The sequence below is a fragment of the Leptonotus elevatus genome, chromosome 11 (genome assembly GCF_054856555.1).
Source record: "Leptonotus elevatus isolate MCC_2025b chromosome 11, RoL_Lele_1.0, whole genome shotgun sequence".
Classification (NCBI taxonomy): Eukaryota; Metazoa; Chordata; class Actinopteri; order Syngnathiformes; family Syngnathidae; genus Leptonotus; species Leptonotus elevatus.
Genome location: NC_141249.1, coordinates 1,905,864 through 1,977,952, shown reverse-complemented (window position 1 = coordinate 1,977,952; position 72,089 = coordinate 1,905,864). Strand labels below are relative to the sequence as shown.

The following is a 72,089-nucleotide window of genomic DNA, read 5'->3' as shown; positions in this document are numbered from 1 at the left end:
ACACACACACACACACACACACATTTTAACTAATTAAATGTTCATGCTTTCATTGGTGCAAAAATATTTAATTTGTGATTTTTTTTATCATTGGAAGTGCTGACAAGTTAAACTAATGCCAACAACAACTTTTGCTTGTCAACTAATAATAATAATAATAATAATAATAATAGTAAACAGCCTCCTTGCATCTGCTGGGCAATTTAGAGCAAGTTAAAAGGTGAAACACCTCAGGAGGGCATGCATCTCCGTCAGTGTGGAGACATTGTCAGGCATGAAAGCCAGATGGGGGAGAGAGACCCTTTGGTGAGGGCCTTGGATCTCTGATTAGAAGGAGCCTGAGGTGACCACATGGCTCATTACTGAGATGACCTGTGGAGGCACATGGGTTAGAGGTGGAGGAAGTGTATAAATGCCAAGTGGGAATGGGTAATAAGAATTGTGAAGGAGAAACATAACTACACGCAGTTCAGTAGTTCATCATGACAGAAATGACGTCCACATCTAAACTCAACTCAACTTTCTTTGTTGAGCACATTAAAAACAACAACTGCAGCTGTAAACTACGTGCTACACATGAGATTGAATAAAAAACACAAAATACACTAAATAAAAAGTAAATTAATTAATGTAGAAAACATTTTTGTTTTGAGATGTTACCTTAGCTTTCAGACACTGTGGGCCTGTCACCTGAATGCGCTGAAAACACGCCCTGCTCGATCTTCACCTGCCAATCACATCAACTCTGTGCTAGCTGCTATTAGTGCAATACTTGAGAATTTGGAATGAATCAAAACCAATTAATTATTGGTGCCAGTAACCAATACTGGAAAAAAAAGCACTTTTAGGTTCATAAAATATTATGGTATTTTAAATCATTTGTCTAATTAAATAATATGTTTAATGCTAATTAAACTTGTTGGGTTCTTAACCATGCCATAACATAATATCCTCTATGGAAATAAAGCTGGACTTTTGTTTAAAGTCACACATGAAGTAGTAATCTTTCTGTTATTAGTCCCTGTCTCTCTTCTGCATTCAAAGAAACGCGAGCCACTGAAATTCCTCTAATATAGACATCTTTTCCTACTTTGTTTTGATTGGATTCGTTATAGTCGCATTGCCTACTTAATTACCATTGTTTTTATATATTTACTGCTGGCCTCGCACTGCCGGTCAGTGAGCATGCAAGATGAAAAATTGTGCACTCTTCTGGCAGGTAGTGAACTTTAATGTAATTTCAAGCTATTCTCAGTCATAGAACATAGTATATACTATAATCGATTTGTATGTTGTGCTACAATAAGCTAGTAGTTGGAAAGGATCGAACTAAGCATAAAATTACCCTTAACTCATTCAAACCCAAAACATATAAATACGTTTTTTAATACTTTGTCCTTCACTGCCAAAAACATATTTATATGTTTTTTTTAAATGTTTTTTTTTTTTTATGCTAGAGCACTGTTTCTCAGCCCCGGTCCTCAAGTACCCCTATCCAGCCTGTTTTCCATGTCTCTCAGCCAACACACCTGAGGATCAGGCTTCATGGAGAGCTTGCTGATTAGTTTATCATTTGAAACACCTGTGTTGGCTGTGGGAAACATGGAAAACAGGCTGGATAGGGGTACTTGAGGACCACGGTTGAGAACCCTTGTGCTAGAGCATACAGAAGGCTTTGATGCAGTTTCTGACCTGAAGTGGTCGCTTAAATCAATGGTAGTTAACGGCCAGCAGGTTACAGCAATGTATAAGAGATCGGCCAGTGCCATGTTGCAACAAGCTCTTCCCCCAGTGTTTTCAACAGGTTTGTGAATAATGATGAAACTTAGCTCTATTATAATGCTAATTGCTGCAAAATGTAAACAGATAAAAAAAAAAAAATCCTGATGAAAGAAGAGACTCTAATCTTTCTTTTAGTAGGTTGCATGTTTTTATAGCAATAGAACACAATATTTTGTGGGCCTTGCAAATTCAGTCAAAATCCAGTAAAACAGTCAGGAGCGAAGAGGGTTGCTTCAGTGAAAATGGCTGGGAGTGAAAATGGCTGGGAGTGAAAATGTCTGATTCACTGTAAAGATAAATATTTTAATCTAACTAGTGTCATGACATATTTGTCAGTCACAACGTTCTTTTCCTAATTTGTGGACGTGGAACAAAACAAATATGTAACAGATAATAAAATACAGGAGGACACGACATTTCTAGATTAAGAAACAGAAAACAAGTGTACATTATAGAATACATAAAAAGGGGAAAAATAGTGTTTACATGTTGAAGTGAAGCATTCTGTGACTTGACAATTCAGCATTCCCATCTGGGACAGTAACGTCACATAGAATATGTGCCATGTCTCAATTTGATTACATGAAAAATAACAATGGAGGAAAGAGAGATTCTCGTTTTCCAGCTGGAAATCCAGTCACTCTTTTGAGTTTGTGTAAAATAAACAAAATATTAAGGTACAGTGTCGGTACACTCTCTCAGTCTTAGTAAGCGATATTTTGAAACGCTAAATCGAAGTAATTATTCATGCTTTTCTCATGTTTTTTTAAATTATTATTACGATTTCAGGGTATGATATATGCTCACCAGAGGCGTAGCTTGCCATTAGGCAAACCAGGCAATTGCTTGGGGCCCCCTAGTCAGAGGGGCCCCCAGAGGGCCAACAGATTTCACTCAAACCGCATATCTTATTCTTTCACATTAGGAGTGCCAAGGTGCAATGACAGTTGACCGTCTCAAATTCCTTATAATGGCCCAGCGAGTCAAACTTGTCCCTCCCCCACTTGTTGCTCATTAGAGACACAGCTTGCTTGCGCTAGTGTAAACAAATAGGGTGACAGGAGATTCTCCGACAAGACTGACAGGATGAAGAGGAGCTATCCATCTGGGAGTGAAAAACGAAAGAAAAAAAGAGGGAGAAGAGAAAAGAAAAGAAGACAGTGGTGACTGTAAGTAATAGTTGTTTATGACTGTGTGTTTGGAGAGACTATCAGGGCTGGCTTTAATTTCAATCGAGTGGAGTGAGATCACTGAATCGTGAACATATAGCCTAATAACTGTTTTTGCACAAGCCAAATCAAGGAAGCACCACTTTTGAAAATGGCTCGAACATATGTTGAATCAACCGAGTTTAGACTTTTGCGCAGTTCAATAACTTTAATATTGAATATACAGTGCAGGCCATTGGTTTGGACACACTTTCTTATTCAATGCATTTGCTTTATTTTAATGGCTGGTTACTATGTAGATTCTCACTGAAGGCATCAAAACTATGTATGAACTGATGTGGAGTTATGTACTGTGGTGGATACCCTTTACCACGACCATCTAATGTCAGTATTGTTTGAATTTGCTTTAGCTTCATTACTAAATTATTTAATATTTTCAGTTAATATTAAGTAAGTAGTTTTGTTTGGAGACATATTTTTTAAGGGGTTAACACTTAAGTTAATATTTGTCTGAATATTTATTGTATTTGTTCTTGTTTGAGGGAAGCAACCAGGGCACTTGCCATTGTTCAAGACTGGAGGGGGGGGGGTGTATTTGTTTAATGATTTGTTTGGAGTATTTCTTTTTGTTAATTTGGTCTAAATGCATTTTAGTTTTCACTCGATATACGTTTTTGTTCATTTGTCCTATAGAATTAAGTTGGTCCTTTTGTTTGATTTGTAGTCATACCTCCCTCTTGTGTTCATTTAGGTTGGCCCACCCCTATTTAAGCCACCTGAGTTGTTTGTCTGAAGGTCAGTCCAGTTTAATTTGTGTTATGTTAAATTGACCTTATTAGAAAATGTTATTTTGTTTTCTTGCATGTTTAAATAAAAATCAAAGTTGAGATCTGTGAAGAGGTTTCCTTGCAAGGTTTTTATTACAGAAAGTTTCTGAAGACACAAATGAGTTCACTCAAGTAGTGATCTGTCCAAATGTGTGTCCTTAAAGTGGACCCACAGCACCTTTATACAAAAACAGTGTTTACAGGATATGATTCCTCCCCTCCCTGAGTCCTTGGGGAAAGAGTGAAGTAGAAAAAAACAGATAAGACTTCCGACAGCTCATATCTTAGTTCATCCCAGCTTTTGGAAAATTAATTGGACCCAGCTCTTCCTTGAACTTTAAACCGGATAACTGAAAACAGAATCTCTGCCTGCACTTTTTTAAACATATACTCCTTAGATAAATCACAGGAACCTTATTACACATTCCTTTCACAGGGAAGAGAACAAAAGACACTATGCAATCAAGTTAAATTGAATTAACTGTTTTCTTATAACTACACAGCTATAACTAAATTCAAAACAGTTAAAATATAAATTGAAACAGTAAAAATGTTAACAATGTTAACATGCCTTCAATTGGGCTCAAAAGAGCCCAAAATAAACATTTAAACATTTTTAGAGGAAAATACCTGCGGGATCCTCGTCCCCCACATTGGATGCAACAGTGGGCACGAATGGGGAAGTGTTAACAGAAGCAATAGACTCAACCATCATATAAGAAGACTTATTTTGTATGTCCTGTTTTTCAATAGCCGTGGTAATAATTATTTGGCAAAGAGAACGAATACATGGAATACAGCAACACCCGCACGTGGTTAACAAAGCAGCAAATACAGCAACAGATATCAAAATTGAGGAAACTAAAGTTTTATTGCGCCCAAATCCATCCATCCAATTATCCCATAGAGAAGCATCCACACCGGAATGCTCTTTCATTTTCTTATTGAGTGTCCGCAGTCCTTCAATTGCAATGGTTAAACTTCCATCTGGTGCAGTGTTGTTAGGAATAAAAGTGCAACACTGATCTCCAAACATTGAGCAAACTTCGCCCTTTTCTGCCAGCAACATATCTAGTGCAATTAGATTTTGGAATGCCATCAAAGATGTGGCAGCAAACTGGCCGTGTACAGCCTCAAAACCAGATTGAGTCCAATTTCCTAGCCTTTTGGACATTATAATGTACATAATTAATTCTATCTACGTTTTTGTTAATGGTGGACCACTAGCAAATTAGAGATTCGAATCCTGAGAGTACTTGAACAGCTAATTTGTACTCATCTGGCACACCTCTTGGTACTCCAATTGCATCAATGTAGGTGGGGACATTCTGCTCTTGCCAAGAAGACCGTTTGGTTCTCTGAAAAGGAGGAGATTTTGGTTCCCAATTATCAATCATTTGTAGAAGGTTATCAACAGAGGTGGTGAAGACTTGTACTGGCAGAAGGAGGGTGATGAGAGCACAATATCTCTTACATTCAAAGGCAGCTTATCAAATATCCTATTGTCACCACACCACCACCAAATGTCAGCTCTAGATTGAGGTTGGAACTTTTGTCCCACATCTATTGCCGAAATGCAGTGAGTGATGTGATTTAGTTCTCCCAATTGTTCTCCAGTACCTGTCATTTTAATACATGAAAAATTGCCATCCGCAACTTTGTTTGAAAATATTGGTTTAGTTGTCTACCAATTTACGAGGGGATACACCTTATCCCATTGAGAGCAATTGACATTGGGGACAGTTTTATTCATAAGTTCCATTACACAGTGATCCTCTATTTTAGCAGGGATTACTCACAGTAAAGGTCGTGGTCCTACACATACCACACAGTTTTCACCAGAGGCACGAGCCGCTTCGTTCGCCAGCAGTAGCCAATTGTTACTGCTGCCGGACAATCCTGTCGTAACACGGAACCACTCAACTACACCATCAATCGGTACGCTAACAGCCTCTACCTCGGTCTCCATCATGTATTTAGTCATTTTTGGTTGTTCTAACTTACTCATAGTCTTATTACCACAAACTAAAATGGGAAAATAGGGGTCAGCTCCGGAGAACCATGCCCATAACAATAACCCAAAACACCAATATTTCACCCAGTCCCCCCCCCCCCCCCCCTGTCTGCTTCTCTCTCCTAAATCCCTTCAAAGATTTAATTGGAATTTTGATAGAGGTGTTCGTGTTTGGGGCAACTGTCACAGCAATTGAGTTATTATAAGTCCAGGATATGATCCAGGGAATGCGTGGGGAATCAATACCTCGCTTAATACGATGTGTTGTAGTTACGTTCAAAGTTGTATCGAGAGGCTTCCAGAAATACCAGATTGGCATAAAAATCAATATGAGAAAAAGTATCGTGATGTAGCAGCAGATGGAGATGTGTTCCCGCTTTGAAGCCATCTCGTGATGAAGTTCTTTGTTGAATGAAAAGGGCGTGTTAGCTTCTTGGAGGCCCGTAAATGTGACTCTTCGTGGAATAATGCCCAGAAAAAGGGCACTTGACTCATCTCCGTTGAATGATGTCCTCAGAGGGGGCAGCTCGACACTGGATCAGCAATCATGGCCCTCAGGTCGGGTCGTCAGGTGGTCCGCAGGTGGTGGGATCGCTGAGCCTGAGGCGGATCCGGCGGGCCTGGTAGATGAGATGTGAGATGTCCCCCTTTTTATGCAAGCGCACTGCACAAGACGTTCTCTCCGTTACCTTGTGGGGACCTGTCCATCTAGGAGCAGACCATTTTCTTTTAGTCACTTTTAACCACACATATTCACAATCATTTATCTCTGAAGGAGCATCTGGCCGCTTTTTTGTTAGCTTGGAGAACGCAGATGCTAACTGTTTGAGTACTGGAGGTCCTGCAATGTGCGACTCTCCCAGCGGTGCCGTAGGAGCCGGAAATGGTCTGTTTGTGTGATCTTCCAACGGAGTCCAGCCTTTGGCTGAGTTTAGTGACATTCGCACATTCATTAATGCAATAGGAAGAGCTTGTAGCCAATTCAAATTTGACGAGGCCAGTGCTTTAGCTATTTTTTCTTTAATATTTCTATTCATTCGCTCAACCTGTCCTTGGGATTGGGGATGATATACTGAACCAAATGTATGTCTTAGCCCCAATGCTTTTTCTATTTCTTGTAGATGTTTATTTTTGAAATGGGTTCCATTGTCTGATCTAATTTTTCTGGGAAACCCATGTGATGGTATGTAATGATTAATCAAATGTTTTACCACGACCTCTGCTGTTTCAGATTTGCATTGATATGCCTCAGGCCATCCTGAAAAGGAGTCCACTATTACCAACAAATATCGGTATCCTTCCACTGGTTTTATCATGTCAGTGAAATCCATTGAAATCACCTGCCCCGGAGCAGTCACTTCTGGATCGTGAGTGCCCGGAGGAAGTTTAGATGTAGGCATACTGTTAAATTTATTACAAACACTGCAGTCCTGCAGTTCACTTTTAATAATTTGTCTCATGTAAGGATGTCATGTCTGGGAAGATCTGGTTTTGGTTGAGGGTCCCGATTGGTCCTGAGTGGGTTCCAGCCCTTCCGCGGGTTGCCCAATCCGGGCCCTCAGCCACTTGTGCCTGGCCCCAGGTGTGGCTAGTTACCCAATTAGTGTGGGTGTATTTAGTTCCCGGGTGGTGATCAGTCGCCGTGTGATCATTGCCGCTTGTCGCGGTCACCCCCGGAGTTCTGTCTATCATTTTGATTTTGTATCTTTTCAGTTTGTTGTTTAGTTAGCATTAACCAGTACCCTGGTTAGTGTTTTCTGTAAAATAAAGCACGCCAGTCTCGCCCGCACTCCTGCTGTGGTTCTCCTGCCTCCCTGCATTTTGGGTCCTCCACTTCACACGCCGACAGACACCACGCCGCTCCGTGACCACACCGTAACAAAGAATGCCACCAGTTGCGTAGTCGTCTCAATGTTTCCTCTACACCAACATGGCATATTCCATGGGCTTCAGAAATTAGATTTTTTAATTGTTTCTGCGATGGGATATATTTACCTTGTTTCCGCCATATATCTGCTCCATCTTTTTGTCCGCCTTTTGACAGCCACACACTTTGTTCTTCCGGACTGGCCTTCCCCTGCCACAGCTGAATTGTTTCTGTGGTTATTTCTTGTCCTTCTCCTAATTCACCTTCGCTCACCATCAATTGTAGTGTTGGGCTGTAACCCGCCGCTTGTTTTGCCGCCTTGTCTGCCGAATCATTTCCTACTGACACAAAATCATTATTTTTTGAATGTCCTTTACATTTTATCCCAGCTACTGCTTTAGGCAGTAGTAAGGCGTCTTTCAAATCAAATATGTCTTGATGGTGTTTGATAGGTGTCCCTGAAGCAGTCATGAAGTCATTTCTTTGCCATTCTTTGATGGCTGTATGCACAACCACATGCGCATACGCAGAGTCAGTGTAAATGTTCACAGTCTTATCTTTTGCTATTTTTAATGCAGTTGTCACAGCCACTATTTCTGCTCTTTGAGCTGACTGTGGCCCTGTGAGTCCCTCTGCCACTATCAGGTCAAAAGTTTTTCCAATCATCTGTGTTACAGCAAAACCTGACTGGAGTCCATCATTGCCCTTAAAACAACAGCCGTCCGTAAATAACGTCAAGTCTGGGTCCAGTGGGATGTCGTAAAGGTCATTTCTCAGTGAGTTCTCTTCCAAAATTCGTTGAGTGCAGCAGTGGGATTGTCCCTCCAACATGCCTTCTGCCATGTTAATTCCCTCATGTACAAACAAAATGTGAGGTTGTGTCAGGACTGATTCAATCTTTCTCTGTCGTCCCCCTGTCATAGTAAATGCTTGGCTGGTTACGTACTGCACTGTACTATGTGATGTACGTACTGTCAGAGGGTGATGTAACACAATATGAGATGTTTTCTGAATCAGGCGAGCTAATGCTGAAGCAAAGGCTGCACAAAGAGGATGACGTTGTTCATATTTTTCAAGAGGTGTTGATGCATAAAGGCAAACATGTCTATTACCATTTTCCCCCTTTTGAAAAAGAACAGCCGACACACTGATGGACTTTTCAGAAACATCCAGGATGAACATTTTAGTGTAATCAGGGACGACAAGAGCCGCAGTTGATGACAAAAACTGTTTCAGCAGAACAAAAGAGTTCTCAGCAGCTGGAGTCCAATTAAGAACATGTGACAGGTTTCTCATTCCTTTTTCATTCACTAATTGGCTGAGAGAATGAGTCATGTTCCGCGAAATCCGGAACATGATGTCTGGAATAGTTGCACAGACCCAGAACATTTGTTTGACATTTGTCGGTTTGGGATGGTGCAAAATGTCATCTTTGTGTGACGGAGAAATACCTGTTCCATGCCTCGATATAAGTCGACCCAAGAATGAAACCTGAGGTCGGGCAATTTGGAGTTTGCCTTTGGAGCACTTCAAGCCCACCGAAGCCAGGTGGCTCAAAAGGAGCTGTGTAGCTTGAAGGCAGGACTCCTCGGATGGTGCAGCTAGGAGTAGATCATCCACATACTGCACCAAAAGAACATCAGGAGGAAGTTGGAGAGGTGACAGCAGCTGTCGAAGGGAAGCATTGAAAACTCCAGGAGACAACACAAAACCCTGAGGAAGCCGGGTGATGGAGTAACACTCATTATGCCACGTAAATGCAAAATACTTCTGCATAGACAGGTCAAGAGGGATGCAAAAAAATGCATTTGCAAGATCAATGCAGGTAAAATGCGTGTGTAATGGAGTGATCTGTGACAGAGCAGAATGAGGATTTGGCACCGGCAGTGTAGGTGTCAAAACTCTAGCATTAATAGCTCTGCGATCATGCACCATACGAAATTTACCAGTATTTTTCTTTTCTACAGGGAGAATAGGAGTATTGTAGCTAGACCTATTAATTTTGCAAAGAACCCCCGCTTTCAGCAAACCATCAATTGTTACTGAGATGCCAAGTCGTCCTTCCTCCTTCATTGGGTACTGTGGTACCCAAACGGAGTCGGGTTTTAATTCAAAAGTTACTGGAGCAACTTTACACAGGCCCACATCAGTCGGGTCAGTAGACCACAGTGCAGCAGGCAAGGATTGTAACATGTCACCAGCAAGCTCGCTGTCAGATGTTTCCCGTCCATGATGTCGGTCCAAAAGCTGATGTTCTAAAACAGACATGGAAAAAAACAAATCAGATTTAATCCAATAGGCATCAAGAGATTTGGAATACAGTAAATCTGTATGTATAGAGTGTTGCCAATCAGTTGCTTTTGTGCAGGCCAGGACAAACGGACCCAAATCTTTCACCGTGTGCTGGGATGACACCATCAGTGAAATATGAGGATGACACGCCAGAACAGATTCACCAGGTGGTTCCGCCATCTCATACCACCGAGATTGTTCTTCAGTCAGATCAACAGAAAAAGCCACACCGGGCCTTCCTGCAAACAGATCACCCACACGCAACTCCCAGGCGTTGTCAACAACTGTACGGAATGCTTCACTGTACATCTCATCACCACACCTGTCATAAAAAAAGAGTGCAATGCATACAGTCAGATACCATATCATATGATCTTAGATTTCTCATCCAAGATGACCAAAGTGTCCAAAAAGTTTCAGCATCCCTCCAGCCGGATGAATCAGTGTCAATCTTTGCCCAGTAGATGTCAGCAGTGGTGCATGTCATGACGTGTTGAGGCACCACTGGAAACTGGGTGGAAACGTTGGAGGCGGAGTCACCAGCGCAGTAATAAGTATGTCCATCTAGGAACTGAAGCGTGAGCCCGTCCGGCCCACACTGGACCAATGGAGCAGTTCTTATGAGAAGATCCCTTCCCAAAAGATTCACTGGACAGTTCGCGGCATACACAAATTAATGTAAAAAAGTCTGCGTGAAGCACTGCGTGTGTATCGGAGATGTCATATGCAGAATAGTTTGTTCTTCCTTGAATCCAACCATCGAAATGCCATCAGCGGTGAGCGTACTTCCAGGTGGCAATGTCATAATGGTAGAGTGACGAGCTCCAGTATCTACCATAAATGATAAAGAAGTTCCTTCCCCCTACCGTCATTTCAATCATAGGCTCCTGCAGACCTTGGCATGTGAATTCAGGGTCCCATCATTGCGGAAACTGTCCACTAGGTGGCGGCAGGAACTGCTGATTTGGCACAGGTGGATATTGCTGCTGGGAGGGCGGGGAGGAGGGTTCTGTGACTCATGTCCCCTTGGCTGGTAGTAGCCACGACCTCTCTGTTGACGTCTGCTCCCTCTGCCCCTCCCGACACGTGGGTGTTGTCGGCAGGTACCAGCTCAGTGGCCAGAACGGCCACAGTTGAAGCACTGGTCACGGTTAATGAAAGGCACTGACTGATACATAACACAATCATTTACAACATTATTAGGTGATGATTTATCAGTAGAAGCCGGAATAACAAAATCCTCCTCTTTTTTCTTCAAAGTTTGCAATTGCATAATTGCTAATTGTAATTCAGTATTCCTGTTTTTCAGTTTTTGATTCAATATCTTTTGCATACCTTCTCAGGTGATGTTTAAGATGAGACAACCATCTGACGTGATCAGCTCCGGGAAAATCGGGATTTACCTCCATGGCCTGCCCAACAGACTTAGGGACACCTTTCAGCACTGCTGCTCTAAAAACTTGCGAATACAGTGCATATATAGTGTCGGCCCACTAGTTGGCCCATAATGTGACATGTTTATAATTACATCTCCACAGCCATCACTGACACATTGTCCTGGGCCTGCACAGACTCACTGGCAGCCAATACCTCTACTTTCATACTTAAGTCCTTGCACCATGCTCAGCACCCCAGCATACAAACCCTCTGCCCTTAACAGTTTAATGAGCTTATTACAGCTTTTATTATGGCAGAAACTGGCACTATGAAGAAGAATATAATATCTTTGGTCACAAAACAACTACCAAAGGTAATATTGGGTGTTTCTGGACTGGGGAAGATTTACAAGCCTGCACATGGTTTGTGTTCACCACACCTCAATGAACGCAAACTGTTACCTGGTTACAAAAGCACACGTGCTTCAACTGCTGCACGCTGCCTGTGGTGGCATTCCCATCAGACAGTGCATCTAATTTGAAAATAATAATAACTAGAGCGGCGAGCAGCTACAAAGGGCCCGCGCAGCCCGGGTCACTTTGGGTTACTTGCGCGTTAGGGAACTGGCACATTGGATTTGAATTTTTTGAAAATGGCACAATAAAGCTTTACATACAGATTTTGTTTTTATTTTTTGCCAGGCCTGATTGCTAGAATAAATGAACATAAGTTATCCCAAATGTACTCTTATAGTATTGCAAAGCATGACTCATGCTCTTGCAGCTGCAAAACAGGAACTGTGCCCTTATCACAAGATATCGGCTGAAACACATTGCGGATGAACTGTTGAACTTTGACTGTTAAAACCTTCAACGCCGAAGAAAGACACGTCTGTATTATTATCTGCACAATGACTCATATCCTTGAAGTTTGCTGCTGTGTATCCCCCTCCCTTTAGAGCAGCAACTACTGTGTAATCTAGGGAACATCCTATTAAAAGAAAGGACTCGGCGGAGTGTGCCTCAGAGCGGGTAGGAGATTGTAATCTGGGCACATCTCTGTCCGTTCTCCTATTGAGCAAAACTAATCGAAGTCTCTTGTCTTAATTCCTTGTCTGTTGTTTATTAAATGTTCTAGGTTGACTGAACCTGACACTTATGTTTGTGCAAAATTCAATAACTTAATCTGCATAAATTTTCTTGGCAAACTGCGCAAAAGCATATTTTACAGCTTTCGGCAAAATAAAAAGATTTGTTTTTACTTTTCATCAGGAATAGGGGTGGGCGATAAGGGCCAAAATAAAATATCTCGGTATTTAAAAAACAACAACTTGATAACGATATCTTGACGATATTCTACAGAAAAAAATTATTGTAAATCTGTACTCGCTTCACAGAATATTTATTGACAGCATTTTTGAACAACAGCTCTTGTTTATATTTTAATTTGCTCAATACATCTTCTGCAAAACATTTTACAACAATATTCTATGGCAACATTTAACAATGAAAGCTTTATTATTATTTCCAGGCTATATGGGATCTTTGTCAATTAAATGTTTTTTTTATTATTCCATAATAATAGATCTGGTATATGGTAAATGGACTACTTTTTATATAGCGCTTTTAACTAGTAACTACACCATATTGTGCCCAAAGCGCTTTGCCTCACATTCACCCATATAAAATAATATAAATAATGCATTGGATTTATATAGCGCTTTTCTAGACACTCAAAGACGCTTTACAGAGGAATGGATACATTATTCATGCACTCACACATTCACACTGTGGTGGCGGTAAGCTCCTAAAGTAGCCACAGCTGCTCTGAGGCAGGCTGACGGAAGCGTGGCTGCAAGTGTGCGCCTACGGCTCCTCCGATCACCACCAAACATTTGCACCTTCCATACACCAGTGTGAGTAGCACTGGAGGCAATGTGTGTGAAGTGCCTTGCTCAAGGACACAACAACACATGACTTGGGGAGAGCGGGGATCGAACATGTTGATTTGCCGGTGATGGAAGGAATATAGTGTAACGAACTAAGTGTGTTGTGTGTGTGTTGTGTGTGTGTTGCTATTTCTGTTTAGCACTCTTATGTCCAACTGTTTGTAAATTGCGGGAGAGGAGGGACGTTACGCTATGACCAAATGTAGCGTTTGTTAAGTTAGATAAAGAGTGACATTCCAACCAACGTTTGCTGGTGGCGTTCTTGCAAGACGTTACAATACTGTAAGAAAGAGCCAGCATCCTGCATATATTGTAATGACAACAAAAGCAGCCACAATCTTTTGACAAGCAATTTCAGAAGTTGTCCTGCACATAAAAAACATGTGATATAGTCGCAAATGTAGCTATGATGCGGAGTACAAGCGTGTAAAAACTGAATATTAAAGCGTATGGGACAGCTCAGGACAGTTTTTAATATGTGGTTTTCAACAATATAATATACATAACAAAATGAGCGACTCATCGAATTAAAACATATTTACAGAGTATTTCTTGATTTTTAAATTACCCGCGCAAAACCTGGCCAGTAGCGCGCTCCCAGCGGCCAAATCGGATATGACGTAAGCACAAGACAGGAAGACAGCGTCCCTGCTTTGCCTCTGCCGGCTTGCTGTTGCTGTGTGTTTTATCGCCTCCTGAATTTCTACAATGCCGTCTCGTTGCGTAGCCGGATTTTGTTCTAATCGAAGGGAGGATGGCGTGAGCCTTTATTTGGTTCCCCAAAGACGCAGTTCTTCATGAAAAATGGACTCGAGATAAATGGACGCCCACTCCAACGTCGGTGTTGTGCAGCGCACATTTCGAGGAAGACTCGTTTGACCGGCCCTGAAGCAGTCACTGGGCTATAATGTGCAACACAAAACCGTGCTTTTGCCAACAGCTGTGCCGACTCTGTTCCCAAGGAGCAAACAGAAAGAAAGAAAAAAAAACATCAACTGTAACAGCACCTGCGGAAAAACAACAGTCTGCAGCCATTATGAAAAGAGAAAGAACGGCTACGAACTACAATCTAGAAAAGTTAGAGCACTTATGCTGCCTTCATGTGCTATCGGAATTGTGGTATTTACCATAATTCCGATAATGTCGAATAGAAAATTGCATGTGAACACCCGCTCGTGTTATATTTTGTACTGGACAACTGGGAATTAATTTTGATACCCAAGTTTCCGAGTTGAGAGAACTATTGAAGTTTCAACATGGCGGGGAGTGCCAAAGGATTTGTAAATGGCAAGAAATATTAACACTTATAAGGGCGTTAACGTCCGCCAGCACAGCAGGTTATTTTCAAATCTACACAATTACGTAGCATACACAATTTTGCTGTAACAGTCTTAATTAGGAGTTTCCGAGTGGTAAGGTCCATCTTTCCCATAGTACGTGAAGGCAGGGTTAGTTTAGCAGCTCACGGCAAAAATAACCACTGTCAAATTAATATACAGACACTGAAAAGGTACCAATTTACAATGAGGAACTGCTAATTTTTCATTTGTTGTCAATTTTATTGTTTATTATGTATTGTGCTGTGCATCTGTGTTGAAGGCATCATGCCCAAGTTAATACAGTTCAAACTTTGTTTCAGATGGTGGATGAGATGCTTATGGAGTATGAGTCAAAGGAAACTGCTACACAGCATCCAAAATGTGAGTAAATTTACTGTATAATATACGATATACATGATTGATAACAAACCAATTTATGTAAAAATAAAATTAAAAAAAGCACCCTACCACCTAGTTTTCAAATTTATCATGTACATGTAATTTACAAATGTATTGTAAATTTTTTAAAGAATGAAATCGCTGTATTTTATATGCCTACATATTACGGCATTTCAACATAATTTCTTATTGAAATTTTTATTTTCTTTGTTAAAGCAAAAAGAAGCTTCATGTCAAGCCTTGCCCTTCACAAAAACTGTAGCAGTCTCGATTCGAGCTAAAGGGTAAGTGTAGCTATTGTAATAATTTCGATTTCATGTTATCAAAGTTACTATCATCTCTAACAATATACTTTGCATGATACATATGTTTATGGAATCATATTTTCAGGAGTGCAGACAGTTCGGTCCAGGCAGAGCTCTTTGTTGACCGTGGAAAGTCAGAACCTCCATGCAGAAAAAGAGTGGAACGAGAAGTCAATGGTGGCAGTTGAGACGCAGACAGAGTGGGCTGAAGAGATGGAGTCAGACTGTGGTGACATTCCCGATGAGACTGACGAAGATTACATACCCGCAGATGCACTATACACCTTGGGAGACTCTGAGGATGATGACACTAAGGTGCCACCACCAAAGAAGAGCCGTGAGAGCACTGGGCACCCAGTGTACTTAATATTCTGGAGTTGTCTGGTGCAGCTGTTCTCGGACTGGTATAGTTGTCCTTTGTGTGGCTCTCTGCAGCTGTCATGGGATCGTAGCGAGAGTGGTACTTTGCTTCGCGTGGAATGCTGGAATGCAAGGATTGTCAACATTCCTTGAGTTGGAACAGTCAGCCTTACTTTGGGCGGATTGCTGCTGCGATTTTGTTTGCCGGGGCAACTGTTTCAAAGGTTCTACGTGTGCTCTCCCACATGGGTGTTGCGGTGATAACCACTCGTACATTCTCGCGCCATCAGCTTACCGTCCTGAGTGCAGCCATCGGCATCTTTGGTAGGAACGTCAGATCTAGATGATCAGCACCCTGCAGGCTGAAGGTGAAGGCCTAGTGTGTGGCGGCGATGGTCGTGCTGATTCACCAGGTCACAGTGGCACATACACCCTGATGGAGCTGAGGAAGAAAGACATCATCAACGTCCAGATTGTACAGGTTAGTTTGTTTGGGGAAGTTGTTTTTGCAAATTAATTACATCAAATTTTGGAAGAATGCCTATTGTGTCAATTATTTAATAATATACAATGAACATTTGTTGCAGAGTAATGAAGTTGGAGGAAGCTTTTATATGGAGCAGGAGGGTCTGGAGCAGTGCCTACAGAAGGTGGAGAACTTTGTGAAAGTTAACACACTTGCGCCTGGTAAGTTTTTTTTTTTTAAAGTAATTTATTTATAATTATACATTTATTAACATTATATATATATATATATATAATATATATATATATATATATATATATATATATATATATATATATATATATATATATATATATATATATATATATATATATATATATATATATATATATGTATGTATGACTTGCAGTAAGAATAAAAAAAATCTAATAACAACATCGTGGAAAAGAAGAAAACAAAATTAGGAATAGAAATGAAAGTTAATTCTAATTATTTTGCATACATGTATAACACGATACAATAATTCAATGGGTATATTATTGCAGAATATGTGGAGGATCTTAAGAAGATTGTGAAGAGCATCTGTCAGGGGGCCAATCTGGACGAGGACAAACTCCTTGAAGAGCTGGTGTTCGACCAGGAAGTGGCAGAACGCCGACCCCTGTGTGCAGACTTTCAGAAGCCAGACAAGGCTGAGGCTATGCGGGCAAACAATTTGCGCTTTTCTTACCGTTAACTTTTTCATTTACAGTGGAGTAGTAGCTGAGTTTTTTTTTATGTGAGAGATAGATCACTGAATAGTTTGAGTGATGACTCGCAAGCAGCAAGTACATTTGTAAAATACAATTTTAAATGTATACGCATAACTGATCTCTCGTTGTTCATTTATACTTTGAATGAATTATTTATTTATATCATATTTTGAGGTATCCTTTGTCATCATTGTCATTGGATGGAAATGTTCTTATTAAGGAATCGGTACCCTCACACGCCTGCCCAGGAACTGGTAGCACCAGCGGATGAACTGCCTGTAGGCAGTGTACCTCTTCCACATGGACATACAGAAAAATACATATTAAATTATTCATCTTATTTTAAAATACAAAACCAGTAATCATACTTACTCTGTTCCAAAATAGTCTCGGAAGTGTTGTTGGTAAGTAAAATAAGCGGTTTGCGGGACTTCTACATTGAGGCACACAGCTATCAAACGCCCAGTGATGGGTGATACACCAGATCTGCTGCTGGGACTCCAACAACTTGGTCTTGACCTTTTGCTGTTCGTGACAGCACATGCTCTCCATCACTGTTGCCATTGCTACATAGTTACCACAGGAACACCTGAAAAGCCCAGTCAACTATTTAAAAAAAAAAAAAAACTTTTTTTTTTTTTTTTTACCATTTATAACATTTAAAGAATGTGTTCATTATTTGATAAATACTTGCATTATCTATTACAAACATTTCAGGAAAAGCAAAAAAAAGTGGTCTTGCATCTGATGGGTATGAGGTCATTTTAATTTCGAAAATCCATGTTGTACCCTTTATCCATTAATTAATGTGAATTGAGTCTCACAGAGGTTGGCATGTGATAATGTAAAAGGGGCATGCCCATAACAATAACCCAAAACAGGAGGTGTTATATAGAGTTGCATTAGGCGGCCGTATATTTCCATCAGGAAGAGCAAAGGTCAAATCGAGTCGACCTCCCATTTTACGCAATGTTATCCTTTTGCTAAAGAAAATTGCCTCCTCGCTAGTTCCAGGAGGCCAGTATCGTCCGTTCTGGGTGGTCATAAAAGCACTCCAGTCTCGCCGTAAAACATGTCCTGTCAAATACCACCAGTATTTCACCCAGTCCCCCCCTTTTGACTGCTTCCCTCTCCTAAATCCCTTCAAAGATTTAATTGGAATTTTAACATAGGTGTTCGTGTTTGGGGCAACTGTCACAGCAATTGAGTTATTATAAGTCCAGGATATGATCCAGGGAATGCGTGGAGAATCAATACCGTAATAATCGAGCGGATTCGCCTCTGATGGGCACCAGGGGTTGATATTCGGATTCACGGCATGCCAGTGGGTTAATTCTGTGGGTGCTGTCCCCCCCTGGCTGGGCGTGGGCGGGTCTGCCCCTCTGTTGGCTGCTGGGTGGCGGCTGCGTCTTGGCCGTTCCCTGGGTCTCTTGGGGGGTGCTGCGTTGCGGGGCTTTCCCTGGTGTCTGGGGCGGCGGCGCTCCGGCGCGGTCCGTCGCTCTGGGCCCGGCGACGCAGTTCGGGGCCTGTGGGCCGCCGGGGTGCCCGGTGGTTCCCTCTCCCATCCCCCTTCCTCCCCCTTGCTGCCTCTCCCTCCTCGCCTCTCCCCGCCCGTCCTCCGCCTCCCTGTCCCTTCTCCCTCGTCACCCTTCCTCCTCCTCTCCCCCTCTCTCTGCGGCCCTGCCGCTGCCCCCTGCCCTTCTTGTCGTCTCCTTCCCCCCTCCCTTCCCCCTCCCCGGTACGCCTTCCTTCCCCTCCCCTGGGCCGGGGGCTCCATCCGTGGCCCGGGTCTCGGTGCTCCGGGGGCCGGCGGGGGTGGCTGGGGTTTGATGTTGTGCCCGCCCCGCTCCGGTGGGCGTCCTGGCGCCTCGGGCGGGCCCCAGTATCCGGGGGGCGAGCCCTATCGCCCCGCCGGGCTGGTCCCATATGCCCGCCGGGGTCCCGGTGGGGTGGGCGGGTGCGCCTCGTGCCCCCGCCCAGTTGGGGATGGCCCCGCTGGTCGCTCCTCTTAACTCACACACTAGGTTTGCACAATACACTTTTATAGACATATAGGGCACATAACACACTTTGGGGGGGGGGGGGGGGTAGGGTGGAAACACCGTCTTCACCCTACAACTCCCCTCCAATTTTAATGCACCACACAACTGGGGGGGGGGCTTGTGGGGGTGCCATCGGTTGGGGACCGCGGTATAGAGCAGTGCTGCGGTCCCCCTGTCCGTGTCCCCGTCCTAATTTTAATGCACCACACACACACACACACACACACACACACACACACACACACACACACACACACACACACACACACACACACACACACACACACACAACCCCCCCCCCCCCCCCACACACACACACACACACTGGGTGGGGTCACATTCACGGTTTAGGGGTAGAGTTCGCCAGTCGGCGAGCTGGCGGACTCAGTAACAGGGGTTAACTTTCACAAAGAACGCTGGGGTGACGACCGGGGCCTTCCCCCGCTGGGCCTGGGGTTCGGGGGTGTCGGCCGTCCTCCGGTGCCCCCATCTCCCCTTCTGCTCCCGGTGTTCCGTCCCTCCACACGGCGGGGGGTGGGGTGGGCGCGGCTGCCCTCTCCGCTCCGCTGTCCGGCCCCTCTTCGGCGCCGGTGCCTGGGTGCGGGGGGTCCCCGGGGGCTGGGGGTCGGGGGTTGGGAGGCTGCCGGATGGTCGGGGATGCGGTCGGGGGGGCGGCTTTGTTGGGGGGGGGGGGTTGCGGGGGGAATGCTGGGGGGGGTGTCTGGGGGATTGGGGACCTGGGGGCGGCTGGGGCTGGGTTGGGGTGGATGGCGGGGTGGGTGGGGGCGGGGGGTCGTGGGGGGTGCGTGGGTTGGGGGCCGGTGGGGTGCCTGGCGGGCCTGCAGTTGGCCTGGGGCGGCTGAGGCTGGGTTGGGGTGGATGCCGGGGGTGGGTCGGGGGCGCGGGCCGTGTTGGGGTGGGGGGGGCGCTCCTGCTCCTGGGTTTGCTCTCCGGTCGGTGGCCCTGGCGGGGCCCGGGGGTCGTCCTTTGGCGCTGCCGCGGCCTGGGGGGCCCTGAGGTGTTGCGCTTGCTCTGTCCTGGCAGGGGTCGACGGCTCCCCTCTTTGGTGGAGATTTTCATGCATGCCAGATCCACCACACCAGCATCTATCGAAACTCAGACACAATCTGCTTCCTCCTCAGGTCATTGAATCGGTGGAGGCTGGTGTCTGTGGATCTCACTCGGCTTTGTCTGTCCTTCCTTCCTTTCCTCAATCTCTCCTTCGGTCTCTTGAGGTCTCCCTGATTTTTTATTTTTTTGGGGATTTGTTGGAATTTAGATGTTTCTTGGGTTGGGGAAAAATTCTGGTGGGTGGCCCGGTGGGTGGTGTCTGGTCGGTGCTGGATTTCACCTTCCTTGGTTTTCTTTGGTCCCCTCGGGTCTCCTGACGGCGGTGTTCGGTTTAAGTGAACGGTATGGGATTTTTTCTAATAGGTTTTTGGTGAGCTAACAAATACACGCACGCACGCACATACACATACTCACCCACATACAAAAAAAAAATATATATAAAAATAAATATATGTATATATATATGTATATATATATGTATATATATATGTATATATATATTTAAAAAAAAATTATAATAATAAAGAGCAATGATGATGACATTTCCGAATGAACAATACTGAGCTCTTTAAAAAAAAAAAAAAAAAAAAAAAATCAATATGAGAAAAAGTGTCGTGATGTAGCAGCATTTGGAGATGTGTTCCCGCCTCGAAGCCATCTCGTGATGAAGTTCTTTGTTGAATGAAAAGAGTGGCGTGTTAGTTTTTTGTCAGGATCCCGGTCAACTGCCAGAGATGCAAGGATTGGTCACCGGGATTATCTTCCCAAATGTGACTCAATCGTTGTGGAATGATGCCCAGAAAAAGGGCACTTGACTCAATCTCCATTGAATGATGTCCTCATAGGAGGCAGCTCGCCAATTGATGGATCAGCAGTTGTGGCCCTCAGGTCGGGTCGTCCGGTGGTCCGCAGGTGGTGGGATCGCTGAGCCAGAGGTGGATCTGGTATATGAGATGTGGTACCACGTGTCCCCCTTTTTATGCAAGCGCACTGCACAAGACGTTCTCTTCGTGACCTTGTGGGGTCCGGTCCATCTAGGGGCAGACCATTTTCTTTTAGTCACTTTTAACCACACATATTCACAATCATTTATTTCTAAAGGAGCATCTGGCCACTTTTTTTTTTAGCTTGGAGAACGTAGATGCTAACTGTTTGAGTACTGGAGGTCCTGCAATGTGCGACTCACCCAGCGGTGCCATCGTAGCCGGAAATGGTCTGTTTTTGTGACCTTCAAACGGAGTCCGGCCTTTGGCTGAGTTTAGTGACATTATATCTTAGCCCCAATGTTTTTTCTACTTCTTGTAGATGTTTATTTCTGAAATGGGTTCCATTGTCTGGTCTAATTTTTCTGGGAAACCCATGTGATGGTATGTAATGATTAATCAAATGTTTTACCACGACCTCTGCTGTTTCAGATTTGCATTGATATGCCTCAGGCCATCCGGAAAAGGAGTCCACAATTACCAACAAATATCGGTATCCTTCCACTTGTCTTATCATGTCAGTAAAATCCATTAAAATTACCTGTCCCGGGGCAGTCACTTCTGGATCGTGAGTGCCCGGAGGAGGTTTAGATGTAGGCATACTGTTAAATTTATTGCAAACACTGCAGTCCTGCAGTTCACTTTTAACAATTTGTCTCATGTAAGGATGCCACCAGTTGCGCAGTCGTCTCAATATTTCCGTTGTGCCAACATGGCACAAACCAGGGGCTTCAGAAATCAGGTTTTTTAATTGTTTCTGCGATGGGATATATTTACCTTGTTTCTGCCATATACCTGCTCCATCCTTTTGTCCTCCTTTTGACAGCCACACACTTTGTTCTTCCAGACTGGCCTTCTCCTGCCACAGCTTAATTGTTTCTGTGGTTATTTTTTGTCCTTCTCCTAATTCACCTTCGCTCACCATCAATTGTAGTGTTGGGCTGTAACCCGCCGCTTGTTTTGCCGCCTTGTCTGCCGAATAATTTCCTACTGACACAAAATCATTATTTTTTGAATGTCCTTTACATTTTAATACAGCTACTGCTTTAGGCAGAAGTAAGGCGTCTTTCAAATCAAATATGTCTTGATGGTGTTTGATAGGTGCCCCCGAAGCAGTCATGAAGTCATTTCTTTGCCATTCTTTTATGGCTGTATGCACCACCACATGCGCATACGCAGAGTCAGTGTAAATGTTCACAGTCTTATCTTTTGCTATTTTTAATGCAGTTGTCACAGCCACTATTTCTGCTCTTTGAGCTGACTGTGGCCCTGTGAGTCCCTCTGCCACTATCAGGTCAAAAGTTTTTCCAATCATCTGTGTTACAGCAAAACCTGACTGGAGTCCATCATTGCCCTTAAAACAACAGCCGTCCGTAAATAACGTCAAGTCTGGGTCGTCCTTTAGGATGTCGTAAAGGTCATTTCTCAGTGAGTTCTCTTCCAAAATTCGCTGAGTGCAGCAGTGGGATTGTCCCTCCAACATACCTTCTGCCATGTTAATTCCCTCATGTACAAACAAAATGTGAGGTTGTGTCAGAACTGATTCAATCTTTCTCTGTTGTCCCCCTGTCATAGTAAATGCTTGGCTGGTTATGTACTGCACTGTACTATGTGATGTACGTACTGTCAGCGGGTGATGTAACACAATATGAGATGTTTTCTGAATCAGGCGAGCTAATGCTGAAGCAAAAGCTGCACACAGAGGATGACGTTGTTCATATTTTTCAAGAGGTGTTGATGCATAAAGGCAAACATGTCTATTACCATTTTCCCCCTTCTGAAAAAGAACAGCCGACACACTGATGGATTTTTCAGAAACATCCAGGAAGAACATTTTAGTATAATCAGGGACGACAAGAGCCGCAGCTGATGACAAAAACTGTTTCAGCAGAACAAAAGAGTTCTCAGCAGCTGGAGTCCAATTAAGAACATGTGACAGGTTTCTCATTCCTTTTTTATTCACTAATTGTCTGAGAGAATGAGTCAGTTCCGCGAAATCCGGAACATGATGTCTGGAATAGTTGCACAGACCCAGAAAAGCCAACATTTGTTTAACATTTGTCGGTTTGGGATGGTGCAAAATGTCATCTTTGTGTGACGGAGAAATACCTGTTCCATGCCTCGATATAAGTCGACCCAAGAATGAAACCTGAGGTCGGGCAATTTGGAGTTTGCCTTTGGAGCACTTCAAGCCCACCGAAGCCAGGTGGCTCAAAAGGAGCTGTGTAGCTTGAAGACAGGACTCCTCGGATGGTGTAGCCAGGAGGAGTTCATCCACATACTGCACCAAAGAACATCAGGAGGAAGTTGGAGAGGTGACAGCAGCTGTCGAAGGGAAGCATTGAAAACTCCAGGAGACAACACAAAACCCTGAGGAAGCCGGGTGTAAGAGTAACACTCATTATTCCACGTAAATGCAAAATACTTCTGCATAGACAGGTCAAGAGGGATGCAAAAAAATGCATTTGCAAGATCAATGCAGGTGAAATGCGTGTGTGATGGGGTGATCTGTGACAGAGCAGAATGAGGATTTGGCACCGGTAGCGTGGGTGTCAAAACTTTAGCATTAACTCTTTGACTGCCAGACGTTTTCAGAAAAGGGATGCTGTGGGTGCCAGCCGATTTAAGCATTTTGTGTTTGGACTATGGAAACACACATACTACCAAATGAAAGATTGAACTCTAATCTTTCATCAGAAAAAAAAAGTTTGTTTCTACCTTATTCCGTTCTTCAGTAATCAACAATAGAAAATGGTTAGTTTCATCCAAATGGTCTTGTTTTGGACCAAAATACGGAGAAATCAAGCTTTTAGTGAAACGATATTATTTCATGCACTCTAGTGAATTTGACACCTTTTTTTTCCATGAATGATGCCACAAACATCTAAACAGTGCTTTACTTATGTAAAACACTACCACCAACAAAGAAAAAGTGTTTTTTGATAGCAAAATACGTTTATTTACATTCAACAGTGTAACAATTTGACACAACAATTTGGCAAACTATTTACAAATGTGTGCAACTGTGGTACTATTTACAATTATGTGGATGTTTTAACTGCAGTTTTTCTTTTTGTGTAACACTCCCCTGCGTGCAAGGAGACGCAACGGGATTTGCACAACAGATTAGTTTCACTGCGATTGCCCCTTCGCGTGCAGACGCTACACTTTCTTGACGGCCATTTTTTCCGGGGAATAGCAAGTATATACTGCAGTGTGTGTTTGGCCATGTTGCCATCAAGTCTACTATCAGGATCATGATACGGTTACGTTACGGTGGTGTTACGTCTGGCTTCCTCATGTCCTTCAGTTCCTATACCGGGTGGTAGATGTTCTGATCCATCTTATCCACTCCATTCATGGTGGCATCGTAGTCCAGAACCAGTGTCTTCTCCGTGATCAGACTGTACCCGCTCCACCGATGAATATGCATTGGACTCGGGGTACTCTTCATCGTCCGATTGAACGTCCGCCTGTGCTCGGTTGTGCTCCGCGTTTTCCGGCGTTAGCATTGCTAGCCGGTGAGGCTTTATGACGTGATCATAGCCGCCACGTCAACGCTTCCAACAGCGGCCCACAACCCCAGCACCCCCCACGACCCCCCCGCCCCCATCCACCCCCGCCATCCACCCCAACCCAGCCCCGGCCGCCCCCAGGACCCCAAGCCCCCAGACACCACCCCCCCCGACCCCACCCCGACCAACCGGCAGCCCCCCAACCCCCAGCCCCCAGGGACCCCCCGCACCCAGGCACCGGCGCCGAAGAGGGGCCGGAAAGTGGAGTGGAGAGGGCAGCCGCGCCCACCCCACCCCCCGCCGCGTGGAGGGACGGAACACCGGGGGCAGAAGGGGAGATAGGGGCACCAGAGGACGGCCGACACCCCCGAACCCCAGGCCCAGCGGGGAAAGGCCCCGGTCATCACCCCAGCGTTCTTTGTGAAAGTTAACCCCTGTTACTGAGTCCGCCAGCTCGCCGACTGGCGAAATCTACCCCTAAACCGTGAATGTGACCCCACCCAGTGTGTGTGTGTGTGTGTGTGTGTGTGTGTGTGTGTGTGTGTGTGGGGGGGGGGTGTGGGGGTGTGTGTGTGTGTGTGTGTGGTGCATTAAAATTAGGAGCAGGTGAACCGGAGCCGAGGGAAATGATATCCCCACGCTCCGATCCACCCGCCTCCCAGGCATGTCACTGAGTGTATGTGGTGCATTAAAAAAAAAAAAAATAGGGGGGGGGGGGGGACACGGACAGGGGACCGCAGCACTGCTCTATACCGCGGTCCCCAACCGATGGGACCCCCACAAGCCCGGGGGGGGGGGGGCCCGTTGTGTGGTGCATTAAAATTGGAGGAGAGTTGTAGGGTGAAGACGGTGTTTCCACCCTACCCCACCCCCCCAAAGTGTGTTATGTGCCCTATATGTCTATAAAAGTGTATTGTGCAAACCTAGTGTAGTGAGTTAAGAGGAGCGACCAGCGGGGCCCTCCCCAACCGGGCGGGGGCAGGAGGCGCACCCGCCCACCAAGCCACCACCCACCCCACCGGGACCCCGGCGGGCATATGGGACCAGCCCGGCGGGGCGATAGGGCTCGCCCCCCGGATACTGGGGCCCGCCCGAGGCGCCAGGACGCCCACCGGAGCGGGGCGGGCACAACACCAAACCCCAGCCACCCCCGCCGGCCCCCGGAGCACCGAGACCCGGGCCATGGATGGAGCCCCCGGCCCAGGGGAGGGGAAGGAAGGCGTACCGGGGAGGGGGAAGGGAGGGGGGAAGGAGACGACAAGAAGGGCAGGGGGCAGCGGCAGGGCCGCAGAGAGAGGGGGAGAGGAGGAGGAAGGGTGACGAGGGAGAAGGGACTGGGAGGCGGAGGACGGGCGAGGAGAGGCGAGGAGGGAGAGGCAGCAAGGGGGAGGAAGGGGGAGGGGAGAGGGAACCACGGGGCACCCCGGCGGCCCACAGGCCCCTAACCGCGTCGCCGGGCCCAGAGCGACGGACCGCGCCGGAGCGGCGCCGCCCCAGACACCAGGGAGAGCCCCGCAACTCAGCACCCCCCAAGAGACCCAGGGAACGGCCAAGACGCAGCCGCCACCCAGCAGCCAACAGAGGGGCAGACCCGCCCACGCCCAGCCAGGGGGGGACAGCACCTATAGAATTAACCCACTGGCATGCCGTGAATCCGAATATTAACCCTTAGTGCCCATTGGAGGCGAATCTGCTCGATCCTGTTGGCAGGAGCTGGGTTCCTGACTATAAAAACACAACCATTAGTTACAAATTGCCAAATACAGAAACATCAATGTAAGTTATCACGCTGCTGTGGCTCTCGCTAACAGGCAGAATTAAGTAACCAGGTTTAGGTTAAGGTATGTAGACCATGTTTCTTTAAATTTTGACATTTGGTTTTTATTTGAGGCAGATATTTTTTCCATTAAAATGTGATTTATTAGGAGGTTAGACCATTGGTCGATATTCAGAGTTGTTTATTTTTCCAGTTAACAAGAATTGTTTTTTTTGCGATAGTAAGGGCTACAAGTATAGATTGAAATTGTTTATGTGGTAAGTCAGTTGTTGTTAAGTCACCTAGCAAACACAAGTTTGGAGAGAACGGTATCCTACAGTCCAAGACAGCGGAAAGTTTTTCTAAGACTTTAGTCCAGAAACACATAACCGGAGTACATAACCATAAAGCATGAAAATAAGTGTCTGTAGTGTTTTGTAAACACTGGAGACAAATGTCGGAGTCTGAGAGTCCCATTTTCTTCATCATATATTGCGTAATGTATGTTCTATGAATAATTTTATATTGGATATGTTGTAAATTTGTGTGTTTTGTCGTTTAAAAAAACGTTTTCACAAACTTGAATCCAAAAGTCAGATTCCGGAGCTATAGACAAGTCTGTTTCCCATTTCGAGATGGGTAAAGACGTTTTATCAGTATATGAAAGTAACTTATATATTTTTGAGAGTTTTTTTGTTGTTGTCGGAGAAAGTTTGGTAATATCTTTAGCCAAAACAGGCGGTTGGAGCGTACCCTGAAGTGTTGGAATTTGTTTCTTTATCATACTTTTAACTTGCAGATAATGTAAAAAATTTCCGTTTTTTATTTTGTATTTTTGGAGCAAGGATGTATATGATATAAACATATTATCTGAGAAGAGATGGTGGAGATGTGTAATTCCTTTCTGCTCCCACACATTCAAATAAAACGATTGGTTGTTAATTTGAAAGTCGGGGTTATGCCATAGGGGAGAAAGCCCACAGGGCTCCACTTGGGCTTTTGTCATTTCTAGTGCCTTCCACCAGGCAGTCAGGGTGGCGGAAATCATTGGATTTTTAAAACAGTTATGTCGCTTAATCAATTACAATCAATCAGTACATTCACCAGTTGTCCCTTTAAAAGCCGTTATAAGCGATTTTTCCCGATTACGTTGAAGTTGGTTTGCAAGAAATTTACCTGATTTGTTATTATATTCAAAGTTGTTGTATCTCAATTGTTGTATTATAAACTCTGTCTTTTTAGTTAACATATCGTCTAACTGTATTTTTGTATTTTGTAAATCAGTCCATATTTGGTTATTTGGGTTTATTGCGTACTCATCCGTCAGTTGTTTAATTTTATCTTCCAAGTCTTTTTCTAATTATTTATCCTGTTTCTTTTTATAAGATGAATATGATATCATTTTACCTCTAATTCCCCAGCTTTCCCAGCTTCCCAGAGAAGAGATGGAGATAGTTCTGGAGAGTCATTTATTTCCAAAAAGTCTGCCCATTCTTTTCTTATAATTTTGTCAAATTCTGCGTCGTTTAGCAGTGAGATGTTAAAACGCCATGCCGGTGGTGGTTTAAAGGTATAATCAACTTGTAGGGAAAGGGAGATTGGTGCATGGTCGCTAATAATAATAGGATGTATTTTTGTAACAGTTTTATCAGCAATAGAGTTATTTGTAAGAAAAAAATCAATTCTTGAAAAGGACCGGTGCACAGCGGAAAATAAGGTAAATTCCTTCTTATTTGGGTTTTTAACTCTTTGACTGCCAGACGTTTTCAGAAAAGGGATGCCGCCAGTGCCAGCCGATTTAAGCATTTTGACTGATCTTTCAAGGTCCACAGAAAATGTTCTGTTTGGACTATGGAAACACACGTACTACCAAATGAAAGATTGGACTTTCATCTTTCATCAGAAAAAAAAAGTTTGTTTCTACCTTATTCCGTTCTTTAGTAATCAACAATAGAAAATGGTTAGTTTGACCCAATTTCGCCTGTTTTGGACCAAAATATGGAGAAATCAAGCTTTTAGTGAAACGATATTATTTCATGCATTCTAGTGAATTTGACACTTCTTTTTGTCCATGAATGATGCCACAAACACCTAAATAGTGCTTTACTTCTATAAAACACTACCACCAAGAATGAAAAAGTGTTTTTTGATAGCAAAATACGTTTATTTACATTCAACAGTGTAACAATTTGACAACAATTTGGCAAACTATTTACAAATGTGTGCAACTGTGGTGCTATTTACAAATATGTGGATGTTTCAACGACAGTTTTTCTTTTTGTAACACTCTCCTGCGTGCAAAGAGACGCAACAGCATTTGCACAACAGATTGCCTCTTCGCGTGCGCCACTTTCTTGCAGGCCGTTTTTTTCCGGGGAATAGCAAGTATATACTGCAGTGTGTCATCAAGTCTAATATCAGGATCATGCTACGGTTACGTTACGGTGGTGTTACGTCTCGCTTCCTCGCGTCCTTCAGTTGCTATACCGGGTGGTAGGAGATGTTCTGATCCATTTTATCCACTCCATTCATGGTGGCATCGTAGTCCAGAAACAGTGTCTTCTCCGTGATCAGACTGTACCCGCTCCTCCGATGAATATGCATTGGACTCGGGGTACTCTTCATTGTCCGATCGAATGTCCGCTTGTGCAGCTCCGCGTTTTCCGGCGTTAGCAGCGCTAGCCGGTGAGGCTTTATGACGAGAGAATAACGGCCGCGTATAGCTTCCAACTCCGGCGTCAACCTCGGGAGTGACCATCATCATCATCATCAATGTGCATTGGTCGATGCTTTTCGACTACTCTCCATCGTCCGATCGAATGTCCGCTTGTGCAGAAGTACCCGGCCGGCTATTGTGCGCGTTTTCCGGCCTTAGCAGCGCTAGCCGCGCTAGCCGCGCTTAGCCGGTGAGGCTTACTACGTGTTCATAACAGTCACGCCAAAGCTTCCAACTTTGGCGTAGAGCTCGGAGTCATCATCGTCATCATCATCAATCTGCATTGGTCGATGCCAACTCTCCATCGCCCGATCGAATGTCCGATTGTGTAGAAGTACCCGGCCGGCTATTGTGCGCGTTTTCCGGCCTTAGCAGCGCTAGCCGCGCTAGCCGCGCTTAGCCGGTGAGGCTTACTACGTGTTCATAACAGTCACGCCAAAGCTTCCAACTTTGGCGTAGAGCTCGGAGTCATCATCATCGTTGACATCAATGCGCTTTTTAGTATTGATTGATGCTTTCCGTCTTTGAAAAAAATGCTCAAGCGTGAGCTGCTTGCAACCGGTTGCTTGGGCAGCCATTGTGGGCTTATTCAGCCATGTCTCCTCAACACTCTAGCTCCGCCTCACGTCTTCTACTGACGCCCACGGTGGGCGGCCCATCCAACCTTGTGCAAAGAGAGTCATCGCTGCCCTCTAGGGGCCAAAACGAGTCTTTGACTAATCAGATCTGCCTGATACTTTCAGCACAGCTGCCCAAGGCTTTCCTGCACCCGTTTTTGAAAAAAAAAAAAAAAAACATAGGGGACGTCTTTTAACTCTTTGACTGCCAGACGTTTTCAGAAAAGGGATGCCGCCAGTGCCAGCCGATTTAAGCATTTTGACTGATCTTTCAAGGTCCACAGAAAATGTTCTGTTTGGACTATGGAAACACACGTACTACCAAATGAAAGATTGGACTTTCATCTTTCATCAGAAAAAAAAAGTTTGTTTCTACCTTATTCCGTTCTTTAGTAATCAACAATAGAAAATGGTTAGTTTGACCCATTTTCGCCTGTTTTGGACCAAAATATGGAGAAATCAAGCTTTTAGTGAAACGATATTATTTCATGCATTCTAGTGAATTTTACACTTGTTTTTGTCCATGAATGATGCCACAAACACCTAAATAGTGCTTTACTTCTATAAAACACTACCACCAAGAATGAAAAAGTGTTTTTTGATAGCAAAATAACAGTTTATTTACATTCAACATTCAACAGTGTAATAACAAACGTGTGCAACTGTGCAACTGTACATGTGTGGTGTGTGCATGTGTTTCTATTTACAATTCTGTGGATGTTTCAACTACACAAGTTTTTTTTTGGTGTGGTATACAGTGTAACATTGCCCTGGGTGCAAGGGGACGCAGCAGGATTTGCACCACAGATTCGTTTCGCTGCGAATGCCCCTTCGAGTGCAGACCCTACACTTTCTTGCTGGCTTTTGTTTCCGGGGGGTAGCAGGTATATACTGCAGTATGTGTTTTGCCATGTTGCCATCAAGTCGACTTTCAGGATCGGTATATGGTGACCTGGTGTTCTGTCTGGCTTCCTCATGTCCTTCTGTTTGAATGTTTGTTGCAATGTCCTCCTCCTGGTCCTGTGGTAAGAGCCACCCTCTCACCACCTGCTGGATGAACTCCAAAAAATGCTGACATTTGCCAGGATGTTTAGCTTTGTACAGGATGAAGGCATTGAACAAACATATTTGAAACAGATAGGCAACAAATTTTTTGTGCCATTTCAATGTCTTCCTCGTGAATGGGTGATAAGAAATGTTTTGGTCCATCTTATCCACGCCATTCATTGTGGAATTGTAATCCAAAACACATACAGGTTTCGGGAAAGGCACTCTTTTTTTTAGTGCCTTCCGCCACACATCAACTGTCCGCATTTCATCTTGGTGAAAAGTAGTCACCATCCTCAACAAACGCTTGTCCTGCCATGCCACAACCAACACATTTGTGTTGTGTCTAACCAATTTCCCCCCCACCCCGAGGCCAGTGTTTGTAAGAGAAGTGATCTCATTTGGTTCACCCCTATTTTTTCTCAGAGTACCACAAACATTTGTACGTGCTGCCAGGAGACGTTCACACAACCCAATTGAATTATAAAAATTGTCCATAAAGAGCGTGTACCCATTTCCTGGCAGACGATCTAGCAAATTAAACACGGTATCCGGCAGAGAACAACTAGTACCAACATAAGGTTGCATATTAAAACAATATCCTGTTTGGGAGTCACACAGGATGTATGACTTAATTCCATATTTGATTGGTTTTTGGGGGTTGTAAACTTTAAACGATAGACGGCCCTGAAAATTCATCATTCCCTCATCAATACACACATTCCTACCGGGTTGGAACAGTTCTTTAAATTTATTTACAATATGGTTGAACACAGGGCGGATTTTAAATAATTTGTCATCTGAACTATGTCTCTCATTATTGTTAAAATGTAGGTAACTCCAGATAAGCTGGAAGCGGTTTCGAGGCATCGCGCGACTAAAAAATGGTGTGGTTTCAATTTCATCTTGAGTCCAATACATTTCTATACTGGGCTTTTTTATATACCCAGTAAGAAATTGGAGTGCAAAAAATGTTTTCAATTCACTTACAGACACTGGCTTCCAAGCACGACTCCTGCAGTGTGGCAGACTTTCAGTCTGCTTCTGCATGGACTGCCGTGCATATAAATTTGTTTGGTCTGCAATGTGCTGGAGAAGTTCGTTTGTGAGGAATAGTTGCAGGAAGTCAGCTGGCAGGGTTGAGTTTAGCTCTGCTGCGGCACCCCTTGGTCCTGGAGTTTCAGTAAACAGGAATGTGTTTGGCTGCCAGCCTGTTTCATGCCAGCCAGAACTTTTGGGATCTGCAAATATACATTTCAATATCATAATATTTATTTTAGATCAGTGTGAAGCAATATATATATATAAATATATATGTTTACCTTTTTTCTTGGATTCGCTGGTTGATGCACATTCTGTAAATTATAGAAGACATTTACCATCAAATATTTTACTCGTGCTGAGTTGGAGAATCATTTTTTTTTTACCTTTATTCTGCTCACGGTGAGACGCGTCACCTTGAGCCCGACGAGCTGCAGCTGAAATAAATATATACAATTACAATCATATCGAAAGACCGTTTTCTTTTGTTGTTGCAGTGTATTGAAAACACGTTTTTTTATACCTCTCTTTGTCGTGGAAACTGTAGGTTGTGGCTGTGAGCACGATCCACGATCTATGAATTGTACATTCACGTTACACGAGGTGCTAGCAGCGTGCCGGAAAAGTATCTCATAGCAAGTTTGCGCTTACCGTCACACTCTTCTGCGGAGGAAATGCTGTCCGAATCACTTTCGCGAAGATCAGACTGTACCCACTCCTCTGAAGAATAGCCATCCGACTCGGGGTACTCTTCGTCGTCCGAATCAACGTCCGCGTTTGTAGAAGTACTTGGACGTGCACCACGTTTTCCAGCGTTAGCACCGCTAACCGGCGTCGCTTTAAGACGTGGCCGAAGACGTCGTGTCAAAGCCGCAACTTCGGCGTCAACCTCGTTGTCTCCATCCTCATCGTCATCGCCACCAACATTCAATTTAGCACAGGTTTCTTTTTGAAAATACCGATCAAGCGTGAGCTGCTTGCCACCGGTCGTCATCTTTGCTTTCTTGTCCTCCATGTTTTTTGCTTTCTCCATCTACCTCTCCACTCCACTCTAGCTCCGCCTCACCTTTTATACCGACGCCCACGGTGGGCGGCACACCCAAAGTGCAAGGAGAGTCATCGCTGCCATCTAGAGGCCAAAACAAGTCATTAAACTTACCTGATCTGCCTGATATTTTCAGCACAGCTGCCCAAGGCTTTCCTGCACCCGTTTTCAAAATAAAAAAAAAAAAACATAGGGGACGTCTTTTAACGTCCTCGGCGCCCTTCCCTAGGTTTATGCTAAACGTTTTATAACGTTTATGGCAGTCAAAGAGTTAACGTCCTCGGCGCCCTTCCCTAGGTTTATGCTAAACGTTTTATAACGTTTATGGCAGTCAAAGAGTTAAGTCTCCAGCTGTCGACGAGGCCAAAGTCATCCATATATTCCCCTATTACTTTTGCAGATTGTAACGATCTATTAATGGATTTAAGACTGTGTTAAAGTCTCCTCCAATAATAATAGTAGAGTTCGCTGCTAATTTAAACAGTTTAGAGAAAAATTCATGGAAAAAGGCCGGATCATCATTGTTAGGGGCATATAAATTACCAAATGTATATATTTTATTAAATATAGTCACCTGAATAATAATGTATCGGCCCTCTGGGTCTGTTATTGTATTATTTAGAGTAAAGAGTAAATTCTTATGTATGAGTATACAGACTCCCCTTTGTCTACTGTTATAAGGGGCAGAGTACGCTTGGCTAAAATTCTTATCAATAAGTAATTTTTCTTCAGATTTTTGTAGGTGTGTTTCTTGTAGGAGGCAAATATCTGCTTTTAATTTTAAGAGATGGTCTTAAGTTTTTATTCTTTTTGCCTGTGAGCGAGCGCCACAAACATTCCAGGAAACCAGAATTGATTTATGCATACAAACAATATAAACTCAGTCCTGTGTACATATCTGTATAGGCCATTTGCCACCACTGGCATTTTATAGGATAGAATCAAAGTGGTTAGGTGATTTATGTAATTTGTGTAAAATATGAGGTAACGTGTAAGTAAATAAAACAGTGCAAAAACGAGTAGGGAGGTGAAAGTGAAGGAAATTAACAGGGGATTAAACATAAAAATACACCAGTAACCCAAGCGAGATTTTTTTGTTTAAATATACTTTAGATATAGTTGTGTATTAATATTATATTTATAATATAGCCTAAACATAATAAGTATTCATATTTTTGGTTTTATAACCACATATACAGTATATGTATACACCTAATAATCAGAACAGCCAGGGAGTGGAATTGGGGTTCCGGAATAGTTGGCTATCGATATATAACTTATCAACGGCTATCTTAGTCCGTTTACCCTCCTGCCTATTTTGTTTCATTATAGGAAACAGTACCTTTCGCCGCTCATTGATCTCTCTCGGGAATTGATCATTCATTCCAAATGAGGTCCCTTTAAGCTCCCGTCCTTTACTTTTTACAAATTCTTTCTGTTTAAAATGCTCAAACTTGGCAATAATAGGACGGGGTTGGTTGCCTCTACGGGCTCCAAGCCGATGTACCCGGTGAAAAGAGATGTTATTTACCATCTCCTGAGGAAAAAAGTCAATTTTTCCTGCGGGCCATCCTTCATAGCCAACACTTTGTCAAATTTTTCCTCAAATTGTTTCACAGAGGCGTTTACGCCAGCTGCCAAGCCGTCAGCCGCGGCCTGCAGTCAATATAGGCGCCTGCAAATTTTGCAGCATCTGAATAGCAGTAGTATATGGAAATTCAGTAAACGGGTTTATAGGTTCAAACATATTTCCAAATTAACCACTTTGTCATCACCAGCTTCTATCATAGCCATCCGAGCGATTTTAATTGAACTGCCCAAAGCCAACATTCTAGCATTAATCATCATTCGATCCACTTTTTTACAATTTCGTCTGACTCTTCTACCATTTGAAGAAAATACAAATGTCTCTCGTACCATTTTGTCCAGCGATTGCCGTTTTTTCACACATGCCAATTCCACCGCTTTCATCAAAGATATCAAGCAAACCGCGGATGTCAACGGTGGAAACCAACCTTTTTCACAGCAAGCCGTCATCCAATCATTCAATAGTACTTTCATTTTACGTCTATTTTTTCGCGGGCATGGCTCCGACTGAAACCTCGGAAGCATTCTTAACTTGTTAACTTAACTTGAATAAGTTCCGACTATGAACCGGAAGTACTTTTAGGTCAAACCATTCGGTGTCGCGGTCAAAACCGCCCTCCATTATTTATATTAATTATTCACCTCTTTAGTTATTATTATATTCAAGTCGTATTAATATTTATCAATTCAGTGACGTCTCACTTGTGGTATGATAGTTCAATAGGTTAAAATTATTCGACAACGTTACTCGTTCCTCCCCTCAAAAAATAAACAAACTTATAAAAATAACCACAGACAAACATGAAATATCACCGAAAAAACACGGACACACTTAACAAAATACAGACAAACATGAAATACCTCCGAAGCGCATGGACACACTTCACAAAATACATCGTGCCTTCGTTGATAAAAATATAAAAAATAACTTATATCCGGATCTACCGATTTCTTAGTAGAGGCGTAATAAAGCCTCTACGTCTACCTGTTCCTCTATGTCTCTTAATGCTTCTTCAGCTGCGCATAAACCAACGTGACGGTACTTCCGTAAACAACGATCCTCGTCACCACGTACGTGTATAGTTCAATGTCGTAGTAAAATCCAAAATCAAGGACTTCGCGTCCCTCCGTTAATCAAATGACTTCAAACTCTACTAATACCTGTTCACTCAGACCTCATGTAAAATTTAGTCAATTTAGAAGACGAAAACCGGTTGCAGCGGTCCCAAACAGACAGAACTTCCCTACGTGGATAAACGTCTCCACTTACCGTAATTAATTATTTAGGCGCCTAGAAGTTCCGCCTGTCCGTGAACGCCGCAGCCTGTATTCGTCAAAAGGTCTGGCGTCACCATCTGATAGAAAACGTTCTTTGTTTTCTTGCGTGTTGAAATAAAACTCAAAGTTGAGATCTGTGAAGAGGCTTTCTTGCAAGAGATTTTATTCAGAAATTTCTGAAGACATAAAGGACCCCACTGAATCAGCAGTTGTTCCTAAATGTGCCCTCCTTCTGGACTCATCCCAACTTATACAAAAACAGTGTTTACAGAAAATAGTCCCCCCCCCCCCCTGTCTCCTGTCCTTGTGGGAAGAGTGAAATACAAAAAACTGATAATAAATCCTCAGCTCGTATCTTAGTCTACTCCAGATGTAGGAAAATAATTAGTCCTTTCTTGACCTCTTGACCTGATGATTTATGAACAGTCTTGCACTCTTCTAAACATATACCCCTTTATAGATAAGAACAGAAACCTTATTAGACATTTCTTTCCCAGGGACTAAAACAAAGATACTATACATCGAGTACATTTGAATTAACTGTTTTCTTATTACTACACAGCTATAACTAAATTCAAAACGGTTAAAATATAAATTGAAACAGTAAAAATTTTTAACAATGTTAACAGTTGTTATCCCTGATTGTTCCCACCTGTCCCTGTTAACCCCAGCTGTTAAATAGTCCGCATTTCCCCTGTCACTTGCCAATGTGTTACCCTAGTGTCCACAGAAGCGTTTTTCACAGCCTTGGTCCATGGTCCTTTTTTTTGTTTCGTCTCGTCTCGTGAGTGTTTTTGTTCCCGTTTTTACCTACTTTATTGGAGAGCGCCTTTTGTTTGTCTCTGCCAGTGCCTTGTTTTTTCCCTCATTTTTTCTGAGGTGATTTTTTGTTGAAAATAAAACTAGTAATTGTTTGGCTTTTTTTCCTACTCATCATCTGAGTTTTCCTTTCTCGGCCTCGTGTCAAATATAAAGTGATCTGAATATATTCTTGTATCTTTTGAGGGAACAAAGCAGTCACGTCGTAGATTCGCTAGCCACCGTGCTCATCTTCTTTCACTCAACTCCTTCATCTTTCCCCCGGGTTTAAAATCACTACCCGAAATAGCCGAAAGAACGATTTCCTCTCTCTCTTTGAGCAACCGTAGGCCGCACAGAAGTTTACTATTGCATTGGTCGCGGATTTAGAAAATGTTCCACCTACTTTCTACGTCTGACTAATTTGATTTCTCATTCACTCGTGTTGTCGACCTGTCCTCTAGAATGGGCGGCGCACAAACGTGACGTCACACTAGAAGGGTGTATTGAACCGCGCATAATGTCACTCAAGACCTCAGTGTAAGTATTTTACACTCCATTTTCCATTACTACATTTACAAAATGTGAAGAAATTCCGGTTCCAGAACAAACTGTTCAGTCTAAAAGTTCAAACTAAGACGTTTACAAATGAGTAAGATCTGAACGAAGGATCAGACAAATTAAAATTGTTTTTCAGTTGTCACTTTGTCTTGGAACAACATTCACTGATGTGTGACATGTTCACTGAATGCCGAGCTAAGATATCCTATTGGCACTTGAATGCTCTGAACCAATGGCAGGATGGCTTTTTCATGTTGAGAAAAAAAAACCTCTCCTCTCCAAAATACAGTGTCTAACCTTTGTTGAGTAGACAACAAAGTGATGGTGACAATACGTTGCATATTTGCACTGAAGGGTGTGGTTTTGTGTGTCTTCCAATTCACTTTGTGCATCATGTTGCAGTTTTGATCTTGTCTTACGTGCACACACGCACACATGCACACATAAATGCATTGGCAGTATGATCATATAGTATAACCATTTTGGAGGGAACAAAATATTGTACTGTAAGATGTGTGTGTGCGTGCGCATGTGTGTGTGTGAATGTGTCAGTGGCTGAATCCTGAGTCAAAAGAGATCATACTGTGAGAACTGAGCATCAAACAGTTTCCCTTTCTGTTTTTAACAGTGCCTCAAAAGGAGATCCAATTAATGGCCGGACTGAAGGACAGACTGCGTGCTGGCAGGACAGGACAAGAAGAGAAAAGGTGGGGAAAAAAACAGGAGGTTGTTTCTCTCTTCTGTCTTTTTCTGGAAAAGCTGCTGAGCTCTTCCTTACCCATCTGTTTCTCAGTGGGGGACGCGGGTGTGCAGTATTTCTTTGTGCCTAAGTTTATTAAATTTTAACAAAAAAATAAATTGCACATTCTAATTCTACCTCCACAATAAATAAATAAATAAACAACCACACAAACAAATAAATAAACAAATAAATAAAAATCATTATATATATATATATATATATATATATATATATATATCCAGCAACAAATGCACAAAAGGCAAGGGTGAAACCTGACATGGCGTTTGTATAGCTAATTCAGGCTAACAGCTAACTCAGGCTAACTCCAGCAGCAAAAAGACAATCTTTGCTTATGACTATTATTTTTATTATTATTATTTTTCATTATTGACCTATCTAATGGGCTCTGCACACGGGAGCTGACGTTGCTCGCTCTCAATTAATTTCTTATGGAAGCATGGCGACAAGGCGAAAATCACCTTCCCCCTCCCCCTCGGTGACACGAATCCCCCTCGGCGATACGCGACATTCGTGCATGTGAAAAATCACGCGCGTACACGTCTACGTCTCAGTAGGCCCGTGACGCGATACTAGAAAGTTGTAACATGTTCAAATTTTATCGCTCTCGCCGGGGCTGTCGAATTGTATCACGCTGTGCTGTGATAACAAGTGTTTCCTCAAATTGGATGTGGAGTTTTTAGCGGTCGTCAGTGTTTTTGAGCCAGTGCAAAGTTTGCAACGCACTAAGAGGTTTTTGTCATCTTTACTGGACAAAAAGGCGATATAATGGCAAATGCACCTGTTTGTGGAGCTCCTCCTGCTTCTTCCATTGTTTACGTCGTAGTGTCTATTGTTTTGGCCAGACTTCGAGTGCTCACACATGTTGGTACACGTGACCCGGCATTGCGTCTTCCGCTGAGAAAACATGACATGCGATGTGACGTCACTCCCAAATGCAAGAGAAACATTTTCTCCTTGAAATTCTCTTCAAAATGGACAACAAAATTCTGCATTCTACATACATTATGAGGTAATACTTTTTTTTTTACGTACAGCCACTTAGGAAAGTAACAACACTGGTCATAACATTAACCACTGATTGTAAATTCCGGTCAGATGTGAGGAATGTGCCATATTATCTTTAGTGAAACAATCATTCATACTTTTTTTTTGCATTTGTATTCAAGTAATTTTGATTAAAAAGTTAACACTCACACGCACCCACACTTGCACATACTCACCCACATACAAAATAAAAATTAATTAAAAATAATATATAAAAAAAAAAAGACAGCAATGATGGTGACATGTCAAATCTGTAAAATTACCGAATGAACAATACTGAGCTCTCCAGGAAAAAAAAAAAAAAAAGGGGCGGGCGTAGTCGCGCGGCGGGGATACAGATGGGGGATCGCAGCACTGCTTAATACTGCGGTCTGCCCTGACCGATGGCTCCCCACCCCGACACACCCGCCCCCCCTAGTTGTGGGGTGCATTAAAATTGGAGGGGAGTAGTAGGGCTAAGACGGTGTCTCCACCCTACCCCCCACCTCTAAAGTGTGTGTTATGTGCCCTATGTGTCTATTAACAAAGTGTATTGTGCAAAATTAGTGCAGTGAGTTAAGAGCAGCGACCAGCGGGGCCTCTCCCAAACAGGCGGGGGCAGGAGGCGTGCCCGCCCACCGCACCACCACTCACCCAACCCCCCAACGGGACCTCGGCGGACATATGGAGACAGCATGACGGGGCGATAGAGCTTGCCCCCCGGATACTGGGGCCCGCCCGAGGTGCCAGGAGGCTCACTGGAGCGTGGCAGGCACAACACTAACCCCCCTCCGCCCGCCCGGCCCACGGAGCACCGAGATTCGGGCTAGGGATGGAGTCGGCCCAGGGGAGGGGGAGGAAGACGAACTGGGGAGGAGGACGGGACGGGGGGACGAGACGACAAGAAGGGCACGGAGCGATGGACCGCCCCGGACACCGGGGAGAGCACCGCAACACAGCACCCCCCAAGAGACCCAGGGAACGGCCAAGACGCAGCCGCCACCATGGCAGCCAACAGAGGGGAAGAGCCGCCTACGCTTAGCCAGGGGGGACAGCACCTATAAAGTTAACCCACTGGCATGCATTGATTCCGAATATTAACCCTTAGTGCCCAAGGCTAGATTCATTTATCAGAAAGTCAATATGGTTTTAGGGGTAATAGATCAGCAGCGCATGCAATAATAGAATCAATCAAGATGCAAGAGACAATAAAAAAAAAACATCATCGACTATCAGAAACGCCAGATCTGGGCCCAGGTGCGGCAGCCTCTGCCGACAACACTCCCGGGCCATGACCGGTCCCAGCTGTGCACTGTGACTCGGGCGCAGCCACCACACATGGAAGCAGGCACCCCCACAGGGAACTGGGACCCAACACCTTCCAAGGCGGGACCAGCTGCGAAGCCGCGACATCTTCCTGTGTGACCTTTATCCGCCACCGGCCGACGCAGGGTACGCCCCTCGCATCATCGGAGGTGTTCAGTTCTTTGACGCTGTCCTCTCCTTGTGGGCTGACAAATCAGCCATCCCTACAACTTTTGCTGATGACTTGCAGGATCATAACCCAAACACTTCTTTCGCCTCCTTTCCATTTCTGCAGTAGGCGTGTGTGCCTTAAATCTTCAGTGTACTCAGCGCTCACTGACCCACTATTTCCTGGGTGTCCCAGACGCGCCCCACACCCTTTTGGTGGGTGCAGACTTTCCGTCCAGGTAGACACCATCAACAATGTACTGTGGTCCCTCACCAACTCGGAACCTCTTGCGTGTGTTCCCAGTCTTCCAAACAGGAATTCTGGACAAACCATCCGTTCTGACTTCCACAACGTCACTCTAAGTGTGCCCATGGTTTGACACATTCCACCTGACTTGTTCTTGACTGAAGACGCAGACGGCTGAAGACTCACTAGGCTATCGTCACAGTTAACCCTGCCGGTCCCACCAATGATGAAAACATCGTTCAAGTGGAACCCAAGGATCAATACGAGTTGGCACTCAGCTTAGGTAACAAACAATACACCTTTACCGGGTGTCTATTCCGCTATGCTAACCCGCCGGCCAAATTCAACATCTTCCTCAACAAGGCGTGCCCCGCCGCCGCCGCCGAGGCAACCTCAGTTATGTAGACGACATAATGATGTGAAGCTCCTCTTTGGATGATCACTTGGTGGAAGTCAACCACGTTCTTGGACAGCTGTCTTCCGCAGGCACCAAACTGTTCATCCTGAAAGGTCAGTGGTGCTGCACAAAGGTCAACTATGTGGAGATCTTGGTTGGGCCGAACGGGATTGAACCACAATCCAGACGTCTTCAAGGCCTTCTTGACATAAAACCCCCCACCGATGTTTCGAAACTCCGCAGCTTCCTGGGCGTGTGCAACTATCCGCGCCAGTTCATCGAACACTTTGCTGACATAGCACGCCCTCTTACTAACCTGCTGAAGAAAGACACGTCCTTCGGTTGGGGTGTCGAACAAAACGCGATGAACACGCTAAAACAAAAGCTGGGCTCCGCCCCCTGTCTCGCGTACCCCGATAACAACAGGGAATTTTTCTTGAAAGCAGGATTCTCCGACTATTGTGTGAGCGCAGGTCTAGACCAAATGTACGACCAGGACAAACGTACGCCAGTAAAATGTTGAACAGCCCTGAGGTGAAATACTCTGACTGTGAAAAAACCCTGCTTTCCACAGTATGGGCAATCAAACATTTCTCAAACTATTTTGGATGCTTAAAAGTAACTATTGATGCAAACTATGATCCGGTTACGCTTTTCAACAACCCACGCATTCGAGACGTCGTGACGAACGTGCGCATTAACGGCTGGCTTATGGCGCTACAAAGTTACGATATTCGGGTCCGGTACGCGAAAAACTAAAAGTTACTGCTGGATACCGATCTAGCGATTTTCCAAAACTGTGTCGACCTCCCTCGACCCCGCCAACAGATATCGTCGTTACACCGATGCCGGAATTCACGCGTCACTGCTATTTTGAAACATGTCTGCAAGGACATGCCTACAGCTTATGTGGATGGCTGGTTTTACCACCACCAAACCCAGCTGCAGGCTGGTGTGGGCATCGCTTGGGTCAACGACACACTGTGCAAACCACAATATTAATTGGGCCCCCACTCTACTCAATATGCGAAAATTGCTGGCATTCTGATTACAATCAAATTAGCAATTGAACACGGTGTCACGGTGCTGGTTATCCACGGTGGCTGTTAGGCACCGAGCCGCAGCGCGCCAGTGACCCATTTCTGCTCCAGCCCGAGACGTCCGAGACGTCTCGCAGCACCCAAACCAACTGACTGCGGCCTCTCAACCGCGCAAGCACATCACCACCAACTTGTGCCAGCTAAGGACCTGCCGCGGCCTCCACGCCGCGCGCACACAACTCACCACCAACCGGAGACCTGCAGCGGCCTCTCAGTCGTGAAACCATCACCATCAGCCAGAGACTCCAGTGCAGCATTCCAGCTGTGCGTGCGCCGACCGCCCAGATTGCCTCCAACTGAGGAACGACGCTCGCCGAGTCCCCCTCTCTGTCCCGTGCACCTGAACCAGGCTGTAAGTGCGCCTTCATTGCAATCTGACCATATACCACTGGCGCAACGCTTTTATTCAAATATAAAAAAATTGCCAGGTCAAAACGCTTCCATCTCTATTCCCTTTTTATCTTAGTTCGTAGGTTGCATGTTTTCTTTTTATCTTTGATTTAAAAACATTTTTTATTCCGTTTCATTAATAGGTTAGGCTGTGACTGATATATATGTGCATTTACTATATAAATTTGTTGTCTAGAAATTCCATTACTGCAGTATCATTTGTGTTTACTGAGTGGATTAGTATTTCTCTTATTACAGCAAAGAACGCCATGATTAACTAAAGACTTCAGATTATGAATACTTGGTAATAGGATTTTTATCGTTTATTTTGCTCCTACAAACAAGCAAAGTCAACGTGGTGCCCCCAGAGGTTGCTGAGGAAATTACAACTCTCCTCAGTACCGTCTCAATTTCTCGTTCGCTATTACGGCAACCCAAATAATTGCTACATGTGTATTGTGATATGATAATATCATTATCGTGGGCCACATATCGTTACAGTATCCAATCGTGAGATACCCGTATCGTCTCAACCATTTCTTCCTTTTTATTTTCATGAGGAACAATGACGAACTGCAGATGTGGCTTTGAATTCATTCTAGCGGTACAACCCCCAACAGTTTAAGCCATTTAGAAGGGCGATGAATCGCAAATAAGAGGGAAGTTCAACGCATTTGTAATCCAGTGCTCGACCACAGAAACGGAAAATGCTTTCCCCCTTTTCAAAATGGCATCAAATTACTATGGGCGGTGACATCAAAGCCAGAATGTCCGACTGCAAGAATACCCACATACTCCATTATAGCTGAACAAAAAGCACCCATCCATAGCCAAAAAGGTAAACTTATTGTTGTCTTTTCTACCAACTTCTCCTCAGCAACCTCAGCTTTGTGTCGTGCTGACACAAGGACAGTAGTAGTGTACGACACTGCAAATTTTGGAATTGATCCGATACCAAGGAAATACAGGGCCAGTTTTACCGATACTGATATATATATATATATATATATAGATAGATTTTTTTTTAATTAAGCTAGCTCTATCATTGAATTGCTTATGCACAATCAATTTTCAACCTTTAAGTGTTTTTGTATTGTTTCCATTTTAAACAGAGGACAAAGTTTGTTGATAAATAGAAAATACTTTATCAATGTCCCCTCCAAAAACATTACAACCATAACAAAAATTTGTTTTACTTGCTTAAACAAAGTGCACAAAGTGATCATCAAAAAATAAATTTAAACAAATACTTTATGATATACTGTTCAGATACTTTAAATACAAAAAATAACAAAAAAATCTGCCTTCATCACTTCTTTTTCAACCTAAATAAACAAGATGGTAAAGATTATCATGCAACAACAAATATAAAACATAAAACGACAGTTACGTATGTAACTATGGTTCTATGAGTCTCGAACTACCGCCAGGTGGTGGTGCTGAAACAGCACGGAAATCACACACGGGCATGCGTCACTCAAGAAAGAATTCATAAAATGACATTTCCAGGGTTCCGGCTGACGTGATCCTCATGTATAAAAGAGGATCACAACCGGAACCCAGTCTCTCAGAACCTTCTCACGCAAACCAACACGAAGGCTCTGAGTGACAAGCAATGCTGGCGGTCGTTCGGGACTCAAAGAACCATAGTTACATACGTTCATTTCATCCCTCCCGACCGCCAGGTGGCGGTGCTGAAATAGCACGGAATGCCGAATACCAGCGATGTCACGAAGACCCTGGAAAATGTACCTCACAGAGGGGCCTCTGCAGGACCGCAAACTACATCCAGTAGATGAGGAGAGGTGACAACCAAACTGTAGAATCTGGAAAACGTTTAAGGCGACGACCAGGAAGCAGCCGCACAGATGTCCTCCAAGGACACTCCTTTGAGAGCGGCCCATGACGTAGACACACTCCTGGTGGAGTGACTGCGCACCCCAGGAGGAGGGGGACGACCAGAGACCCGGTACGATTGCCAAATCACATCCTGGAACCAATGGGAGAGGCGTTGCTTAGAAACAGCAGCTCCTTTATTCGAGCCGTCGTAAGAAACAAAAAGCTGGGTGGATGTACGGAAACATGCCGTAGCATCCAAGTAAGAGCGGAGCACCCTCACCGGACAACAAAGACTTGGAGCGTCATCCCCATCCGTCAACTGCGGAGTAAAACGAGCGAGACGAATAGGGTGGTTGGCATGAGACAGACAAAACAAAAACAAAAAAAACAGCATTAGGCCACAATGTGATCCTTGCCCCGTCGGGGTGCCAACAAAGACACTCGGGGCTATCAGATAGGGCGTGGACCTCCCCCACCAGCTTAGGGGATGCTATTGCAAGTAGAAATGCCGTCTTACGAGACAGTCAGCGAAGTTCCCCTTCGGTCAATGGTTCGAAAGGGGACATGCACAGTGCATCGAGGACCAATTGAAAGTCCCAGGTGGGAACTCGAAGTGGGTTCCTAGAACGAAGGCGAAGGGCACCCCTGAGGAAAGAGGCCACTAGGCTATGGAAACCCACAAACTTGCCATCTAATGCAACATGGCGGGCCGACATGGCCACCACGTAGACCTTGATCGTAGAAGGGGAACGCCCCTTATCGAAAACAGACTGAAGAAATTCTAAAACACCGGAAATAGGGCACGTCACGGGATCCCTCCCACAGCTTGCACACCACTCCGCAAACAACTTCCACCTGTTAGCATACAGCGAACGAGTGGACGGAGCCCTGGCATTAAGGATCGTCTGCTTAACCAAAGATGAGCACTCAGTCAGCAATGGGTCTCGGCCCTCAGCAGCCAGACACACAGATGGAACCAACAGGGATCGGGATGTCAAATCCGACCCCTCTGTTGGGACAGTAGATCCAATCGACTGGGCAGGATCCACGGTTCAGAGGAGCAGCAACTGCGGAGGGGAGGGAACCAAGTCTGGGCTGGCCAAAGAGGGGCCACCAGCAACAACGTGTGACCCTCCAGAAGGACCCTCTGATAAATGAGGGGGAAGAGTTGGGAAAGCATATAGCAGGCCCCCTGGCCAGGGATGCACCAGAGCATCCTTGCCGAGCAGGCTGCTCTGCGCCCTCAGGGAAAACCAAAGGGAACAGTGAATGGACTCCTTGTAGGCAAAAAGATCTACCGTCGCTCTCCCGAGGCGACTCCAAATGGTGCTTACCACCTCCGGGTGGAGACAGCAATCCTCCTGAGGTGGACGATGGCGGGAAAAGGAATCCGCTTACTGGTTGACAATGCCCGGGAGAAACATGGCCCGCAGGCTGGCAAGACTACGTGAGGCTCGTAACTGGGCGGATCTCATCCCGCCCTGATGATTGATGTGATACACAGCGGAGGTGTTGTCCAATTATACCAGGACATGGTGCCCTGCCACGAAGGGCAGAAAATGAATGAGGGCCAGATGCACAGCCCGCAGCTCCAGCACATTGATCTGCCGCTACCTGTCCCCTGCAGAAACTGCACCCCATCCGCTCAGGCTCGCATCGGTGGTGGCAACTTCGTGACGTGTAGGTACTACACCCAGTGGGACTCCCGCTGATAGAACAGACCGGTGACCCCAAGGTGCGAGAGCACCCATGGACCGACTGGAGACTCGGAGGCGCCTCCGACGGTCCAGCAGTGGGTCGAGCTGGAAGCAGAGTAGCCACCGTTGCAATGGTCGCAGCGACAGCAAGCCTAGTGGCACAAGTGCCGTCAGGGACGTTAACTTGCCCAGCAGACGCAGAAAAAAAGCCATAAGACAGCATCCCATTGGCACGGAAGAGAGAGATGAGGCGTAGCACATCGTCTACCCTCTGTGGGGATGGCCGAGCAGTCATGGAGGTGGTGTCCAACGAAATTCCGATGAACAGAGTCTGCTGAGAGGAAACGAGAGAGGACTTATCCAGGTTGACCTTGAGTCCAAGTCGTGACAAATGCTGGAGAAGCGTAGATGTGTCTCAGAGTGCCTGATCCTTGGACATATTAGCCAGTCCTCCAAGTAAGGGAGCACCTTCATGCCACTCGACTGCAGGGGTGCAAGGGCCGCCTTCACTACATGTGTAAACACAATGGGAGAGAGTGACAGCCCGAATGGCAGTACTCTGAATTGTCAGTGGCGACCCCTATAGGCCAAGTGGAGAAACTTCCTGTGCTGAGGAGCAATAGGTACGTGGAAGTAAGCGTCCTTCAGATCGATTGATGTGAACCATTCCCCTGGGGCGATCGTCCTCAACACAGCTGACGTAGTCAGCATGCAAAAGGAAAACACCCTGAGGTAATGGTTGAGACCTCTTAGATATTAGACATACTACGGCCATGCTCCCTTGAAAGGAGAGATAAGTCCCTCAACGCCATGTTACAGTACGACGCAGCCTCAACCACTTTGTTGTCTCTCAAAGCAGCGGAGAGAGCAAGTAGAAGATGCACCTAGGCGTTGGCCAAGCGTGCTACCACTGCCGCCGCGTTGTACGACTTAGTGACCAGTTCGTCCATCAAGCGCCACTGAGGGCAAGGGCATCTGACAGCCTCTCTAAGGGTTTCCTCAGGGGAGATGATGAGAGAAGCCACTGAATACTCCACATTAGGCACAAGGTCCAATCCAATAGGATTAAGAAACGGCATGTTTGCCAGGGCACGGCCGTCCGCCGGGAGCCGAGGATAAACACTAGAATTGTACCGACGATGACCACCCCTGGGCAGTCGCTGTGTCCTGGTGAGGCGCAACATCATTGTGTTCACAGGAGCATGGACCGCCACAGCAGCGGTCGCTACTGCGCGACAGTCAAGACAGCAGTCAGTGCGTCCCTCCTCGGACAAGAAGGTCCATAGCAGCCGCCAATCACCGTAGGCAAGATGGCGACAGTCGCTGACTTACAACATACTCACGAACATGATGCTGCACTAAACGAAGAGGTATAACATGGAAAGGTGGAAGAGGAGCTCCAGCGTCCGTACATGTATTCCAAAAGCTAAAAATACACAGAGGGGGGGAGGACCCCGCTGCCTTGGTAAAAAAGATCACAGGCCACCAGCGACGGCTGCAAAGAACAGCGGTAAACACCGTGAGTGAACCGCGCGAGAAGGTCAGAGAGACTGGGTTCCGGTTGCAATCCTCTTTTATACATGAGGATCATGTTCAGCCGGAACCCTGGAAATGTCCTTTTATGAATTCTTTCTTGTGGGACACATGTGCGCGGGGGATTTCTGTGCTGTTTTGGGTTGGGGAGGGCCCCGCTGGTCACTCCTCTTAACTCACTACACTAGGTTTGCACAATACACTTTTATAGACATATAGGGAACATAACACACTTTGGGGGGCGGGGTAGGGTGGAAACACCGTCTTCACCCTACAACTCCCCTCCAATTTTAATACACCACACAACTTGTGGGGGGGGGGGCTTGTGGGGGTGCCATCGGTTGGGGGCCGCAGTATAGAGCAGTGCTGCGGTCCCCTGTCCGTGTCCCTGCCCCCCCCCCCCCCCGCCCTATCTATTTTTTTTAATGCACCACATACACTCAGTAACATGCTTGGGTGGCGGGTGGATCGGAGCATGGGAATATCATTTCCATCGGCTCCGGTTCACCTGCTCCTAATTTTAATGCACCACACACACACACTTGTATATACACTGGGTGGGGTCACATTCACGGTTTAGGGGTAGAGTTCGCCAGTCGGCGAGCTGGCGGACTCAGTAACAGGGGTTAATTTTCACAAAGAACGCTGGGGTGACGACCGGGAACTTCCCCCGCTGGGCCTGGGGTTCGGGGGTGTCGGCCGCCCTCCGGTGCCCCCATCTCCCCCTTCTGCCCCCGGTGTTCCATCCTTCCACACGGCGGGGGGTGGGGTGGGCGCGGCTGCCCTCTCCGCTCCGCTGTCCGGCCCCTCTTCGGCGCTGGTGCCTGGGTGCGGGTGGTCCCCGGGGGCTGGGGGTCGGGGGTTGGGGGGCTGCCGGTTGGTCGGGGTGGGGGCGGCTTTGTTGGGGGGGGGCGGTGGTGGGGGTTGCGGGGTGGGGGGTGCTGGGGTGGGGGGTGTCTGGGGGATTGGGGACGTGGGGGCGGCTGGGGCTGGGTTGGGGTGGGTGGCGGGGGTGGATGGGGGGCGGGGGGTCGTGGGGGGTGCGGGGGTTGGGGGCCGGTGGGGTGCCTGGCGGGCCTGCAGTGCCCCGTCCTGCTGCGTTGGGTCGGGGGCGCGGGCCGTGTTGGGGCGGGGGGCGCTCCTGCTCCTGGGTTTGCTCTCCGGCCGGTGGCCCTGGCGGGGCCCGGGGGTCGTCCTTTAGCGCTGCTGCGGCCTGGGGGGCCCTGAGGTGTTGCGCTTGCTCTGTTCCGGCGGGGGTCGACGGCTCCCCTCTTTGGTGGAGATTTTCATGCATGCCAGATCCACCACACCAGCATCTACCGAAACTCAGACACAATCTGTTTCCTCCTCAGGTTATTGAATCGGTGGAGGCTGGTGTCTGCGGATCTCGCGCGGCTTCGTCTGTCCTTCCTTCCTTTTCTCGGTCTCTCCTTTGGTCTCTTGAGGCCTCCCTGATTTTATGTTTTTTGGATTTGTTGGGGTCTGGATGTTTCTTGGGCTGGGGAGGAGTTCTGGTGGGGGGTGTCTGGTCGGTGCTGGATTTCACCTTCCTTGGTTTTCTTTGGTCCCCTCGGGTCTCCTGGTGTTCGGTTTAGGTGAACGGTATGAGATTTTTTCTAATAGGTTTTCTGGTGAGCTAACAAATACACGCACGCACGCACGCACATACACATACTCACCCACACACACACACAAAAAAATATATAAAAAAATAAAAAAAATAAAAATAAAAGAGCAATGATGATGACATTTCCGAATGAACAATACTGAGCTAAAAAAAATAAATAAAAAAAAAAGATTCCTGGGACTTGCAATCAGAGGACATATTGTTTTATTTCTACCTTTAATTTTTCAACCATTCCCACCCAGAATCCTGTCTTGGCTGGGGAATACAGCAATTCATGTTCCATGAGAAACGGCCCCCCAGCGCTTCAGCCAGACACCCAATACTTGTATCATGTTTGCATGATACCACATTTGCTGCATGAGATGTTTTTTTATATCCAATTAGATACTGTTTTCAATTTTCATTTTGCTAAAATTTTAGTTGTGTACAGTAGTTTTAATCTTCATGTAAAATAATTAAGAGCACCATTCACTCAATTACGTATAAATAAAGATTGCAGCCAAAGCCTTTACTTGGGTGCAACTGGCCATTCATTTATTTTGAAAATACATCAATACACAACTCGGTCAGTACATCTGTTATAAGATTTATTTAAACCCAAACACGCAAAACACCCATCAGTACACATCCATTTAAATTAATATTATACGTTTACGTAATTGTGTAAAACAGACCATGAAATCATGATGTTAAAGTGTTTAGCCATATTTCCCTGTCCCATTTCAAATGTTATCAAAACAAAAATGATGACTTAATTTACAAAAGAAAAGCCAGAGTCAATGTTCATTGTGTGTGTGTGTGTGTGTGTGTGTGTGTGTGTGTGTGTGTGTGTGTGTGTGTGTGTGTGTGTGTGTGTGTGTGTGTGTGTGTGTGTGTGTGTGTGTGTGTGTGTGTGTGTGTGTGTGTGTGTGTGATGTAGCTCTTTAGGGGCCCAGACCAATTACATTATTATCTTCACCAAGGCCTGAAGACAATTTTCCTAAACATAATCATTGAAAATGTTTTCCCTCCAGAAGCAATTTTTCCCACATTCTACTGCATTTGAGCAACGTTTGAGTCACTGAGATGCTTTCGTGTCTCATCCCGGTAAATGTCTAATGCAGTGCAGCAGATTTGTTTATTAGCAATAGTAGCCTTGATTACACTCTGACTGCACCTATATAGTTCTCTTAATTGTTTTTCTCAGAAAAGAAAAATGAGTTATTATGCATGTTTTACTGTTTCTGTCTGTCCTTCTGCTTGCTCAATTCATCCTGGCTGTTTATTGTGATTTAAGGGTGTTTAATATTTTCCATGCACTGGGTCCAGGACATTTACAGTTGGCGTCAGCGTACACTGTTGGTCTGAGAGGAGCCACTTTGAAGTGTTTGAGGTTTCGCCACATCTGCAGGCAAGATGTGGACAATGGGGTAGGGTTAGTGGGTGGTGAAGAGGCATTTCAGAAGAACAGAATTTCTGTCAAGCCTCCTAATGTCACATGACAATGAACAACATTCCTTAACTCTTTCATATATGGCAAAGGAAAGTGCTTGTGTAGTCGTTTAGTTTTGCATGGAGAACTTTTTTATTGGGAAGTGAATGTACTGACGTAATGATAGTATTGACTGTGTTTACAGAGACAGTTCAGTGCACAGGAGAAGTTGAATCATTTATCTTAATTTAAATAAAATTTTCATGTACTCATTTTAATCCCTCAGGGGAAATCTAACTTACACATTGTTGTACATTTGTGTTGGGGGCATTGCCTTGCTCAAGGTGCCTCGACAGTAATCAGAAAGCAGACTAGCATTTATTCTAACAACTTTTAAATTTCGACTGTGGCCCTCCAGTTCCAATGCTTAAATGAGGGATGGGTAGCATTGCCCATAGTTGTGCATAAAAGTTGACATACCCTTGAGGTGTGTAAACTCATGAGCATGCTGTATGGTGACAAAAAGTCTTAACGTCCATAAAATCCAAAATACTGTGGCAATAGTTTTCATATTTAAATTTACATGAGTAGTGATGTGCATGTGAATTTTGGTGACAATTAATAGCATTTTTGTGTCATTAAGCAGCGTTTATGTTTATGTTTTGTACATTTAGAGTACCCTTTTAAGCAATTTACTACAATTCTTATTTCAAATAGTGGCTAAACAATAATTACAATTGGGGGGGAAAAATGCCTGTATAAGTCATACATGATTATTGGTGTTCTGGATTGCCAATCACCCACTAAAGTATTTTAATATTTGTGATAGAATTTGAGATTAGACCTTCTTGCACAAATTAAGAGAAGAGGGCTCCACAGCTGTGTACTTGTTTTTTCTGGCATTCAGTAAATGGTTCAACTGAGATACGCAGTCTTCTGCTTATTACTGTTAGTATATTGCGAGCATTATGCTACACCAAATCGAAAATATTACGATGCTACACTGGTCTTACGCATGTTTGTTCGCGAGCTTCTCCAATATGATTTGTTTCGCGCCATGCCACAACGGAGGAAGAGGAGGGATTTCCGCTTCGGTTGGTGGTGCTAACTTTATTGTAGCATTGCTAGCTTGCTTCACACTTCGACAAATAAACAAACAAACTCACCAGATAAGCCAACCTCCACGCTTACCTTCCTCCTTTTTGGCCCGGTCCCAGTGCACGTAGCTCACCGTGCCGTACAGCTCCGGGTGCCTGCAAACCACGACGATCAAGCTATCCTCCATTGCTATGCTCCACGTTCTGCACACAATATTGCAACCGCTTCCTGTGTTTTGTCTGCTGTGTAATGGATTTGGTCTCGACACCGATTGACTGTCGCTGACACGATGGCGGGAAAAGTTCAATTCAGCCAACGCTGATGAAATGGATGAAGTCGCGAAATGCTCGCCGGAACGTGCCAATCGTGCCGCTGGACATGCCTCCCTCACTGTTGGTGTGAATGTAGCATTAAGATAAAAGAAACCGGTGAAAGTTCCCATCAGAAGTTGGTGCCATGACCCTGTGTACTCGATCTTTCTGGCATCCAGTAAATAGCTCAACTGAGAATATGCAGTCAATGAAGAAAATGTCTTTGCACAGCCGCCGGTGGTCAGGTGCTGGTGGGCAGCAGGAGATCATGTATGGGAACCAGAAAAAAAAAGAATCCCCCGTACACTAACAAGACTTCACTCAATGAGTATAATCAAGGGAATATGCAGTCTTATGGTTGTTATTATTAGCATAGAGAGCATTAAAGTAACACTAAAGCACATTGAGTTGCCTTGTGAATAAAATGTGCTATACAAATAAACTTGCCTTACCTTGCCTAAATGCTTTTGGAACCTTCAATTCATATTTTCATAATTCTGCTAATGAAACATTGACTTACAGCTAGATTAATAAAACCTTTGTCATGGCCTGAAGGGGTTTGTATCATTTTTACTGGCAATAAGCAACTTGAGGTGGATGGTGTGAACACTGCCACACACAAAAAAACAAGTTACAAATGTAACTACGGTTCTATGAGTCCCGAACGACCGCCAGAGGGAGGTGCTGAAACAGCACGGCAATGCCCCACGTGCAAGCGTCACTCAAGAAAAGAATACATAAAAGGACATAGAGTCATGGTAACGGTTGACGCCATCCCTATGTGAGGGAATAAGAACCGGAAACACGGTCTCTCAGAACCTTCTTGCGTAAAAAACATGAGGGCTCGGAGTGACAAGCAATCCGGACTCATAAAACCGTATTTATATTTGTAACTGTTGTTCTATTTCGGCCATCTCGACCGCCAGATGGCAGTGCTGAAACGGCACGGAACGCCGAATACCAGCAATGTCACGAGGACCCTGGCGAATGTACCTCACAGAGGGAGCTCCGAAGGACAGAGAACCACATTCAGTGGATGAGGAGTGGTGACATCCAAGCTGTGGAATCTGGAGAACGTGCAAGGTAACGACCAGGAAGCAGCCGCACAGACGTCCTACAAGGGCACACTTTTCAGAACGGCCCATAAGGTAGAATCATTTCTGGTGGAGTGGCTGTGCACCACAGGAGGAGGAGAGTGACAACTTTGCAGCGTGCTGGCACCACACCCAGTGGGACACCTGCTAACAGAAAAGATCTGCGTCCTCAGGGTGCAAGAACAAACATGAAGCGACCGGACACTCTGAGACGTCGTTGATGGTCCAGCAGTGGGTCGAGACGGAAACTGATCAGCCACTGTGACAATGACAGCAGAACAATCAGCCGCAGAAAGAGGACGTAAGGCACGGAAGAGGGAAAATGAGATGCAGAACATTGTCCTTTCTCTGAGAGGACGGTCGAGCAGTCATGGATGTGGTGTCCAACGACATCCCGGTGTACAACGTCCGCTAGGAGGGAACGAGAGAGGACGTCTCCAGGTTGACCTTGAGGCCAAGTCTTGGTCATTGGTCGTGATGGTGCGTAGACGAGCCAGTCGCCCAGGTAAGGGAGCACCTTCATGCTGCCCGACTGCAGGGGTGTGAACACCCTGGGAGAGAGTGACAGCCCGAACGGGTACACCCGGAATTGCCAGTGACGACCTTTGTTGGCAAAGCGGAGAAACCTCCTGTTCTGAGGAGCAATAGGGACGTGGAAGTAAGCGTCCTTCAGATCGATTAAAGTGAAACATTCCCCTTGGGTGATTGTTTGCAACATGTCTGATGTAGTTAGCATGAGGTAACGGTTGAGACCCCTCAAGGGCACTTCACAGACTGTCTAAGAGCTGATGACCAAACTCATCGGGAGGCTGAGAAAAGACAGATGCATCCAACTTTAAGCGCCAGAAAGCGCTAAGCATTACAGCCCACACCAAGTCTACTCCAGCCGAACAAAGATCAGAAGGAGAAGGCGGGGAAGAAAACAGAGCACCTTTCTGAAGGTGCCGCAGCACCCGCAATCTCTGAGTCCCAAAACAACATTCTAGATGCCTCATTGGAGATGGCATCATCGGCATCAGTGTCAGGAGGGGTGCAGCAGGCAACCGCCACCTCTGCAGAGGGCAACATCACCTCAAAGGCAGAAGGGGTTTGACCACCCCACTGAAAAGTATATTTTTGGTTTTGAAATAATAGTTTATTTTTCTTAGGTGAGATCCTTGATAAGCCCGTAATGGGTTTCTACCTCACTTTCACACATGTTTACTACTAAGATTTACTACCATATTTGTATTTTTTTTATGATTGTGTGTGAATAAACAAACAAACAAACAAACTAGAAAATACACAACGCCGTCGCAGCCAAGGGGGGTGGAGGACACCTGCAGCCCCGATCGACAAGATCACAGGCCACCAGCGACGGACAAGAAGAACAGCGGTAAGCAAAGTGAGTGAACACATACTCAGCCATAACTGTGTCTCAAGACATCTTAAGTTATGTCTCTAGACATGTATTGAGATGTCTTGATAAATCAAGATGTCTATACACTCGAGTCTTAAGATGCCTTAAGATGCCCTAAGATGTCTTGGAAATATAAATGTCTTGAGATGTCTCAAGATATCTTGAGACGTCTGAAGATGTCTTCACATGTCTGAAGATGTCTTTTACGGTATCACTATTTTACTGTTCTTCTTTATATTTAACATTTTATTACCGGCATTTTTGTCAGTTAAGACTGTGTCACACTGAGCAGCGAAGGCTTGCGAGGGTGCACACATAGCGAGTGATGACATTTTGTCAGGTCTCTTTCAAGACTGCAAAACATTGCCATGAGTGTTTGCCAGAACCTTATCACCCATTTTTATGCTTGCAAACTGTTTTTATAGTCGCAAAGAATTTTTTTAACATGTTCAAAATTTGATGGCGACAAGAACAACTGAGCATAATTTTTTTTCGGAAGGTCTGCCGAACGCCTTTGCAACGTTTTGCAGTCTTGAATGAAACCTGACGAAAACAAACTCTCACTACGTGCGCGCACCCTCGCAAGCCTGAGTTGCTGAGTGAGACATGGGATTAACTGACAAAAGTAATAAAAATGTTAAATGTAACTGATTAAGAGGAACAGTGAATAGTGATACCATAGAAGACATTTAATCCTCACACTAATGACTAATGTCAAAAAAGAATGAAAAGCCATGTTACACAGGATAAACAGAATGCTAATGTTTGTTACGGCTGAACATACTTGGTGAGCATACATTAATTAGCATCCTGCTACTTGTAGTTGATAGTTTTCTTGTAATTACAGTATTTTGATTGAGGCTGAACCTAGAAAGAAGTTTAACAATCAACACATTCAAATTTAACATTTTTTTAATTGCAACATTTTCAACCATTTGACAGGGTATGAACACAGAAAATCCAACAAGATGTTTTTTCCCCTACCTTGTAACTGAACACATTGAAAGCAAGGTGAAACTGGAACTAACCCTAAAAACTTTGATACGCATTCACAATAATAACAATAACAACGACAACGATAATAACAACAACAACAATAATAATAATATATCTAACAAGAGTCAAGGCAAAACTGCTTCATGTGTGTTTTGTCAAAAGTATTAGCTAGATATGGTGGAAAAAAGTTTGATCAAAAGAAAGTGAAAAAAATAAAAATATTAGATATTTGTAAATATAAAAAAGCAACAAATAATTATTAAAAAAAATGTGCAAAAATAAATATTTTAGACAAAAAACATTAGAGAGAACACATAAGAAACTAATATACAATATTATCAACTGCAAAAATATAAAATATTACACAAAATAGCTTAAAATAAACATTACAAAATAATACACATATATTGCTATAAGAAACAACAATCACGTGCTGTCAACATCAGTTCAGACGATTGTTTTTTCTCTGAATATTGCTCACACTCTCCACACTTCACTGTAACATAAAAAACAATCACTTAACAACAGTTATAGTATTGGCTTTTATTTAAAAAAAAAAATTTAACACATACCAAATACTTACTCTTATACTGATTCTTTAATCTCCACTCTAACTTCAACCTATAAAATATGTGTGCAGCAGAACACAAGAAAAAAAGAATTAATCACTTTGTCAACAACAATTCATAATACTGGCTTTTGTCATAACTGTATTGAGAAATACTTACTAGTACTGCTATCTTCATACTTCACTGTAACTTTAAAATAACATGTATAACACAACACCCTAAAATAATCACATCAGTTCAGCCTACTGGCACAAGTTAGTCATCCAAGTTGACCAGATTTGTGCAATGTAAGCAGCACTGCTATTTTGTGGGCACCAAAAAGTTGTACAATTGCCCTGAACACTCAACAGTACTACACAAATTCTTACTGAACCTGCCTGCTCCCTCACACACGCGCACAAGCACAACGTGAGATAATACAACACCCGAAACATACATTTGTTTGAGGGCAACTCAAAGTAACACTAAAGAAATGCTCTACTTTATATTGCAATAGCTATCGTTGTTAGCTAGCTATTAGCCAGAGGGGGTGGGTGGGAGACAAACTTTTTGATTCTCTCGCTGCTGCCTCGGCTCGAAAACCACGTACGTAACCACAATAATTGAAATTTGTTCGTTTGTAGCCCACGGTAAAGCTATAGAAATACTCACTTTTACACTTAACTAGCATACTGTACCTAGTTATTGATAGAGTCCAAGTATTTTTGTACTCTCTTACGTGTTCCAATAAATCAAAGTTGAGATTCTGGTGAAGAGGTTTCCTTGCAAGGTTTATTCAGAAATTTCTGATAACACAATTGAAGTCACCCAAGCAGTGATCCGTCCCAAATGTGTGTCCCAAACTCGAGCACACGGCACATTTATTGAAAAAACAGTGTTCACAGGAAATCGCCTCTCCCCTCCCTCATCAAGTTCCCGTAGGTGCAAAAATCAGATTAGACTTCGACAGCAGTATCCTAGCTCGTCCTTGGACTTTCAGTGACCGAACAGAAAGTCCTACAAACTCTACTCCCTTAGATAATAGAAAATAAACTTATTAATTTTCTCTTTCCCAGGCAAGAGAAGAAAGATAAGAAAACAACAAAAGCATTATACATCAAGCTATATTGAGTTAACATAATTACACCTACATCTACACAGTTATAACTAAATTCAAAACAGTTAAAATATAAAATAAAACAGTAAAAATTTTAACAATGTTAACATTCCTTCAATTGGGCTCTAAAGAGCCCAAAATAAACATAAACATTTTTACAGAACGATACCAGCAGGATCTTCATCGGATCTCGCAACAGCAGACAGAGATGTGTTCCCGCTTTGAAGCCATCTCGTGATGAAGTTCTTTGTTGAATGAAAAGAGTGTGTGTTAGTTTTTTTTTTTTTTGTTTCTTTTTTATGACCCCGGGGTCGACTGCCAGAGATTCAAGGATTGTTCACCGGGATTGTCTTCCCAAAAGGTGACTCAATCGTTGTGGAATGATGCCCAGAAAAAGGGCACTTGACTCAATCTCCGTTGAATGATGTCCTCATAGGAGGCAGCTCGACACTGGATCACGAGATCAGCAGTTGTGGCCCTCACGTTGGGTCGGCAGGTGGTCTGCAGGTGGTGGGATCGCTGAGCCAGAGGCGGATCCGGCGGGCCTGGTAGATGAGATGTGGTACCACGTGTCCCCCTTCTTATGCAAGCGCACTGCACAAGATGTTCTCTCCGTGACCTTGTGGGGTCCTGTCCATCTAGGAGCAAACCATTTTCTTTTAGTCACTTTTAACCACACATATTCACAATCATTTATTTCTAAAGGAGCAACTGGCCACTTTTTTGTTAGCTTGGAGAACGTAGATACTAATTGTTTTAGTATTGGAGGTCCTGCAATGTGTGACTCTTCCAACGGTGCCATTGGAGCCGGAAATGGTCTGTTTTTATGACCTTCAAACGGAGTCCAGCCTTTGGCTGAGTTTAATGACATTCGCACATTCATTAATGCAATAGGAAGAGCTTGTAGCCAATTCAAATTTGACATGGCCAGTGCTTTAGCTAATTCTTCTTTAATATTTCTATTAATTCGCTCAACCTGTCCTTGGGACTGGGGATGATAAACTGACCCGAATGTATGTCTTAGCCCCAATGCTTTTTCTACTTCTTATAGATGTTTATTTCTGAAATTGGTTCCATTGTCTGATCTAATTTTTCTGGGAAACCGATGTGATGGTCTGTAATGATTAATCAAATGTTTTACCACGACCTCTGCTGTTTCAGATTTACATTGATATGCCTCCGGCCACCTGGAAAAGGAATCCACTTCTACCAACAAATATCGGTATCCTTCCACTGGTTTTATCATGTCGGTAAAATCCATTGAAATTACTTGTCCCGGAGCAGTCACTTCTGGATCGTGCGTGCCAGGAGGAGGTTTAGATGTCATTTTACTGTTAAATTTATTACAAACACTGCAGTCCTGCAGTTCATTTTTAACAATTTGTCTCATGTAAGGATGCCACCAGTTCCGTAATCGTCTCATTGTTTCCTCTGTGCCAACATGGCATAATCCATGGGCTTCAGAAATGAGATTTTTCAATTGTTTCTGCAATGGGATATATTTACCTTCTTTCCGCCATATACCTGCTTCATCCTTTTGTCCGCCTTTTGCCAGCCACACACTCTGTTCTTCCGGACTGGCCTTCTCCTGCCACAGCTTAATTGTTTCTGTGGTTATTTCTTGTCCGTCTCCTAATTCACCTTCGCTCACCATCAATTGAAGTGTTGGGCTGTAACCCGCCGCTTGTTTTGCCACCTTGTCTGCCGAATAATTTCCTTCTGACACAAAATAATTCTTTTTTTTAATTTATCACAGCTACTGCTTTAGGCAGAAGTAAGGCGTCATTCAAATCAAAGATGTCTTGATGGTGTTTGATCGGTGTCCCTGAAGCAGTCATGAAGTCATTTCTTTGCCATTCTTTTATGGCTGTATGCACAACCACATGTGCATACGCAAAGTCAGTGTAAATGTTCACAGTCTTATCTTTTGCTATTTTTAAAGCAGTTGCCACAGCCACTATTTCTGCTCGTTGAGCTGACTGTGGCCCTGTGAGTCTGTCTGCCACTATCAGGTCAAAAGTTGTTCCAATCATCTGTGTTACAGCAAAACCTGATTGGAGTCCTTCAGGTTCCCTTAAAACAACATCCGTCCGTAAATAACGTCAAGTCTGGGTCGTCCAGTGGGATGTCATAAAGGTCATTTCTCAGTGAGTTCTCTTCCAAAATTCGCTGAGTGCAGCAGTGGGATTGTCCCTCCAACATACCTTCTGCCATGTTAATTCCTTCATGTATGAACAAAATGTGAGGTTGTGTCAGGACTAATTCAATCTTTCTCTGTCGTCCCCCTGTCATAGTAAATGCTTGGCTGGTTACGTACTGCACTGTACTATGTACGTATTGTCAGCGGGTGGTGTAACACAATATGAGATGTTTGCTGAATCAAGCGAGCTAGTGCCGAAGCAAAAGCTGCACAAAGAGGGTGACGCTGTTCATATTTTTCAAGAGGTGTTGATGCATAAAGGCAAACATGTCTATTACCATTCTCCCCTTTTTGAAAAAGAACAGCCGAAACTCTGGTGGATTTTTCAGAAACATCTAGAAAAAACATCTTAGTATAATCAGGGACGACAAAAGCCGCAGCTGATGACAAAAACAGTTTCAGCAGAACAAAAGAGTTCTCAGCAGCTTGAGTCCAATTAAGAACATGTGACAGGTTTCTCATTCCTTTTTCATTCACTAATTGTCTGAGAGAATGAGTCAGTTCCGCAAAATCCGGAACATGATGTCTGGAGTAGTTGCACAGACCCAGAAAAGCCAACATTTGTTTTACATTTGTCGGTTTGGGATGGTGCAAGATGTCATCTTTGTGTGACGGAGAAATACCTGTTCCATACTTCGATATAAGTCGACCCAAGAAGGAAACCTGAGGTCGGGCAATTTGGAGTTTGCCTTTGGAGCACTTCAAGCTCAAAAGGAGCTGTGTAGCTTGTAGACAGGACTCCTCAGATGGTGCAGCTAGGAGTAGATCGTCACATACTGCACCAAAAGAACATCAGTAGGAAGTTGGAGAGGTGACAGCAGCTGTCGAAGGGAAGCATTAAAAACTCCAGGAGACAACACAAAACCCTGTGGTAGCCGGGTGTAGGAGTAACAGTCATTATTCCACGTAAATGCAAAATACTGCATAGACAGGTAAAGAGGGATGCAAAAAAAAATGCATTTGCAAGATCAATGCAGGTGAAATGCGTATGCAATGGAGTAATTTGTGAATATTTGGCACCAGTAGTGCGGGTGTCAAAACTTTAGCATTAATAGCTCTGAGATCATGCACCATTTGAAATTTACCAGTATTTTTCTTTTCTACTGGGAGAATAGGAGTATTGTAGCTAGACCTATACATTTTACAAAGAACCCCCGCTTTCAGCAAACCATCAATTGTTACTGAGATGCCAAGTCGCCCTTCATTTTTCATTGGGTATTGCGGCACCCAAACGGAGTCGGGGTTTAATTCAAAAATTACTGGAGCAACATTACACAGGCCCACATCAGTCGGGTCAGTAGACCACAGTGCAGCAGGCAAGGTTTTCAACATGTCACCAGCAAGCTCGCTGTCAGATGTCTCCCTCCCATGATGCCGGTCCAAAAGTTGATGTTCTAAAACAGACATGGAGGCAAACAAATCAGATTTAATCCAATAGGCATCAAGAGATTTGGAATACAGTAAATCTGTGTGTATAGAGTGTTGCCAATCAGTTGCTCTTGTGCAGGCCAGGACAAATGGACCCAAATCTTTCGCCGTGTGCTGGGATGACACCATCAGTGAAATATGAGGATGACATGCCAGCACAGATTCATCAGGTGGTTCCGCCATCTCATGCCACCGAGATTGTTCTTCAGTTAGTGCAACAGAAAAAGCCACGCCGGGTTTTCCTACAAACAGATCACCTACACGCAACTCCCAGGCGTTGTCAACAACTGTACGGAATGCTTCACTGTATATCTCATCACCACACCCGTCATAAAATAATGTGCAAAGCATACAGTCAGATACCATATCATATGATCTTAGATTTCTCACCCAAGATGACCAAAGTGTCCAAAAAGTTTCAGCATCCCTCCAGCCGGAGGAATCAGTGTCAATCTTTGCCCAGTAGATGTCAGCAGTGGTGCATGTCATGGCGTGTTGAGGCACCACTGCAAACTGGGTGGAGACGTTGGAGGCGGATTCACCATTGTAGTGATAAGTATGTCCATCTGGGAACTGAAGCGTCATTCCGTCTGGCCCACACTGGATTAATGGAGCAGTTCTTATGAGAAGATCCTTTCCCAAAAGATTCACTGGACAGTTCGGAGCATACACAAATGCATGTAAAAAAGTCTGTGTGAAGCACTGTGTGTGTATTGGAGATGTCATATGCAGAACAGTTTGTTCTCCCTTGAATCCAACCAGCGCAATGCCATCCGCGGTGAGCGTTATTTCAGGTGGCAACGTCATAATGGCAGAATGACGTGCTCCAGTATCTACCATAAATGATAAAATAATTCCGCCTACCGTCATGTCAATCATCGGCTCTTGCATGCCGTGACATGTGAATCCAAGGTCCAGTCATTGCGGAAACTGTCCACCAGGTGGCGGAAGGAACTGCTGATATGGCACAGGTGGATATTGTTGCTGTTGTGATGACGTCGGTCGTGTGGAAGGGCCCTGTGAGCCACGTCCCCTTTGCTGGTAGTAGCCGTGTCCTCTCTGTTGTCGTCTCCCTCTGCCCCTCACACGTGGGTGTTGTCGGCAGGTATTTGCCAGTGTCCAGAACGGCCACAGTTGAAACACTGGTCTCGGTTAGGAAAAGGCACTGACTGATACAGAACACAATCTCCTACAACATTATTAGGTGATGACATATCAGTAGAAGCCGGAAGAACAAAATCCTCCTCTTTTTTCTTCAAAGTTTGCAATTGCATAATCGCTAATTGTTTTTCAGTATTCTTATGTTTTTCAGTTTTTGATTCGATATCTTTTGCATACCTTCTCAAATGATGTTTAAGATGAGACAACCATCTGGCATGTTCGGCTCCAGGCAAATCCGGATTCGCGTCCATGGCCGGCACAACAGACTTAGGTACACCCTTTAGCACTGCAGCTCTAAAAACTTGCGAATACAGTGCAGAGTCAGTTGGCAAGTGTCCAGTTTTCAATGAATATTCCACAAGAGCACGGTCAATGAACGCCGCAGTCTCCTCGTCAGCTTTTAGAGCAAACACCAAGTCAGATATGACAATTTCAGGGATTGGGAACACTCAGCCGAGCGTTTCAAATAGTATTAAATAATTATCACGTGATAGTGCCTCACCGTCACACAAAGATAGCATTCCTGAATTAGTCATCAACACTTCGAGTTGAGAGAGACGACAAGCTTGTGTTAAGAGCGCACGCACATCTCCCGCTGTTAAAATCTGACCTATCACCTCTCTCTGCAGAGACCTCAGCCAGTTTACACCCCCCGCCGGCAATGGGGGAAGTTTCTGCAAAAGCACGCATAAGTCAGAAGGTAAATAAGGCTTATACACGGAAGCAGAATTCCCGGTGGCTGGATCAACTTTTGTCAACATTGGTGCTTGCAAACCTGTTTTCGAACGAATCACAGGTTTTTTAGGAGTAGTGTCTGGGAGTCTGTCGGTCACGCTAATGTCACTAGTCGCTATCACAGCCCCAACGGCACATGTCAGATCGGCCAGCTTTTTCTGAATTTCTACAATTTGAGAGCTGTTCGCCAATACATTAGAAGTTTCATTAGTCATCTCACGTTCACATTGCCGAAACAATTCGTCTCGTTCAGCCTTCAATACACGGTTCTCTTCTGTCAATTCGTCGTCTGCATCTTTTTCAAAGTGAGAAAGAATCGTACACCATTTGCTACGAACAAACTGTGGCACTTCAGCGTGTCGAGTTAATTCCAATTTAAAAGCTTCCGCCTGGTTCAATTTTTCCTACGGGTCATCCTTCATAGCCAATACTTTGTCTAATTTTTCCTCCAATTGTTTCACAGAGGCGGTTATGCCAGCTGCTAATCCGTCAGCCGCGGCCTGCAAAACAGACTCGCGTCGAGGATTCTTATCACAATTTTCACCATTCCAGTCCACATTGAAATTACCGCCATTTACAGTCAATATAGGCGCCTGCAAATTTTGCAGCATCTGAACAGCAGTACCATATGGTGAATCCATAAACGGGTTTATAGGCTCCGCGTACGGTGGTGGAGCTGTTGGATTAGCATCCAAATTAGCCTCTTTTTCATCACCAGATTTTATCACAGCCATCCGAGCGATCTTTACAGAACTACCCAAAGCCAACATTCAAGCATTAATCATTATTTGATCCACTTTCTTACAATTTCGTCTGGCATTCCTTCCATTTAAAGAAAATACAAATGTCTCTCGTACCATTTTGTCCAGTGATCGCCGTTTCCGTGCACATGCAAGCTCAACCGCCTTCATCAAAGATATCAAGCAAACCGTAGATTGTAACGGTGGGAACCAACCTTTTTCACAACAAGTCTGCATCCAGTCGTTCAATAATACACTCATACCACGTCTATCTTTCGAAGGCATGGCTCCGATCGATACCTCGCAAACAGTCTTAACTTGTGCATCCAACAATATGTTCCGACTATGAACCGGAAGTATTTTTAGGTCAAACCACTCGGTGTCGCGGTCAAAACCGCCCTCCATTATTTATATTAATTATTCACCTCTTTAGTTATTATTATATTCAAGTCGTATTAATATTTATCAATTCAGTGACGTCTCACTTGTGGTACCACAATTCAATTATTCAACAATATAGCTCATTACGCCCCCCAAAAAATAAAAAATAAAAAATAAATAAAAATAACTACAGACAAACATAAAATATTGCTTCCGCGACAAATAAATAAATATCCGGATCTATCGATTATTCAGTAGTGGTATAATAAAGCCGCTACGATAACCTGTTCGTCTTAAGATTCATAAAATAAATATCATGATCTCTCGATTATTCAGTAGTAGTATAATAAAGCCACTACGATAACCTGTTCGTCTTAAAATTCATAAAATAAATATCATGATCTATCGATTATTCAGTAGTGGTATAATAAAGCCGCTACGATAACCTGTTCGTCTTAAAATTCTCTTAATGCTTCTTCAGCTGCGCATAACCCAACGTGACGGTACTTCCGTAAACAAAGCCCCTCGTCACCACGTACGCGTATAGTTCAATGTCGTAGTAAAATCCAAAATCAAGGACTTCGCGTCCCTCCGTTAACAGAACGACTTCAAACTCTACTAATACCTATTCACTCAGAACTCATATACAATTTAGTCAATTTAGAAGACGAAAACCGGCTGTAGCGCTTCCAAACAGACAGAATTTCTCTTCGTGGATAAAAATCTCCACTTACCGGAATTAATTTGGCGCCAGAAATTCCGCCCGTCCGGGAACGCCGTAGCTTGTAAAACGTCAAAACGTCAGGCGTCACCATTTGATAGAGTCCAAGTATTTTTGTACTCTCTTACGTGTTCCAATAAATCAAAGTTGAGATTCTGGTGAAGAGGTTTCCTTGCAAGTTTTATTCAGAAATTTCTGATAACACAATTGAAGTCACCCAAGCAGTGATCCGTCCCAAATGTGTGTCCCAAACTCGAGCACACGGCACATTTATTGAAAAAACTGTTCACAGGAAATCGCCTCTCCCCTCCCTCATCAAGTTCCCGTAGGTGCAAAAATCTGATTAGACTTCGACAGCAGTATCCTAGCTCGTCCTTGGACTTTCAGTGACCGAACAGAAAGTCCTACAAACTCTACTCCCTTAGATAATAGAAAATAAACTTATTAATTTTCTCTTTCCCAGGCAAGAGAAGAAAGATAAGAAAACAACAAAAGCATTATACATCAAGCTATATTGAGTTAACATAATTACACCGACATCTACATAGTTATAACTAAATTCAAAACAGTTAAAATATAAAATAAAACAGTAAAAATGTTAACAATGTTAACATTAGCGAACAGCCACGGTCGTGCTTTGACAAACTTTTTTCAACATACGACACTGCCGCAACAGTGATGACAACTGTACCTTGCACTTCGTTATCCCGGGGTATTTGAAACAGATACACAGTACGAAGAAATAATTATTCTACTCACCTTTCCATTCGCCGTATAGTTGCCGTCTGGATTGTCGAACAGCATGAAAAACAAAAGTAAAAACGCTGCCTCCTTGACGCGTCAGATGATCATCAGATGTCGTCCGACGTCCACCTATGGAAGTAAATAGTGTAAATTAAATATTGTGGGGAGATCATTCAATATTTATTTGACACTCCAATAACATTATATAATGTTTTACAGCAAAATAGCAATAGATCATTATCATCATAATACTGCCATTGAAACAAGATAGCTTGACCATTTCTTTGAGTCATCCATATCATGTTTCAAGACATCTTAAGATGTGCATGTCTTAAATCAAATGAAATATGTCTTAAGCTGTCTTAAAACAGTCAATGTCTTCAAGACACAAACATCTCTTTGGGGGCATCCCATGTGCTGCTCTCTCATGATACCTGCATGTTTCAAGCCAACTTAAGATGTGCATGTCTTAAGACAAAGGAAATATGTCTTAAGACGTCTTAAAGACATTAAACATCTTCAAGACACAAAAATCAGTTTGGGAGTCATCCCATGTGCTGCTTCTGTCATGATACCATGTCTCAAGACATCTTAAGATCTGCATGGAAATATGACTTAAGATGTCTTAAAATATTAATTGTCTTCAAGAAACAAAAATCTGTTTGGGGCATCCCATGTGCTGCTCTGTCAAGGAATGGTGTCTTCAAATGTTTGTCTTAAGACGTCTTGATGTTCCAAAATGTCTTGAGATGTCTTGATTTTACTTATTAAGACATCTTAAGACATCTATTTAAAAAAAATTATTTTTTTCTTCTTTTTTAGAGCTCAGTATTTTTCATTTGGTAATGTCATCATCATTGCTCTCTTTTTTTTTATATATATATATATTTTTTTATTATTATTTTGTATGTGGGTGTGTATGTATGTGTGTGCGTGCGTGTGAGTGTGTGTGTATTCGTTAGTTCACCAAAAACATATTTTAAAAATCCCATATCGTTCACCTAAACCAAACACCGCCGTCAGGAGACCCGAGGAAGGACCAAAGAAAAGAAAGGAAAATCCAGCACCGACCAGACACCACCCACCGGGCCACCAACCAGAGTTCTTCACCAACTCCAGAAACATCTAAATTCCAACAAATCAGGGAGACCTCAAGAGACCATAGGAGAGACTGAGGAAAGGAAGGAAGGACAGACGAAGCAGAGTGAGATCCACAGACACCAGCCTCCACCGATTCAATGACCTGAGGAAGAAGCAGATTGTGTCTGAGTTTCGATAGCCCCCGCTCCCCCCACGACCCCCCGCCCCCCACCCACCCCCGCCATCCACCCCAACCCAGCCCCAGCCGCCCCCAAGCCCCCAGACAACCCCCCCCCCCCACACACACACACACAGTTGTGATCAACAAAATTGGAGAATATATATATATTGGAGAGGAGTTGTAGGGCAAAGACGGTGTTTCCACCCCCCCCCCCCCCAAAGTGTGTTATGTGCCCTATATGTCTAGAAAAGTGTATTGTGCAAACCTAGTGCAGTGAGTTAAGAGGAGCGACCAGCGGGGCCCCCCCAACCGGGCGGGGGCAGGAGGCGCACCCGCCCACCAAACCCCCACCCACCCCTCCGGGACCCCGGCGGGCATATGGGACCAGCCCGGCGGGGCGATAGGGCTCGCCCCCCGGATACTGGGGCCCGCCCGAGGTGCCAGGAGGTCCACCGGAGCGGGGCGGGCACAACACCAATTTTGTATTGTATTTTGCCGTGTTACTTTAAACTATTCTAGTCCGCAGTGGTTCTGTCCCCTCGCGCGCCCTTAGTTTTTCGATAGAGCATTTTAGTGTCTCGCTTTTTGTTACTTGTTTGCTACTTTGCATTTTGTTGTTTCCTTGGATTGTTCCATGCGCCTTTTGTTAAATTCAAATCTAGTATTTTTGTAGTTACGTGTGTCTGCTTTGGGATCCTTAACACGCACACACACCTCATATGTAAGATAATATAGCCCGACTACGATGGATCCCGCAGACCCCGATTGCGTCCACCATGCGTTATCCAGTCAAGGACCACTTCTCGGCACACATGAGCAATCTCATGGAGCTCATGGAGCTCATGGAGCGGTGTCTGCTCTCACGACACAGGTTAGCACCCTCACTACTCGCGTTGACCAGATGTCTGCTCAGGAGGCATCCGGCGCGACAACTGGAACCAGTATCCAGACTTCCGCCAGTAAATAACCCAATTTACCACATACACAGCACTATTCTGGCAAAATCGCATTGTGTAGTCAGTTCCTTCACCAGTGCAGCTTGCTATTCGATCAACAACCACGTACGTTTGTTATAGACCAAACCTAAAATGCATACATAATGAGCCTCGACCGATCACTGTTTTTTGGACGAGTCGATTGTTAAAAACCTAAAATGTCGAGTGTTGCAGCTGGAGGAGCCTAAAGAGGTTCTTTACCTTGACCACGTCTTCTAGCTGTTGTTACACACATTACTGGCATTCTGCAAAGGTGCTTATCCGGTAACCATGTTGAGAATAGACAATTTTATATTGTATATATGCACAAGGCCACAGTAGTGTTGGGCTTGACTTGGCTAGCCAATGCATAACCCTGACAATTGGAGTTTGTTCTGCCACTCTAATTGCCTGAGATCCGCCACTAGTGCCCCCATCACTCCGGCTAGAGCAATACAACCCCTGAACTTGGAAAACATTCTGTCAGAATACCATGATTTGTTTTTTAGTAAAGATAGGGCGCTGTCTCTTCCCCCTCATCAGCTCTACGATTGTGCCATCGATCTCATTCCCAATGCACCACTGCCTAACTCGAGACTATATCAGATCTCTAAGTCCGAACAGGAGGCGCTCCACGACTACATCTCCACATCCCTAGCATCAGGACTCATTCGCCTGTTGTCTTCACCAGTGGGTGCGGGGTTTTTCTTCACGGACAAGAAAGACAAAACGCTACGACCTTGTATTGATTATCGGGGCCTTAATAAAATCACAGTAAAGAACAAATATCCACTGCCCCTGTTAAATTCCGCTTTTGCTCCACTACAATCGGCTACCATTTTCACCAAATTGGACTTGCGCAATGCCTATCACTTGGTTAAGATGAGGGAGGGGGACAAGTGGAAAACTGCATTCAAAACACCCATGGGACGGACATTATGAGTACTTGGTTATGCCATTTGGTCTCTGTAACGCACCCGCAGTTTTCCAAAACTTGGTTAGTGACGTACTACGAGACATGATAAACAAATTCTGTATTGTTTACCTTGATGATATTTTGATTATTTTTTCCCCAGAAACTTCCATGAGCACCAACACGTCCGGCTAGCCCTACAACGCCTGTTAAAAAAAACGCCTATACGTCAAGGCTGAGAATTGACTTGGTTTGGGGTTTTGGGGGGGGGGGGGGTGGCTCAATTGTTTATTTGGTAATTTTACCGATTCGACATGTCATATTCATTGCTCTTTTTTTATTTTGTATGTGTGTGTGTACATGTGTGCATGCGTGTGAGTGTGCATTCATTAGTTCACCTAAAACCTATTAAAAATCCCAAAATTCACCTAAACCGAATACTTCAGAATCCAGCTAGAGTCGTGAGGTTGTCAGGAGACCCGAGGAAGGATCAAAGAAAAGAAAGGAAAGTGAAATCCAGAACCGACCAGACATCACCTACTACCCACCGGGTTACCAACCAGAGTCTTTCACCAACCCCAGAAACATCTCAATTCCAACAAATTAGGGAGACCTTAAGAGACCAAAGGAGAGACTGCGGAAAGGAAGGAAGGATAGATGAAGCAGAGTGAGATCCACAGACATCCGCCTCCGCCGATTCAATGACCAGAGGAAGAAGCAGTGTTTGAATTTCGATAGATGCTGGTGTGGTGGATCTGGCATGCATGAAAACCTCCACTAAAGACGGGAGCCGTCGACCCCAGCCAGGACAGAGCAAGCACAACCCCCAGGGCCCCCCAGGCCACGGCAGCGCCAAGGCACAACCCCTGGGCCCTGCAAAGCAAACCCAGGAGCCAGGAGCGCCCCCCACCCCAACACGGCCCGCGCCCCCAACCCAACGCAGCAGAACGGGGCACGGCAGGCCCGCCAGGCTCCCCACCCACACACGCCACCCACCACAACCCAGCTTTAGCCGCCCCCAGGCCCCCAAACCCACAGACACCCACCCACACCCACCCACAGCACCCAGCCACCCGTACCACCAAACAAGGCCGCCAACCCCCCGACCCCACCCTCACCAACCGCCAGCCCCCCAAACCCCGGGGACCCCCCCGTACCCAGGAATCGGTGCCGGAGAGTGGCCGCACAGTGGAGCGGCAAGGGCACCCACGCCCACCCCACCTCACCTCCAGCCGCGTGGTGGGACGGAACACTGGGGTCAGAAGGGGAGATGGGAGAACCAGGGGACAGGCGGCACCCGAAAGGCCCCGGTCGTCACGCCAGCGTACTTAGTGAAAGCTAACCCTGTTACTGAGTTTGCCAGCTCGACGACTGGCTAACTCTTCCCCTACACCGTGGATGTGATCCCACCCAATGTATATACAAGTGTGTAGTGCATTAAAATTGGGAGCAGGTGATATGGAGCAGAGGGAAATGATATCCCCCCGCTCCGATCCACCTGCCTCCCAGACGTATCAGTGAGTGTATGTGGTGCATTAAAAAAAAAAAAAATAGAGGGGGGCCAGGTGGCGCGGCGGGGATATGGATGGGGGACCACAGCACTGTTTAATACTGCGGCCTGCCATAACAGATGTCCCCCCCCCCCCGACACCCCACCCCCACCCCCAGTTGTGGGGTGCATTAAAATTGTAGGGGAGTTGTAGGGCGAAGACGGTGTCTCCAACCTACCCCCCTCCCCCAGTGTTTGTTATGTGCCCTATGTGTCTATGTGGGGGCAGTGGGTGTCATTTGATGTAGTCTGCTCGATCCTGCTGGCAGCAACTGGGTTCCTGACTATAAAAACACAACCATTAGTTACAAATTGCCAAATACAGAAACAGCAATGTAAGTTATCGCGATGTGGTGGCTCTCGCTAACAGGCAGAATTAAGTAACCAGATTTAGATTAAAAGATTCTATATACGTAGACCATGTATCTATAAATTTTTATATTTGGTTTTTATTCGAGGCAGATATTTTTTCCATTAAAATGTGATTTATGAGGAGGTTAGACCATTGGTCGAAATTCAGAGTTTGTTTAATTTTCCAGTTAACAATAAAAAAAAATTGCGATAGTAAGGGCCACAAGTGTACATTGAAATTGTTTACGTGGTAAGTCAGTTGTTGTTTGGTCACCTAGCAAACACAAGTTTGGAGATAAAGGTATCCTACAGTTCAAGATAGCGGAAAGTTTTTCTAAGACTTTAGTCCAGAAATACATAACCAGAGTGCATAACCATAAAGCATGAAAATAAGTGTCTGTAGTGTTTTGTAAACACTGGAGACAAATGTCGGAATCTGGGAGTCCCATTTTCTTCATCATATATTGAGTAATGTATGTTATATGAATAATTTTATATTGGATAAGTTGTACATGTCTTGTCATTTTAAATACGTTTTCACAAACTTGAATCCAAAAGTCAGATTCCGGAGCTATAGACAAGTCTGTCTCCCATTTTGAGATGGGTAACTATATTCTATCAGTATACGAAAAGTAACATATATTTTTGAGAGGTTTGTTGTTGTCTGAGAGAGCTTGGTAATATCTTTAGCTAAAACAGGCGGTTGGAGCGTACCCTGAAGTGTTGGAATTTGTTTATCATACTTTTAACTTTGCAGATAATGTAAAAAAATGCAGTTTTTTATTTTGTATATTTGGAGCAAGGATGTATATGATATAAATATATTATCTGAGAAAAGATGGTGGAGATGTGTAATTCCTTTCTGTTCCCACACCTAAATAAAACGATTGGTTGAAAGTCGGGGTTATGCCATAGGGGAGAAAGCCTGCAGGGCTCCACTTGGGCTTTTATAATTTCTAATGCCTTTCACCAGACAGTCAGGGTGGCGGAAATCATTGGGTTTTTAAAACAATTGTGTCGCTTGATCGATGTTGTAATAAAGAGTAAATCTAAAAGTCTGAGGTTATTACAATCCTTCTGTTCTAGTTCCAGCCAACAGTTAGTATCTCTGTTGGGTTGTGCCCATAGAATGATATATTGTAGCTGGTTAGCTATTTAGTAGTGCATAAAATTTGGTGCCTCTAGACCTCATTTGGATTTACTTTTCTGAAGAGTAGATAGACCAATTGCTTTTTTTTTTATTCCAGTAAAATTTTGTAACGGCTGAGTCCAACAACTGGAACCAGTAGACGTAGGTTTAAATGGAATCATTGAGAAAAAATAATTTATTTTGGGTCAAACTTTCATTTTATTGGTGGCTATTCGTCCTATTAGAGAAATGGGAAGATAATTCCAGCGCTCCAAGTCACATAAATGCTATCCAGAAGTGGAGTAAAGTTAAAATGAATTAAATCATTTAATTTAGGTGAGATTTTAATGCCTAAGTATTTTAAATTACCTATAGCAAATGAGTAGTATGGGTCCTGGCTTGCAGGGTTCCATGAATTTTCTGTAATAGGTAGTAGTGTTGATTTTGTCCAGTTAATAGAATAATCTGATAAATGTGAGAATTTAGTTATTAAGTGAAATACTTCCCCTAACGAAATAGCAGGCTTTTCTAAATAAAGTAAAATATTATCAGCATATAGATTAATTTTGTGTTCTGTTACCCCAGAGTGAATTCCTTGAATCCTTCTTTCCTGGCGTATAGCTAATGCAAGCGGCTCAATAAATATTGCAAATAATAAAGGGGACAGTGGGCATCCCTGTCTTGTGCCTCTCTGTAGAGTAAAACTCTGAGATATAATCCCATTAGTAGTAACTGTACCTTTAGGAGAATCATATAATACTGACATCCAGTGAATAAATGACTTCCCAAAGCCAAATTTATTTAA

At 44.3% G+C, this 72,089-nt stretch overlaps 1 protein-coding gene, 3 long non-coding RNA genes and 2 pseudogenes across 5 annotated transcripts; 3 read left to right on the top strand and 3 right to left on the bottom strand.

The window, feature by feature from the left end:
- The first annotated feature begins 2,825 nt into the window (after positions 1–2,825).
- LOC147165163 (uncharacterized) lies at positions 2,826–12,415 on the top strand. Its single transcript, XR_015096563.1, has 2 exons — positions 2,826–2,951; positions 11,295–12,415. It is a non-coding gene; the product is annotated as an uncharacterized LOC147165163 (long non-coding RNA).
- Positions 6,347–10,789, bottom strand: LOC147165164 (uncharacterized; annotated as a pseudogene).
- Positions 12,416–14,704: 2,289 nt separating the features above from the next.
- On the top strand, positions 14,705–15,593 carry LOC147165162 (uncharacterized). Its single transcript, XR_015096562.1, has 4 exons — positions 14,705–14,786; positions 14,916–14,976; positions 15,211–15,278; positions 15,385–15,593. It is a non-coding gene; the product is annotated as an uncharacterized LOC147165162 (long non-coding RNA).
- A 7-nt stretch (positions 15,594–15,600) lies between these two features.
- LOC147165161 (uncharacterized) lies at positions 15,601–16,861 on the top strand. Its single transcript, XM_086089418.1, has 3 exons — positions 15,601–16,140; positions 16,247–16,346; positions 16,671–16,861. Exons 1-3 carry the CDS (start codon positions 16,003–16,005, stop codon positions 16,859–16,861), a joined length of 429 nt encoding a protein of 142 aa, XP_085945544.1. The 5' UTR covers positions 15,601–16,002.
- A 14,094-nt stretch (positions 16,862–30,955) lies between these two features.
- Positions 30,956–32,979, bottom strand: LOC147165160 (uncharacterized). 2 transcript variants are annotated; one of them, XR_015096561.1, is made up of 5 exons: positions 32,317–32,979; positions 32,189–32,239; positions 32,052–32,102; positions 31,947–31,979; positions 30,956–31,865 (listed from the first exon to the last, which is right to left on the bottom strand). It is a non-coding gene; the product is annotated as an uncharacterized LOC147165160 (long non-coding RNA). The 2 variants fall into 2 exon arrangements; XR_015096560.1 differs by having other exon boundaries at positions 32,189–32,979.
- Positions 32,980–57,293: 24,314 nt separating this feature from the next.
- On the bottom strand, positions 57,294–59,030 carry LOC147165159 (protein NYNRIN-like; annotated as a pseudogene).
- Positions 59,031–72,089: the final 13,059 nt, after the last annotated feature.

Bases quoted from the DNA above. Each gene is read 5' to 3' on its own strand.
- LOC147165161 (XM_086089418.1), top strand. From the start codon at position 16,003: ATGATCAGCACCCTGCAGGCTGAAGGTGAAGGCCTAGTGTGTGGCGGC. The intron at 16,141-16,246 runs GTTAGTTTGTTT...CATTTGTTGCAG, and splicing joins TCAACGTCCAGATTGTACAG to AGTAATGAAGTTGGAGGAAG. The intron at 16,347-16,670 runs GTAAGTTTTTTT...ATATTATTGCAG, and splicing joins AGTTAACACACTTGCGCCTG to AATATGTGGAGGATCTTAAG.